General features: G+C 41.2%; 2 long non-coding RNA genes across 3 annotated transcripts; one reads left to right on the top strand and one right to left on the bottom strand.

The window, feature by feature from the left end:
* Positions 1-2,070: 2,070 nt before the first annotated feature.
* LOC114649614 (uncharacterized) lies at positions 2,071-30,097 on the top strand. Its single transcript, XR_003715830.2, has 4 exons — positions 2,071-2,158; positions 17,760-17,787; positions 25,691-25,715; positions 30,012-30,097. It is a non-coding gene; the product is annotated as an uncharacterized LOC114649614 (long non-coding RNA).
* Positions 30,098-53,074: 22,977 nt separating this feature from the next.
* On the bottom strand, positions 53,075-61,447 carry LOC114647728 (uncharacterized). Of its 2 annotated transcripts, XR_003715601.1 has the most exons (4): positions 61,348-61,447; positions 59,398-59,428; positions 57,325-57,361; positions 53,075-53,160 (listed from the first exon to the last, which is right to left on the bottom strand). It is a non-coding gene; the product is annotated as an uncharacterized LOC114647728 (long non-coding RNA). The 2 variants fall into 2 exon arrangements; XR_007934384.1 differs by lacking the exons at positions 59,398-59,428; positions 61,348-61,447 and adding an exon at positions 58,116-58,177.
* Positions 61,448-62,586: the final 1,139 nt, after the last annotated feature.

Here is a 62,586-nt window from a genome sequence, read left to right as displayed (position 1 = left end):
ATATATATATATATATGTGTGTGTGTGTGTGTGTTTATGTATGTGTGTATATATATATGTTGATATGTGTATATGTAGATATGTATATATATGTATATGTATATATATGTTTATGTGTGTGTGTATATTATATATATATATATATATATATATATATATATATATATATATATATATATATATATATAAAAGACAGCAACACTTATAACAATGACAACACAATTACATTGACAATCGTGTTACGTTATTTTTAAAATGTTTCCTTTTTTTTTTCATAACCTCTTTAACACACTACTTCTCCGCTGCGAAGCGCGGGTATTTTGCTAGTATATTAATAAAAGGCAAAGCCCTCACTGACTCACTCATCACTAATTCTCCAACTTCCCGTGTAGGTAGAAGGCTGAAATTTGGCAGGCTCATTCCTTACAGCTTACTTACAAAAGTTAAGCAGGTTTCATTTCGAAATTCTACGCGTGACAGTCATAACAGTCAACAACGTCTGCCATGTTAAACTTTCTTATATATGGCCCCAACTTCATGAAATTTGGTAAGCGGCTTCCCTGCGCTAACCAAAACCGATGTACTTACTTATTTCGGTGGTATGATGCCATATTGAACTTTTCAACGGCCTTTGTTACTTATGGGCCCATCTTCAAGAAATCTAGTACGCAGGTTTCTAACTGAATCCTACTTACGTACATATATACGTCCATAGCCTGCAGCTCGGTCGCCGTGTTAGGCGCCGTTGGGTCCCCCATCCCCACGCTTCCCACATAGTTGGCTACCTGCCCATATAAGGCAGTCCGTCGCTCGGTTGTCTTCATTCCCTTCCTTGCTTCGCCACGGTATTCACGTCTCCCTGCTGATAACTGCAGCCTTTTTATTTAATCCACGGCTTCTCCGCTGTTTTATTGTTCATTTATTACGATTATAGTTATTGTGTAGGTATTTTAGACTTAGTTTAGGGCCGAACTGACAACGTGGTATACAAACAGATCCTTAACAAATAATTATTGGTATATTTTCCCTCAGTTTAAAAAGGTTTACTTTTCTTATATATACTTGTAATAGATCGTAAATGATTATTATACATTGAATAAAAATTCCATACCCTCTGGTGTGCTTCCCATTTGGACACCTGTAGGGCTGCATGGGAGTTGCAGTTTTAGGGGGTAGCCCTGTTCAGGTCCTCAGGTGCCTTTGGGGTGCTGCTGGAAATATGCTCTTTTGTTACAGGGAGGTTCCATCTGACTTGGAAATGCTTCCTGGATGTAATGTTAAAGGTCTAACATAAAAAAAGCCACTGGACCTCATCCTAGGGAGTTGGAGTTGGGTGGAAGAGGGCAAAGCTCCCCTGGGAGGAGTGGAGGGAAAGGAAAGAAGATGGTGTGGTTATTATTACAAAGAAGCCTTTGGTCAAGGTAATTTATTATAGTAATCCTTTTACTTGAGTCCAGGTCTTGTGTCACTGCGGTTGTGTCTGGGGGTTTGGGGTGCTGCAATCCCCCTACTGGTTAGATCGTGTATACATGGGCACTTTTGAATCCCCAGGGTAGTACAACCCCACCACGCTATTCATGATGAACCACAAAGAGTACCACCAGATATTTATTTCACTTGAGCCACTGCTCAGGTCAGGTCATTCGGCACCCACTCCAGTCAGTCCCACTGCTTTCCCTAACTTCCTTGTTTTTTCAGTATGTTTGAGACCTGCTCTTTCACAAAATTTGACAGTCTGAGCTCATACTAACTGCTTTATTTAGACTATCTGATGTCTTTTACTGTACCTTAGGTTTCTGCCTTGATAACTTCAGAAGTAAAGGATATCTCTTCAGTTTAAATTGCATAATTTATTCTCTTTGGTGTGTCTCCTTTAATAAACACGTGGCTTAATAAAATTACCTTCAGGTCCTAAATAGTTAAACATTGTGAAATACTGATAAAGAACTAAATGTTTTATTATGTGCCCATCTTACACAGAAATGCAAATTAGTGAGATCACACATGTATTTGCATAGTCTAAATTTATAAAAATGCATAATACGCCTAAGCGTTTAGAGATCCTGAGACCTCATCCTGTGAGACGATCGCCATGTTTGCTGTGAGAGCAGTTTGCCTCCTCGCCACCATCGCTATGCTTGCTGCAGTGGTTGATCTGGTGAGTATTAATGCTCAGCTAGGTGACTCCTTCCAAATTTCTGGTCAGTTTAGCTGATTTACTCTTAACCTGAAATTAATACTGCAACATCTTCTAATACATAGCAAGTAAATGAATGAAATACTTTTAGATTCGTGCTGATTTTCAACTTTTAGTTTAAATAGCAAGTATGGAGGTAGCAATAGAGCAGTACATGTCAACATTTGACATCTGCAGATTTTCTTTATGTTGTTGTTACAGTGGGTTCAGTGTGTGTTCGAACTCCTCCTGCTGTCTGCACACGATATTGTGTCGTAAATTTCATATTGAAGAGATTTGTCATTCTTGCCCGTCAATCTACTCTCAACCACCCATAATGATAAAGTGGAGACGTGTTTTCAGAAAGGTTTGGAAATTGATTCAACATCAAAAACTGAAATCTCTTATTCATGAAAGTATTCAGACCCTTCATTCAGTACTTTTTAGAAGCCCCTTTAGCAGTAATTTATCCATCCATCCTCCAACCCGCTGAATCCGAACACAGGGTCACGGGGGTCTGCTGGAGCCAATCCCAGCCAACACAGGGCACAAGGCAGGAAACAATCCTGGGCAGGGTGCCAACCCACCGCAGGACACACACAAACACACACTAGGGCCAATTTAGAATCACCAATTCACCTAACCGGCATGTCTTTGGACTGTGGGAGGAAACCCACGCAGACACGGGGAGAACATGCAAACTCCACGCAGGGAGGACCCGGGAAGCGAACCCGGGTCCCCAGGTCTCCCAACTGCGAGGCAGCAGCACTACTCACTGCGCCACCGTGCCGCCCGCAGTAATTTATGTCAAATCTAAATACAATCAAATGACCAATCAGCATCAAAAGACGGAGCCACTGGCATCAATAGTTGGTGTAAGAGCAAATCTTAGAAAATAATGCTTTAAGCTTTGAGTTAAACTCATATTAATATTTGCTTAATTTCTTTCATAGTCATAGACAATGGTATAGTCTTTTCACCGCTGTAAGTTAGTACGAGGTAGAACTTTCTCGCTATAATTAAGATCTTCTTCTTCTTCTTCTTTCAGCTGCTCCCGTTAGGGGTTGCCACAGCGGATCATCTTCTTTCCTATCTTACTGTCCCCTGCATCTTGTTCTTTTACACCCATCACCTGCATGTTCTCTCTCACCACATCCATAAACCTTCGCTTAGGCCTTCCTCTTCCCTAGCAGCTCTATCCTTAGCATCCTTCTCCCAATATACTCAGCATCTCTCCTCTGCACATGTCCAAACCAACGCAATCTCGCCTCTCTGACTTTGTTTCCCAACCGTCCAACTTGAGCTGACCCTCTAATGTCCTCATTTCTAATCCTGTCCATCCTCGTCACACCCAATGCAAATCTTAACATCTTTAACTCTGCCACCTCCAGCTCTGTCTCTTGCTTTCTGGTCAGTGCCGTCGTCTCCAACCCATATAACATAGCTGGTCTCACTACCATCCTGTAGACCTTCCCTTTCACTCTTGCTGATACCTGTCTGTCACATGTTACTCCTGACACTCTTCTCCACCCATTCCACCTTGTTTGCACTCTCTTCTTCACTTCTCTTTAGCACTCTCCATTACTCTGTACTGTTGATCCCAAGTATTTAAACTCATCCACCTTCGCCAACTCTACTCCCTCCATCCTCACCATTCCACTGACCTCCCTCTCTTTCACACACATGTATTCTATCTTGGTGGTCCTACTGACCTTCATTCGTCTCCTCTCTAGAACATATCTCCACCTCTCCAGGGTCTCCTCAACCTGCTCCCTACTATCGCTACAGGTCCCAGTGCACAGGCACTTAAAAGACCCATTTTCGGCATTGAAGTGAAATAAACATACAGTTTTCTGATCATTTTTAAATAGTTCAGAAACATTTAGAAATGATTTTATAACATTTAGAAATTGTTCAACTGTAAACAAACGAAACAAGACTTTAAAAAGAACTTAACAGTAACTCTTCTTTTCTTTTTTTTTTTGCTATTTAAATTTTCTCAATTTGTGTGAACTGTTTTACTTTGAATTTTTACTAAAGCTTTTTGTGGAATCATTTTAACGTGTCAGGCTTTTGCTGAATCCCATTCATAAGCTGGAGCTGCTGAACTTTGGTAATTTTGGGTAAACGCAGTTACAGCTGGGGAAAGAGGAGGTCCATTTATAAGTGTGTTTGGAAAGGAGAAGGTGAACAGGAGGGAATTAATGAGGCATGGGACTCATCATCTCACTGGCAATCAAAATGATGACTTCATTCTCTTGCGTGTCAAAAGAATGCAGAAACAGTCTAATACCTGATTATCTCAGTGGGTATGAATTGAGAGCTACGAAGAAACCAAGTTTGGTGACATTAAGAAATGTTTCACTATATTCAGTGTTTAGTTAAAATTGCTAACAACCCACCTCGAAAATTTAACTACACTGCCTAATTTAACATGTGTAAGAAGAAAACAACTTCAGATGACTTAATGTGAGTGTAAACATTTTTCAGTGAGACCTAAAATGGTCTTTTCGCCATTTCTGTTAATCACTTTACAGTCCACAATGACTAAACTTTTGCTCATGTTTAGAAGTGGACTTCTTTTTTCCTTGGGTGGAGTGGTGGCTCTGAGGCTAAGGATTTGCACCGGCAATAAGAAGGTTGATAGTTCAAATCCCATAAATGCCAAAAGTGACTCTACTTCATTGGGCCCATGAGCAAGGCCCTTATCCTGCAATTTCTCTGTCCTGGGTGTGACGTTAATCTGCATCCAGCCCTGCATGTAATCCCTCCAAACTGCAGGGAAAAACCTGGAGATAGGTGGCTGAATTGGCACTCCAGCCACCATAAACAAATCTCACACTGTTCCACTCCTTCTGAACAAGTGTGGTGCTGAGGTGTCACCCATATCACGGCTGCACTCAGGTCCTAATCTGGGATTCTGAGTTGGTTTGTCATGTGGTGGGTAGGGCGATGCACATTAGCGCGTGCTCCTAACCTCTCTGTCTTCTTTCCCCGCCTGTTGACACTGATCGGTCATTTATTAGTTTTAAATTTGGCGAGATTAAAGCATGGTCTCGAATCGAAACTCAATTCACATGGAGTTGCTGTTAAGCGAAATGAAGTACGTCCACTTTGTTTTTAGTTATGACATGCGACCTATGAACATGAATTAAAATGCAATACGCTTTTGTATTGCATCTTAAACTGACAATAAAATTGTGTGCCGTTGAGAAAAACAATCGTTCGGTTCATCCGTTTTTAATTATGGCATAATAAAACTGTTCCAAAATCAAATGTTCCACTTGCAAATGTATTGCATTTCAAAATATTAACACATTTTATCGCATTTAAGATTGGCACAAATCACTTTCCATAGTGATTCCAGCTTTGAGTTTTCTTGGTTTCAAATACCTGCAGTTTGGAATACCTGCATTTGGATAGTTTAATCTATTCTTCTTGGCAGGTCCTCTCAGGCTCCATTAGATTGGATGGGAAGTGTCTGTAAACTGCCATCTTACAGGTCCCTCCACTGATGTTCTATGGGGTTTATGCCTGGGCTTCAGCTGGGCAACACAAGAGGTAGATTCCTTACCACTATTTACAGGAACCAGGGACTTCTTAAAAACTAAGGAACTGTTGAAACATTCCCACCACAGGAACTTGGGCCATTTGTAATATCTGGTAGATAGTTCCTGGTACTAATTTTAGCTCCAACTTCAGGGTATGTGCTTCAGGCTCAGGTGTGGAATTGTTCTGATTGGTTGACCACAAGCACTGGTGCCATGCTGCAAATCAGTTGGACTCTGAAGAGTTATCAGTGAAAATGGAGCAGCATATCAGTTTTCATAGCCACCTCCTTCGCACTGCATTACCTTTCTTTACATGTCACATGTTTTCCATAAAGGTTACAAATCCCGATGAACGGTTGCAAACACAACACATGAAAGTGGCCAGGCACCACAAGTGGCCCAGGGTCTGCATCAAGCAGGAACTCACTGGTTCCTGAAAACCAAGTTCTTGCAGTGGGAAAGTACCTAAGGAGAGTTAGAGTCTTGTCCTCAAGCCATTCCAGCATTATTATGGCTGCATTCTTTGAGTCATGTGCACTCTGTGACAGGTTTTCTTCAGTGACCTCTCTGTATTTGGCTGCAAATATCCTTCTCTCAATTCTGACCACTCTACCTGGTCCCCATAGCATGATGCTGCCACACCATGCTTCTCAGTAGGAATGGTATTAGGAAAATAAGAAATTTGACAAACGAGAGGAGACCATTCAGCCCATCAAGATAGTTTCTTTTGCTAATAGCTAATCCAGATCCTTCCAAAAGGGTGTCAAGGTTTCTCTTTCAAGCCCATATGTTGGTAGTTTGTTCCAGAGCCCCACAACACTTTGAGTAAAGATGTGCTTCCTAGCTTCAGTCTTAAATGCACTTCCTTTTTATTTCTATTGATGTCCTTAAGGATATGATTCATCATTAAGCTGAAAGTAAGTTTCTGGATCCCCTTTATTGATATCTTTGAGGATTTTGTTAGGCAAGAAATGGGCAGTGCCTGGTCTACACCAAACATAATGCTTGAAACTCTAAGCCTAAAAGCATTCAAATTTGTCTTGTTAGACCGGATAAACTTTTCGTCAAGCTTTCAAAGTTCTTTAAATTTTATTTGGCAAACTTTAAGAGGGCTGTCCTAGGACTTTTACTCAGGAATGCTGCTGAGATGGTTATCCTTCAGACAGGTTCTCCAGTCTCAGCAGAAGACTCTTGAAGCTCATTTAGACTGACTGTTGGCTTCTTGGTTACCTTCCTGTCTATGGTCCTTCTTTGCCAGACTGACAACTCTTCAAAGAGTTCTGGTGATTCCAAACTGTTTCATCCTTTCAAAATTATTAGGGCCACTGTGTTCCTGAAAGCACTCAAAACTTCAGAAGTGGTTTGACCCCCTTTGACGTGAGCTACGCCTCACCACAATATGACCACAGAGGTCTACTGAGAGCTTCTTGGGGTTCATGGCTTGGTTTTTATCCTGATATGCAGTGTGTATTGTGGGACCTTCTGTACACAGGAACACATGTGTGCCTTCCTAAATGATGTCCAGGGTCTGAATAATTCAATGAATGAGAAATATCAGCTTTGGATTGTATTATTGTGGTATTTCCCTCTTTGTACCCTATAACTGTTTTCTCAAGGTTAAGTGTTCTCGTCAAGTTCGTTATAGGGTTGGTCTACTGTTGCACTTTAAGATGAACACACACACACACACACACCCTAACCACAACAGTGCCCCATGAATGACACACACACGCCGATTAACCCTTAGCACTTTAAACCACATAAGTGCTTTAGGAATAACTCAGCCTGTCACTCTCTCAGCACTTCAAGAGACTTACTTATTATCGGCACAAACAACATACGATGTTTTAGTGATATCTCAGACCTAAATATTACTTTTGGTCTACAAGAATACATTAAAACATACAAAGACTCAGCACTCTTGACTATAGGCCATTTATCAGCCAAGAATACCTTCTTCTTCTCGTTCTGTCCCTTCTATTGAGTGGTGCCCTCACCCTCAGCCTTATAAACCTCGCAGCACAGATATAATGGCAAAAAATTTGGCTACACTAGGTACTCAAAGAAATCTAACTTATTAATTCAATCACTCTAAACATTAAGACAAAGCATAGAAAGTTAAAAGCAGCATGGTATTTATTACAAGAATAATAATAATACCACTGGAACAAAGAATAATAGAAAATAGGTACTGATAGGAAAGTCTGAATATATATAGTCTTTAGGAAAAGCTTACGAAAAATTTACAGATGACAAGGATGAATGTCCCAGGGAGGCGTTTGATTTAGCAATCGATGTTCATGATGCCTTTCTGACAACCAGTGCCGTCTTCATCCGTTTTCTCTTCTTCTCCTTTCTTATGTCCTTACTTTCTTCTTCTTTCTCTTCTTCTCCTTCTCTTCTCTGCTTTCAAACCAAGGCATATTTATTATGAAATGTCATGCCTTGGTTTCACAACACATGCACCTGATGGGCTGGCTATCAATGTGATTGATGAATTTTGCTCAAACTCTTTCTCAGATAATAAAGTTCTTTGATATTGCCTCAGTCTTCCTGTCCCAGGCTGTAAACCACATTGTTATCCCAAATGTCCATCCTTAAAGTAATCAATAGCCCGAGGTATCAGCTCAGGCTTCCTTTCCCAGGTTATAAAGTAATTGAGCCACCAGAATGTCTTCCTTTCAATGTTGGAAACAGCTGTTTTAAAAGTGAGGTGTAAGAAAACCTGCTTTGATTTGTCTTAATTGTAGTTCATCTGTTGTTTTATCTTGACCAAAATATAATGGAAAATTAAACTAAAATGTACAGATTTTATACACCATAACAGGATTTTTAATACATTTGGAAACTTTTCCCAAAAACACGTTTTCACTTTGTCAGCATAGCTTTTTTGCTGTTGTTGTTGTTTGCTATATGCCTTAGGATCACAACACGCAGGACGGAACAGGTGCCAGGCCATCATTTAAGGCAGCCGATGAGAATAAACAGAGGCATATAAAATCTGGTAGCGCTCAAAGTGTTGGTACAAATGTGTTAAAGGATAGGTTTGGTATTTTTCAAGCCAAAGTCATGTCTTCACAAACATGGCGTGTATGCATTTGGCATATGATATTGTGTTCTAATGTTAAACACTTTCTAGAACTTTCTAAAAAACTAGCACTCTACATTGTAGGCTATGGGGCACAGAGGAAAAGCTTAAAAACCTACAGAATACGTCCATTTTTCAAACAAAGACAGTTGTCAAGTATTGATCTGCACCTTGTGATTACACACACATTGTAAAATAGTTTATACATATCATTTAAAAAAACACCAATATTATGAGATTCAACTATTTTAAAAGAAGACAAGCTGTGCAGAAGAGCTCAGCGCTCAGTCTTCTTGCTTGATATCATTTCACTCTTTCCGGGGTGTGGTTTCCTCTTGAAAAGCCAAATCAAAGTTGTTTGGTTTTGTTTTGATTAAATTTTGTGTTTATGTGAGACTCGCACAAGTAAATAGAAAACGTATCCATACCACAAGAAAAGGACTATCATACCAGGAATATGGGATAAAACATTTTTTCCAGATTCCATTTATTGTCATGAACATGAATTGGCAACACGAAAGGCATGGATCAATACTCAACAACTGTTTTGGCTTACGGATCTATTTGGTAAGTTGTTAAGCTTTTCCTCTGTACTTCATAACCTATAATGTAAAGTGCCAGTGTGAGCAAGATATTATTTTATATATTTATAGAAAGAGCTTATCTACAGAACGCAGTTTTATGTGGTAAAAACAAATATACAGAAGTGGTCAAATTTGATGGTACCTGTCCATGACAAAATAAGATCCCACAATTATTCCTGAAATTATTTGAAACAGACAAATGTAATTGGCACCCATTATTGTTTTTTCCATATTCAACAAAAATCAGATTTTGCTTTGGAATCTTAATTCAATAGAATATTTCAAATAATAACATAAATGAAAATAACATGGACAAAAATAATGAGACCCTTAACCTGATATTTTGATGCACCCCTTTAGAGTTTGTAATAACTGCAAACAAGTGATTCCTGGAGTTCTCCATGAGACTTCTGCACCTGTCCATAGGCTGTTTGGCCCACTCATCCTGAGCAAACTGCTCCAACTGTATCCAGTTTGAAGGGGGCATAATTTTATGCCTAGATGTTCCATAGGATTCAAATCAGAGCTCATAGATGGCCACGTCAGAAAAGTTCAATGTTTTGTTCTTCACCTTTCTTGGGTGCTTTTAGCTGTGTGTTTTGGCTCCTTATTGTATTGGAGAGTCCATGGCTTGTGACTGAGACAGAGTTTTCTGACACTGGGTGCTACTTTTCGTACCAGAATGTCCTGATAGTCTTGATATTTCATTGATTCCTGTGTAGATTTGAGGCTCTGCATGCCAGACACAGCAAAGTAGCCTCAAAACATAAATGAGCTTCCTCTGTGTTTCACAGCAGGTATGAACTTCTTTTCTTTAAAAGCTTCATTTTTTAGTCTGTCAACACAGAGGTGATGTGACTTCTTATAAAGCTCCAGTTTTGTCCCATCTGTCCAAAGGACATTCTCCCAGAAGCATTGTGGCTTGTCAATATGCATTTTAGCAAATTCCAGTCTGGCTTTTTTATGTTTTTTGTTCAAGTGCGGGGTTCTGCCGGGTCTTCTTCCATTGAGCCCAGTGTCACTCAAAAAGCAATGGATGGTGCAATGAGATACTGATGGAACTTTGGAGCTGGAGCTGGTATGTCTTCTGAAGTTGTCCTTGGTTCTTACTATTCTTCTGTCTGTCCTTTCTGGTGTCATTTTTCCTCCTCCAACTGTGTCTAGAGTGGTTGACTACAGTCCCAAGGAATTTAAGCTTCTTCATAATACTTAATAATACCATGAGATTCACTCAAAAGAGGCCCCGAATATTCTGTTGTAACACCCGTTAGTATGAAGCAATCTGAACCAAATAATACGCTATATACCTTGATGTATGTATAATGGATTGCATTCCATGCAATGCTAGAAGTGGTTTCTATTTTCTACCAGACACATTTTGACACGCCGCTCCATGTTCCAGAATGTATCGACAAGCGTTTTGGGGGAGAATAGCAGCAATTTCACATTGGATGTTTTTCCTCAAATCTTTCACAGTGCGAGGCTTGTTCCCATAGACTTTTCCTTTGAGCATACCCCAAGAAGAAGAGGTCTGGTGGTGTCAGATCCGACAACCATGGTGGCCAAAGCCCCTTTGAAATTACCCTATTGCCGAAGAAGGACTCAATTTCTGCCATACTCCTTGCTGATGTGTGACGCATTGCTCCATCTTGCTGGAAGTAACCTTCCGTTAACTCACGATCATCCAGTTGATTATAACATTGCTTAAATGAATCGGTGACCCAATAGGTCTGACTTGTGGGTAAATGCAGACAGAGGCCATTTATCTGTTCTCATCCATTTAGATCTGAGTGCAGCATTTGACACCATTGATCATAATATTCTTAGAAATCGCCTTAGTCAATGGGTGGGCCTCTCTGGCAGTATCTTAAATTGGTTTGTATCCTACCTGGTAGGGAGAAAATTCTTTGTTAGTTGTGGTAATTACAACTCAAAGACACATGATATCCGATATGGTGTTCCACAAGGCTCTATCCTGGGTCCGCTGCTCTTCTCAATCTACATGCTTCCATTAGGTCAGATTATCTCAGGGCACAACGTGAGCTACCACAACTATGCTGATGACACACAGCTGTATTTATCAGTAGCACCTGATGACCCCGATTCTCTTGATTCATTAACACAATGTCTGACTTGTATCTCAGAATGGATGAATAGTAACTTTCTCAAGTTAAATAAAGAGAAAAATGAAATCTTAGTGATTGGCAATAATGGATACAATGAGGCTATTAGAAATAAACTGTATACATTAGGATTAAAAGTCAAGACGGAGGTAAAAAGCTTAGGGGTAACTGTTGACTGAAATCTAAATTTTAAATCTCATATTAATCAGATCACTAGGACAGCATTTTTTCACTTAAGAAACATAGCAAAAGTTAGACCTCTTATATCATTGAAAGAGGCTGAGAAATTAGTTCACGTGTTTGTTTTCAGTCGACTAGATTACTGTAACGCACTCCTGTCAGGACTACCCAAAAAAGACATAAATCGTTTGCAACGAGTGCAGAATGCAGCTGCTAGAATCCTAACTAGGAAAAGAAAATCTGAGCACATCTCTCCAGTTTTGATGTCACTACACTGGTTACCTATGTCATTCAGGATTGACTTTAAAATTTTGCTTATGGTTTATAAAGCCTTAAATAATCTCGCCCCATCTTATATATCGGAATGTCTGACGTCTTATATTCCAAATCGTAACCTCAGATCCTCAACTGAGTGTCTCCTTAGAATTCCAAGAACAAAACTTAAAAGAAGTGGTGAGGCGGCCTTCTGCTGTTATGCACCTAAAATCTGGAATAGCCTGCCAATAGGAATTCTCCAGGCTAATATAGTGGAGCACTTTAAAAAACTACTGAAAACACATTATTTTAACATGGCCTTCTCAAAATTTCACTGTAATTTAATCCTGATACTCTGTATATCCAATTCATTATAATAACTATCCATGGTAGCTCTAAAATCCGTACTAACCCCTACTCTCTCATCTGTTTCCTTTTCCGGTGTCCTTTCGGTTGTGGCTTGCTCCACCATCATATACTCAAAGCACCGTGATGTTTCAACAATGATGGATGGATTTAAAGCCAGAAGTCTGTATGACCATCACCATCAAGTGACTCCGTGAGAACCCTAACTACAAAGAGGACTATTTCATTTATGTTAGGTAGAATGCCCAGAGGGGATTGGGCGGTCTCGTGGCCTGGAACCCCTACAGATTTTATTTTTTTCTCCAGCCGTCTGGAGTTTTTTTTTTGTTTTTTCTGTCCACCCTGGGCATCGAACCTTACTCCTTTTCTATGTTAACTAATGTTGTCTTATTTTAATTTCTTATGTTGTCTTTTATTTTTATTTTCTTCATTATGTAAAGCACTTTGAGCTACTTTTTGTATGAAAATATGCTATATAAATAAATGTGTTGTTGTTGTAGTTTTGCACAATGAAAACACACTGGTCAATACTGTACACCACCATCCTGATGAGAAGTCCACTGACTAAGTGTAGGGGTACGGGTGGTATGCACCCAGACATTGCAAACAGAGGTTAAATGTCCCGACGGCTGTCCAGCACCTACCTCATCGCTCCGACGAGTGGCCATCCCGGCTTGTTCGAAGCTCCATATACTGAGGAGCACATTGCATGTTGTTTAATTCAGATTTCTTTGTCCTAGCAAGAGCTATTGCAAAATATTTGGGGCCTCTTTCGAGTGAATCTCCCTTTGCTTAATACATAATACTGTTGTCATCAAGCTACTTGGAGATGCTCTTCTAGCCTTTGTCTTTAACATGCTTGTCCATCATTTTCTTGCTGGTCTCCTCAGATGTCTCGCCCTCTTTCTCTGGCCCATGTTCAGTGTGGGAGAAACTATGACACCAAATAGTAGAGTGATGACTTTTCTCCATTTAAACGGGCTGAATGACTGATTGCACATTGGAGGCATGTGTGACACAAATTCAAGAAAACAGCTTAGGGTCTTATTTAGGGGTCCCAAACAAATGTGTCCATGCCATTTTAGAAGATCTTTGCATTCTTTGATTCTTTGATTTTTGATACGCAACACTTGACCTCTTGTCACACTTGCTTTGCTTTACTCAGAAACATACAATGGACAATTGCTTTTCATGGCATCACTTTTCAGGAGGGCATACAGCACTTTTTCAATGAACCAGAAGAGTACCATCAAATGTGTCCACACCTGGACCATAATGATGAAGAAATAACTTTGACTTGGATAATACCAAACTTGTCCTTTAAATTATATTGTAGTCTGGCACAGCAGTTTTATTATCCTGGTGTGACACAATAGTGTGAAGTACAGAGGATTCAAAAAGTATTCAGACCTTTTTTACGTTTTGCACATTTTGTTATGTTGCTGTCTTAAGCTAAAATCAGTTTTTTCTCACATCACACAAAACAGTATCTCGGAATGAAAGCAAAAACAATACTTTGGACACTTTTGCAAATCTAATACAAATAATAAAGTGAAATCTGACATCCACAAAAGTAGTCAGACGATTTCAATGACACTAGAAATCTGGCTTAGATGCCCCCTGTTTTATTTATCATCACTGAGATGTTTCTATGCCTTGTTTGGAGTCCACATCTGGGGCCTCATGTATAAACGGTGCGTACGCACAGAAATGTTGCGTACTCCCGTTTCCACGCTCAAATCGCGATATATAAAACCTAAACTTGGCGTAAAGCCACGCACATTTCCACGGTAACTCATACCTTGGCGTACGCAATTTCTCCGCTCGGTTTTGCAGACTGGCGGCACCCAGCGTCAAAGCAGTGCTACTGTTCCTGTGTGGTCACCCTTTCCTTCTTAGCTCCACATTCATGACGCGGCTTTATAAATACACTGAAACTAACTGCATATTGTTTATTAGTGTAATGCATCTGGTTGTAATTAACCTGCAGCAATATAATGGTCCAGAGAATAGCCATAGTGTTCCAAATACCATAACTGCTTTAGCGTTGTAACTCTCACTGCATCTTCTTCTTTCAGCTGCTCCCGTTAAGGGTTGCCACAGCAGATCATCTTTTTCCATATTACTCTCACTGCACCACTCGGAGTATTTATATCACTGTATCTGAGTGGGGAATCACAGCAGCAGCTGATCGGAAAGAGAATTATCGGTATACAGCATGAAGCAGACGCTGCCTGAGCCATGGCAAAATGCTTTAGAGATTTCCCAGTACGGACTTCGCGGTTTAGAAACAGTTTCATCCCAAGAACTATAAACGTACTCAATCAGTCCATCAAGTGTTCCTTGTAGAACTGTTTGGACTTATAAGTACAATTACCTCACTGTAAACTTGCACTACAGTTATAATATTGCACAACCTGCGCCACTTTATAAAGCGCGTATTTACATATGATGATGATATTCATTTTTAAGATGAAATGCAGCAAAATATGTTGATTATATTATACAGATAAAACTTTAACTTCATTTAAATAATCTGTATTGTTAATAATTAAACATGTGAGGACACGGTGCCGCAGCGCTAGCTAGTTCAGGGATTGTTCCTGCATTGCGTTGTATTCTTGCGCTGACGCGACACTGGAAATATAGAAGGATAGAATAATTAAACATGTACTACGAAGATATTTCAATGTTCCTTAAAAGTTTTGAAGAATCTGCGTTCTAAGCTTACAGATGGCTTCACGTCTATTACAGAGCTGATTGTGTGGCGATTTTTCATTTGGAGAAAGAAAAGTAAGGACAGGAATTGGAGGTTAGTACGTTTGAAAGAGACAGTACTTCTGTAATAAATTATTTCATCAAAGGTCGCACATGGCGCAGCAAGCCTCTTGCGTGAGATATGAACAATCACTGCGCCACCGTGTTCCCATGTTTAATAACATGCTTTCATTCCTATCATCATGAAAATGATATCACGTATACATCGCAGTATTTTAATTATTCAGAGAGCTGTAATATCACGAATGTAATGGATTCTGTGTTCTGTCGGAGAAAGAGAAAGAACGGAAGCACGTAGTGATTCACACACATAGAGCACACAGAAAATTAAATACAGAACAAAGCATTTAACGTGCTACTTGAGAAACTAGTAAAATAAACAATTTTAAGATGAAGTTTATGATGTTCTACTTTAATGGCAAAATAAACTATGTGATTAAAGTGGAAATTTCGAGATTAAAGTTGACATTTTGTGCTTTTTTCCCACTGTGTGCTTATTTTTTTGTCTGTACCCTAATAAGCTTTCATATGACACTCAGACGGTGGGCTACGACTTGCCTTTTCACGGCGACTTTGATATGTGATTTCTTTTTTATTTCGGGCACTGTGCAACTTTGTGAACTTGATCTTTCGAGTTTCTCACTCAATCAACTTTCTTTTGTTGATTATACCACTGTTTAAACCAACAAATAGTACGTTTTTCCTTTGCCTCCACTTGGTATTCGCTGAAATTCTTATATTTTCCCCTGTGCTTTTCCCATTGTCTTTTCACAGAAGGCTATTTATATTGATTTGCATATTCAAAGAGGTGTAATTCTGGGAGGAGTTGGGGCGGGACAGAAGGCGTGTGCACGTACGTTACTTTTCATGCTGATCGGGATTTTTGTAGTGGAAGAACGTGAAAGTTTGCGTGCGCACAGATTCCTGCATCTGGATTTTTCTGTGCGTACGCACAATCCTGCTTTTGTGCTTACGCCATGTTATAGTGTGAGTTCTACGCACGGTGTTGTACATGAGGCCCCTGGTGAAGTCATTTGACTTGACTGATTAGGAAAGACACACACCAGTCTATAAAATGTCTCACAGATGAACAGAAGTGGTGGTCCTGTGGCTAAGGACCTACGCTGGTATCTGGAGGGATGTCAGTTCAAATGCTGTTATTGCCACAAGGGATCCTACTCCATTAGGCACGTGAGCAAGGACTTTGTTTGCTTCAGGGGTGCTGTACAATAGGTGACCCTGCACTCTGACCCCCAAAAGATTGTGTGAAAAAGACAATTTTTCCCCTCTGGGATTAATAAAGTATATCAAAATCAAAAAGTCAAAAAATAAGCCATGAGGTTCAAAGAACTACGTGTTGTGTTTAGAGACAGAATTATGTCAGCACTGATATGAGGAAAGCTAGAAAACAATTCCTACAGCAATGAATGTTCCCATGAACCCAGCTGACATCATAATTCTTAAATGAAAGAAGTTTGGAACAACCACAACTCTTCCTAGGCATTGCCACCTTGAGAAACTGAGAAATTTTGTAAGACCAAGAACCCAAGGTGAACCTGTGTTGAGACTGGAGAAACTTCTAGAATGAAACAGTCCACCGATATGAGCTTTATGACAGAGTAGATAGACAGAAGTCTCTCCTCAGTAAAAGACACATAGAAGCTTGTTTGGGATTGACAAAATGACACCTAAAGTAGTCTCAGACTGGCAGAAACAAGATTCCCTGGTCTGTGCTCTGGACCTCAGACTGGGTTGAAGGTTTACCTTCCAACAGGACAATGACAATAAGCCTAATAGAAAGACATCATGGGAGTGGCTTGGGGACATCTCTGAGAATGTCCTTGAGTTTCTCAGTTAGAGCTCGATCCCAATCAAACATCTCTGGGGAGACCTGAAAATAGCTGCCCACCAACAATCTCCATCCAACCACACAGAGATTGAGAGGATCAGCACAGAAGAATATCATAAATTCCTCAAATCCAGGAGTGAGGAGCTTATCATAGCAGGCCCCAGAAGATTCCAGGCTGGAATTGATGTCAAGGGCTCTTCAAGAATGAATATAAATTATTACAAGGATGTGCTACTTTAGATTTGTATTTTTAATTACTTTGCAAATACGTATTTTCACTATTAGTCATTCTCAGGTATTGGGTGTTGACTGATGAATAAAAAAATAATTTAGATGATTTTAGCACAAGGCTGCAACATAGCAAAATGATATAAAAGTGGAGGGGTCTGAATACTTTCTGAATCCACTGTACAAGGGAAAGTATTGACATGTTGATGATGACATTTCAGAGTTCCATATTTCATTTTATTATAAATATATCAGCTTCTCAAGGAATTTCATTGTTTTCTTTTGGAAAGGAGCAACTGTTGTCTTTACGGAGCAGATGGGGACATCGATTCTGTCAGTGAGTGCTACAAAATGCAAGCAAAAATTAATTTTAAAATGCACCGACACCTACTATGGAGTAGCTGCTCTCTTACAGATGTGAACGTCTCTCAGTCATCTGACTGCCCATCAGGGATTTTGTATTTTAAATTTATTTCATATTCAATGTCATGTGATTTGCATATTAAGTTACCATTGATATATAAAGCCTATGTCCAATGCTTTACAATTCTGGTCAGTCACATATTTTTTTTCTCTTTCAGGACGCTGAGAACCGTGTCTGTTATACTGGTAAGATTTGCATATGAACTTTATAGAAATGTGAACTTTACTTCATCAGTCAATATGGTTTATTTTGTAATGAGTTCCCTTGAGATTTTGTGACTATAGAAAAGCACATACAGGTGCTTGTCATAACATTAGAACATAATGACAAAGTTGATTTATTTCAGTAATTCCATTCAAAAAGTGAAACTTGTATACTAGATTCATTCATTACAAACAGACTGATTTTTAATCAAATGTTTATTTCTTTTAATGTTGATGATTATAACTGATAACTAATGAAAGTCCCAAATTCAGTATCTCGGAAAATTAGAATATTGTGAAAAGGTTCAATATTGATCCTGCGGTGGGTTGGCACCCTGCCCGGGATTGGTTCCTGCCTTGTGCCCTGTGTTGGCTGGGATTGGCTCCAACAGACCCCCGTGACCCTGTGTTCGGATTCTATGGGTTGGAAAATGGATGGATGGATGGGTTCAATATTGAAGACACCTGGTGCCACACTCTAATCAGCTAATTAACTCAAAACACCTGCAAAAGCCTTTAAATGGTCTCTCAGTCTAGTTCTGTAGGCTACACAATCATGGAGAAGACTGCTGACTTGACAGTTGTCCAGAAGACGACCATTGACACCTTGCACAAGGAGGGCAAGACACAAAAGGTCATTGCTAAAGAGGCTGGCTGTTCACAGAGCTCTGTGTCCAAGCACATTAATAGAGAGGCGAAGGGAAGGACAAGATGTGGTAGAAAAAAGTGTACAAGCAATAGGGATAACCGCACCCTGGAGAGGATTGTGAAACAAAACCCATTGAAAAATGTGGGGGAGATTCACAAAGAGTGGACTGCAGCTGGAGTCAGTGCTTCAAGAACCACCACGCACAGACGTATGCAAGACATGGGTTTCAGCTGTCGCATTCCTTGTGTCAAGCCACTCTTGAACAAGAAACAGCGTCAGAAGCGTCTCGCCTTTGGACTGCTACTGAGTGGTCCAAAGTTATGTTCTCTGATAAAAGTAAATTTTGTATTTCCTTTGGAAATCAAGGTCCCAGAGTCTGGAGGAAGAGAGGAGAGGCACAGAATCCACGTTGCTTGAGGTCCAGTGTAAAGTTTCCACAGTCAGTGATGGTTTGGGGTGCCATGTCAACTGCTGGTGTTGGTCCATTGTGTTTTCTGCAGTCCAAGGTCAACGCAGCCGTCTACCAGGAAGTTTTAGAGCACTTCATGCTTCCTGCTGCTGACGAACTTTATGGAGATGCAGATTTCATTTTCCAACAGGACCTGGCACCTGCACACAGTGTCAAAGCTACCAGTACCTGGTTTAAGGACCATGGTATCCCTGTTCTTGATTGGCCAGCAAACTCGCCTGACCTTAACCCCATAGAAAATCTATGGGGTATTGTGAAGAGGAAGATGCAATACGCCAGACCCAACAATTCAGAAGAGCTGAAGGCCACTATCAGAGCAATATGGGCTCTCATAACACCTGAGCAGTGCCACAGACTGATCGACTCCATGCCACGCCGCATTGCTGCAGTAATCCAGGCCAAAGGAGCCCCAACTAAATATTGAGTGCTGTACATGCTCATACTTTTCATGTTCATACCTTTCAGTTGGCCAACATTTCTAAAAATCCTTTTTTTGCATTGGTCTTAATTGATATTCTAATTTTCCGAGATACTGAATTTGGGACTTTCATTAGTTGTCAGTTATAATCATCAACATTAAAAGAAATAAACATTTGAAATACATCAGTCTGTGTGTAATGAATGAATCTAATATACAAGTTTCACTTTTTGAATGGAATTACTGAAATAAATCAACTTTGTCATGATATTCTATTTTTATGACCAGCACCTGTATAGTGCTCTGCATAATGTTTGGGACAAAGACCCTTTTTTCTTTGATTTCCCCCTCTGAGCCACAGTTTAAAATTACAAATCAAACAATTCAGATGTGATTAAAGTATAAATTTATACTTTCATGTCTGGGAATTTGCATACATTTCAGTCCTACAATGTAGAAATGACAACACTTTCTCTACGTGATCACTACCTTTCAGTGCTTCATAATGTTTGGGACACAGCAATGGCAGATCTACAGTATTAAAGCCATCATATTTTGGACTTTGTTGCATATCCTTGAAATGCAATGACTGCTTAAAGTCTGCGATTCATAGACATCACCAAGTGATGAGGATCTTCTCTGGTGATGCTCTGCCAAGCCTCTCATGCAGCCATCTCATTAGCTCCTGCCTGTTTCATCAGCTTACAGTAACAAAAGTTTAAACGAGACACTCCTTACACAGATAATGCAAAAAAAAAAAAAACAGGAACAGAGTGATGTCCTGGGTCTTCCTGGACATCAATAGTCATGTAGCGATGATGGATTAATGCACTGAGGACATGCATAAGAGCAGTCAGCCAACATCAGTTTTCATCCCAGACACCTCAGCAGTTACCCACTGGGGTGCCCAAAGTCCGGCTCCATCATCCCACCACCATCACTCAGCATTTGTGAGCCAATCCGAGTGCCAAGGGATGTTCCTGCACCTGCAATGCTCAACAGGAGTGACCAGCCCCTTGAGCACAATTCATATCAATCACCTTGGGCCGTGCTGTCTGCCTCGCCTCGTGTCGTGTCTGTTGCACCAGCTCACAGTCCTTGATCCTCTATTGCAGTGGTTCCCAAACTCGGTCCTGGGGACCCACTGTGGCTGCAGGTTTTTGTTCCAACCAGATTCACAATTGGTGATAATAATCGATAACAACTGATCTCATTTAATTAGCTGGTCTTTTTTACTCTTCTCTTATTCTGCATTCAGAAAAATAAAACAGTATGGTTTTTACATTTATAAGACATTTAAAAATATTTCAATTTTTTCCCAAAGCTATAAATGCTTAACTCTTTTGTTATTTCATATTATTTTCCCCTTTTCCTGTGTAGTTTTCTCCCTTCATTTAATCCTAATAGTGACAATTACCAACCAGCATAGCAGACACTTTGGATGATGAAAACAGCAACTATTTCAATAGCAGACTTACTAATTAGTAAATAATCAATTAAATAACCAGAACACCTGGAAAGCAGAATGACAATGAGGTTGAAAATGCAGTTAGCGACTTAAAAAACCCACATATTTCCTATATAACTGCTTATTACATTTTAATACAAAATCTACCAAACTTAGTTTGTAATTTGTATATTGACTCCAAAACACAGAAACTGGGCAATAATGACTCACTTAATTAGGCTAAGAGTCCAATTGATTGTAAGTTGGTTGGTACAAAAACCTGCAGCCACAGTGGCCCCCAGGATCGAGTTTGGGAACCACTGCTCTATTGTGTTCTTTTTCCCAATCTCCCTATTTGTCCAACTGAGATACTTATATGCCCTGTAGATGTAGATATTTCAGTTAAGAACTTATGGAGCGTCAGTGAGGAATGGCTAGGCTGATCATGCTTGCACATGAATTAGTAATCAGGTAATTTTCCCAATGAATAGTTCACACCTGTACATCTTTCCACCAGAACACCACAACCACCACATGCGAGTCAAACAGTTTTGATCAAAAATAAAAATCATACACAGCCACAAATCCAGGATTCGCCGTACCACAAAGAGCCCCTGAGACTTTTCATTTAATCTATGTATGGCTAACAGATGACACTTTAGATTTAACAAATTTTAACATTTTAGTTAATTGTAATCTTTTTAGTTAGCCAATAAAAGGTGTCATTTTGCTTGGCTTTTCTCAACATTTTAGAGGGAAAAAATAGTGGCCTTCAGGGTGACAACAAATGCAACGTTCTAATAACAGGCAGCCTCTCTCTCTTCCCACTTCTCACCCAGAGTGACCGTCTGGCCTTCTTCTGCTAGAACATTCTCAAAACACAGGAATGTTGACTGAGAATCAAAAACTGCAATAAGCTGCAAACAGACTGGCTGTACAGAACATTCTAGGTTCCTGCTTTGCCTTTCAGATTTCCCATAATACTCTTCACTCCTTTCCATCTATAGAAAACTTTCAGGCTTTGGCTGTTTAGTTGAAATCTGTCAGCTGCAAAAGTGTCACCACATATAGGCCATTTTTAATGTCTGTTCTCCAATTCTGCAACATTTGTCAGGATTTCCCCTTACTTTTTCTGTCTTCTTCATCCTCTTCATCTTTTCCCACTTTTATGTGGGGTCGGTGTGCTTGATCAGCCTTCTCCATACAGGTCAGCTCTGCATCTCCTCCTTAGAGAGACTCTTTGTCCTTCAGATCTTCTTTTACTTTATCCATCCTCCTTCATTTCAGCATCCCTCATTTTCTCTTTCATCCTCATCCCTGTTTTATTTACGTATTCGTTCTCTCTCCTCATCACATGTCCATACCACTTCAGCCTACTTTCCTGTACTTTCTTAGACATCTCTCCCACATTTGTTATAACCTCTCATTGTCACATTTCTTATTCTGTCCTTCAATTCAACTCCAAACAACCATCTCAACATTCTCATTTCTGCCATATCTAACATCTCCTGCTGTGCTCCCTTTACTGAGCAATCCTCACATATTTCTCTGGTCCTCCTTTGCCTCTCATGCACCTCCAGACCTCTTGATGTGGCGCCTTCTCCAAATCAATAAACACTCCTGTTTTTCCAGATGTTTCTCTATGAGCTTCTCGATGCAAAAACTGCATCAGTTGTTGCTCTCCTTGCAAAACCAAACTGCTCCTCTCCTATGCTGGTCTCTTCCCTAAAACTTCTCTTTAACCCTTACCCAAATTTTCATTGTGTGTGACATCAGCTTTATCTCTCTATAGTTTCCATAATCCTGAATATTGCCATTCTCCATATAAATGAGTAGCGTTACACTGTTCCTACACTCTTCTGGTAATCTTTCCTTTTCCGATCTTCTACATTATTTTCCACAGCACATCTACTCCCTCTTCTCCTAAACTCTTCCATATGTCTACTGGTATTTCATCTTGTCTTGTTGCCTTTCCATTTTTGCATTCTTTTTAGCACCTCTTTTACTTCCTCCTTCCTTATTCTTGGCACTAGTCCTTCATTTGGGACTCCAACCTCAAATTCCACCCTTGGATTGTCTTCATTCAACATCTTTTCACACCATTCCTCCATACTCTCAAAAGTCTGCACTTTCTCCCTAAACCTGTTCCTAAACCCTTCATCTTTAAATCTCCACCACTTTATCTTTGGTGCTTTTATTCTCCTGCTGATTCTGATCTCCCCATCCATCACCACCTTTTTTCTGCACACCACCACTTTTTTTCCTTTCTCTTTCAAAGGAGATCTTCTACATTAGAATGTCTATTTGGCTTTCTAAAATTGGCTTTCAGAAGCTGATTTACGTTCTTTTCAAAAATGTGTTAACTATTACCAGCTCAAATGTCATGGTAAAATCTCCTATTTTCCTCTCCCCTTCCATATTTATCTCCCCTACTGCTCATCCTCCATGTCTCCTCTCCATCATCTCTCTATTCCTTCCCACAAGCTCATTTAGATCACTACCTACAATTACCTTTTCTCCCTCTTGTACTATGCTAAGCTCTTCATCCATTTGTGCCCATAAAACGTTCTTCTCTTCTTCCTCACAGCCCACTTGAGGAGCATGTGCACAAATGACATGAGCTACAGTCTCCCCAAGGCCCAACTTGACACTCCCCACCCTGCCACTCCTCCTATTCATACTGACAAGACTATCTTTATTCCTTTGGACACTACTAGACCTGCACCATTGCTCCCTTCTCCATTCGCTCCACTGTACAGAAATTTAAAACTTCCTTCCAATTCCATCTTGCTTCCTGCACACACAGCACTCCCACTTTCCTCCTTTCCATGGTGACCGCTAGGAGGTGTTGCAGCCCCCCAAACCTCAGACAAAACCTCACAGACACAAGTCCAGGTTATAATGAAAAGGGTTTGTTTGTTCAAAATTCCTCATAAAAGGTATCCGTTTATAGATGAAATACAACACAAACCTTCTTCTTCTCTCTCTTCTCCTCCACACCTCCCTGGCGAGCTTTGTCTGTCCTCCACACCTGACTCTGACTGACTGGATGAGGTCGAGCAGCTCCTTTTATCTAAGACCTGGGCAGAACACTTTAGTTCACTTCCTGGTCAAATAGAATCATATATCACAGAAGGAACTCCTGGTGGCCCCCACGGAACCAAACAAGGCTGCCTTATTGTGCTACAGTTCCCAGCATGCCCTGCAGGTGTCTGTACAAGTAAAATTGCCCAGGGATGCTGCCACCTAGCATTTCAGGGAAGCATGTATTCCTGATAGGTTGTCTCCCCCTGTTCTTGCATCATACTGGCCTATGTGTGCCATTCATCACACCATGAAATCTGCCAAATGTTTTCCTCACCCCAATCATTGTCCCAAAATTAAGTGTCCCCAATCTTAAATTTTAATTCCATTTTTTCCCCTCCCCAGACTTCTACTTCTGCTTCTTCTGGACTAACTTCTTTAGCCAGTCTCACCCTTGGACTCGTAGTCCTTTTTCAATTTAGTTCAATGTTGTTACAGCATAACTGAGTAATTTTGTTATTCTGAACAAGATTTGTAAAACTGCAAATTACAGTGCAAAGAAAAGATCATACGAGACAGTGCAAAATGTTGATGGAGTGCAATGCAGAAATAGTGCAATATCTCTGTGTGTAATTATCAGAACACATGGAGGACATGAGTTTCTCTTTGAAGAAGGTCCTGTAAGCCAATGGGAAATATGGAACTGTGAGCTTCTGCAATCAGTGACAGCAGTGATGATTTGTGTAGTGCTGTAAAAATGGCACCACCCTTCAGATGAGACGTAAAATCGAGGGCCTGACTCTGTGTGCTCACAAAAGATCCTTTGTAAAGAATAGGGTGTATCCCAATGTCAAGGATAAATTGCCCACCCTGGCCTAGTAATTTTGGCCCCCTAATCATCCCCCATCTCTAACTGGCTGACTATCTCTCACCTCTTCACCATCTAACAGCTATTGTGTGGAGAACGTAATGGCACAACAATGGCTGCCGTCACATCATGCAAGTGAATGCTGCACATATGGAAAATAAAATTTATGTATTAGCATAAATTGGCATAAAAGTAATTAACAGCTTCTATAACCATTAAATTTAGCATAAATTAGACATGTCAAGCAAATAAGATATGTCAAGCAAATAGTTAAATAAAGACATTAGTCATATTGCATTTTTTAGTTAAGCTTGAAGCAAAATTACCAATATTGGGAAACTTAGAAAGACAGAGCAGGAAGAGAATGACGTACAGAAACCACCCGAGGACAAAAGAAGAGGGAATAAGAAGAACACTTGTTGTTTGAAGGCCAGGATGCAAGGAATGATACCAATGATGAAATACAGAAAATGTTGATGGTCATGGTAGGCACGTGAGAAGCCAGCTGGAGTAGTGAGACAGAATTGACAGCAAAGGCATTGTTTCAAACGAGGTAAAGATCATAAGAAATGGTTATATAAACTATGATTTTTTGCTTGTTCGGGGCTCAGCCCAATTTGGCCGTATTGGGTTGTTATTGTTTTATTCAATAAAGCCATATACTCTGACTCCTAATAGCCTTCTTTTCAGGTAAGGCCTCGACAATTTTCGCTTTGACACACATTGCTGATGGATGAAGTGCCCCCACCCCCCCACCCCACACTCACTAAATAATGCACTTTTTTGTAGTGAGGAAAGTGCTATGTAAATGTAAAGAATTGTTATTACTATTAATAGGAGCTGATGAATTTCCTGGGTCCCATAATTATCGTGCTTTTTTGGGTCCACTTGAAATGTAGACTTTTTCAGTCGTATATTTTTGATTTATTTGAACTTATTTTATTCCTCAGCAGAACGTTAGCCATTTCTTTTTCAGAGTACATCATTTTAATGCTCTACTTCTCTTACAGGCTTCTGGTGTACAGACAACTAAAGGTAAGGCACTGAGTGTGAGGTACAGTATGAGTCTGTCATTGTCTTTCCTCTGTCTGTGTCCCAATCAATTTCTGTTAACCTTCCTGTGAGACAAAATGGGCAAAAAAGATTGTTTTATTGTGTTTATTTTGAACAACAAAAAAAAATGTTATTACAGGTGAAATTCCGTTACAACGAAGTGCCAGGGACCTAAAAAAATTTCACTGTAATGAAAATTTTGTTGTTGCTATAGTGCTTGATTGAACTTGCGTCCAGCCATTTGCAATCATTTCAATAGCTTCTTTCACGTTAGTTTTCAACTCCTCCTGTCTACAAGTTATGCTGATGAGAATTTTTCTCAACATACACTCTCAGGGTGTGAATGATGCCCAAATCCAATGGCTGAAGTACTGCCGTGCAATTGGGTGGGAGGAATGCAACTCAAACATTATCTAAATGCGGAAGCATGCTGTAGGCAGCACGGTTATCAATCAGAAGCAGAAACTTCCTTTTCTTCTTCTTCATATTGTGAGGTTTCAGAAGCACGACTGCCATGTCTGTGAAAGATTGTTTGTTCACTGCCAGGACAGGGCAACCGCAGGCTCACAGCGCTGATGTGAAGCGCCACGGAAGAAAATCCAAAAACATTGCGATTGTGCTATAACAGGGGTGTCGAACTCCAGTCCTGGAGGGCCGCAGTGGCTGCAGGTTTTCATTCTAACTATCTTCTTAATTAGTGACCAGTTTTTGCTGCTAATTATTTATTTTAATTAACTTGACTCAGGCCCCTTAGTTGTTTCTTTTTCCTCAATTACCGGCCAAACAGTGAGACACAAAACAAGCGTCCACATGACCAGCTCACCTGTGCCCATCACACAGAATCTGAAAATAGAGAAAGGTGGAGGTTTCAGTAAGGATGATCTCTCAGGTCATCAAAACATCTTGATGGTGTTCTTAGAAAAAAACATTAAATCATCAGTTTTGGAAATTTCTGCTGTGTCAGAATGAATAATTACATAACGGGTTTAATTAACAGCAAGCATTGGCTTCTCATTAAGAAACTGGTTGGAGTTTGAAGCCCCAGGTTAAGCTGGTCATCTGTTGGCTCGTTTCATGTCTTGTTTCTGTTTGGCTGCCATTTATTGAAGAAACAAATCAATTCAGAGGACTGAATCCTTCTAACAGGGCTATTAAAATGATGGGAAAAAAGTGAATTAGCAGTGAAAACTGGCCACTGATTAGGAAAAGTGTTAGAATGAAAACCTGTACCACTGCGGCCCTCCAGGGATGGAGTTCAACACCTGTGTGCTATAAGCCAGGTTAGCGGTCAAGTAATACTGTTCCCTGCATTTATAATGTTCCTTGCATCACCCATCGAGATCTTTTCGGAGTTGCATTGGTGGTGCAGCACTGTGAGTCTGCTGCACTTTGGGACGCTCTTCAGCGTGTCGTCCCATTAGGGGAGGTCCCTAAACAGTTTAGAAACCTCACAGCAGTGACTTTGCTTTTTCTGGAATGAGTGGCGCACTAATAGGAACGCTTCTTGAACGAGCATCTGCCATTTCTATAGGAGGGTGACAATGAGTTAAATTCCAATGGATGTTTTTCAAATGTTGATGAGCGATAAGCAAAAGGTGTCACTGAAAACCACAGAAAACAAACACAGCAAAGAAACAGTTTGAGGAAAAAGACAAATGTACAATATTTGTGTTTGGAGATCGTTGTGCATGACTGAGCTGCAACACAGAACTAACTGCTCTGCGGATGATCCATTCAGGTATTTCAAGGTCTTTTGGGCATTTCGTTGTAATGAAAGTATTTGCTGAATGTATTTCATAATAGCAAGACTGTCATATGGGGAAACTGTCGGGACCGTAAAAATACTTTGTTGTAATGAAAATTTTATTGTAACGATAGTCGTTGTAACGGAATTTCACCTGTATGTGTAACAGAAACATGTAAATACCAAAACGTTAATGTAGTTCTGTAGCTTTTAGCTTGCTTCATAGGAAAGTTCCGGCAATAGTGTGATGCATTTTCAAATATTGCCATAGACCAAATATCTTCGTTTTAGTAAAATTTAATGAAAAACAATTCACCCAAAAAACAGAGAAAAAAAATTATATTACAAAGAAAAGCACATGTTTATACAAAGTTCTGTTTAAGGCTTATATCTTGTTTCATTTCACTCTAAGTTTAGTCATACAGTCCTACTTTCAGATGTTCATATCTAAACAATAAAATTGTCTGAAAATTGTAGGCTAAGGTCCTTTGTACAAACTTATCTAACAGTCCATGCTAGCAATGAGGCTGTTTCCTAACTGGCTTAATTATCACTCGGTTATATAGATACAGTGCCTAAAAAATAACAGAATCTGTCCTTGCCTTTGAGCAGCATCCCCATAGCATGATGATACCACCACCAAGTTTCACCACAAGGATGATATTAGGGAGGTTCAAAGAGATCAGTTTTTATCTCATCGGTTTAGAGAATCTTTTCATTCAGGCTCTCAGAGTCCTTTAAGTTGTCATATGTATTTTACTCAACAGTGACTTCTGCCAAGCCACTCTACCACAAAGGCCTAACTGATGAAGTGATGCCATGGTGGTCGTCCTTCTCACAGGTTCCCACATCTCAGCAGATGACCATTGGGTTTTTGCTTGCCACTCTGTCTGAGACCCTTCTTGCCCCATCACTCAGTTTAGCCAGATTGCCAGCTTTAGGAAGAGTCCTGCTGGTAACCAAACTTCTTCCATTTCACATTTCATGAGGTTACTTTGACCACCCATAGCTTTAGAAATGGTTTGATAACTTTTCCCTGATTTATGCTTCACTACAGTTTGTTTCTGAAGGTCTACAAAGAGAGCCTTGAACTTCATGGCTTGGTCATTGTCCTGACATGCAGTGTGAATTGTGGGACCTTCTAGATAGATAGATAGATAGATAGATAGATAGATAGATAGATAGATAGATAGATAGATAGATAGATAGATAGATAGATAGATAGATAGATAGATAGATAGATAGATACTTTATTAATCCCAATGGGAAATTCACATTCTCCAGCAGCAGCATACTGATACAATAAATAATATTAAATTAAAGAATGATAATAATGCAGGTGAAAAACAGACAATAACTTTGTATAATGTTAAATGTTAACGTTTACCCCCCCCCCCCCCCGGATGGAATTAAAGAGTCGCATAGTTTGGGGGAGGAACGATCTCCTCAATCTGTCAGTGGAGCAGGACGGTGACAGCAGTCTGTCGCTGAAGCTGCTCTTCTGTCTGGAGATGATACTATTAAGTGGATGCAGTGGATTCTCCATAACTGATAGAAGCCTGCTGAGCGCCCTTCGCTCTGCCACAGATGTTAAACTGTCCAGCTCCATGCCAACAATAGAGCCTGCCTTCCTCACCAGTTTGTCCAGACGTGAGGCGTCTTTCCTCTTAATGCTGCCTCCCCAGTACACCACTGCGTAGAAGAGGGCGCTCGCCATAACTGTCTGATAGAACATCTGCAGCATCTTATTGCAGATGTTGAAGGACGCCAGCCTTCTAAGGTAGTATAACCGGCTCTGTCCTTTCTTGCACAGCGCATCAGTATTGGCAGTCCAGTCTAATCTATATTTATATATAATTCTATACACAGGGACACATGTATGTCTTTCTAAATGATGTCCAATCCTGTCAGTTTGCCTCATGTGGACTCCAATCAGGTTCTTGACACATCTCAAGGATCACTAAAGCAAACAGGATGAACTTGACCATGATGGGAAATGACACAGCAAACAGAGTAATTCTAGGAATCTATGAAAGATTTTAGTTTTAGATTTGTAAAAATGTACAAACCGTTCTGAAAATATTTTCTCACTTTGTCATTTTGGGTTATTGAGTGTTAACTGATCAGCAAAAATGGTCAATTTATCCATAGAAAATGAATCCTACAACACTATAAAGTGAGCAGACGGTGAAGGGGGCTGAATACATTCTCAATCCAGTGCATGTCACACAGAGTTGGAGCAGCTTAGCGATTAGCTAAATAAATGAGCTTGATGGACTGAGTGGTCTCCTCAGTTATGCTTCTTGTGGTCTCTGCAAATTCTATTTGGTGTGATTTGTTCCAATTATTTCTATATAAGTTTGTTAAAAATCTTCTCTTGTATGTCTTATCCCGTCTTGGCTCCTTACTCTCATCCCCTCTGCTGAAAGCTCATCTTCTTCTCCATTGGATGTCCTGCAGTACTTTGATTGAATGTTTAATTTTTACGTTTGCTGTAATCTGCTCAATCATCTTTGTTTCTTTTTTTTTCTCAGATGAAGAGATGTCAAGCATCCATAGGAGACTTTAATCACTAAAAACCCTGTGTAGTCAATTTTAATAAAATAGTCATGCATACCTACTCATTATGTCTTCAATTGTCAATCCAGATTGATAACATTGATTTGTCACTCCGCCATGATGGCTGTTGTGGATTCTTTTGATTTCAGACAATTTCCTGTGAAGAGTCAAGTTTGATGGCTATTATAGAACAACTGTAAGCCACCTGTGTCTATGTGCTGTAATAAGGCGCTATATGAGCTCCTGACCTGGCACAGAAGGACACAGAGGCACGTATAAAATCAATGTAAGGTGGACTCGAGACCTTCCCTACTTCAGATGTACTTTCACATCTCCCATTGTGTATTTCAATCTAACATTTTTACACACTATGTGTAATACAATTCATTAAATTTCATCATCCATAACTCCTCTCAAGCTGTATGCTGTCCAAGTCCTTCTGTGATCGTTCAACAGATTCTTAATTATCTGCCAATATGGCTATCTTGGTATCATCTGCAAACTCAAGCAGCTTGTTATTTATATTCCTATCTAAATCATTTATATAAATTAAAAATAGTAGCAGCCCCTTCACTGAACCCTTAGTGGACACCACTCAAACATTACCCAATTCTGAGAAGGTTCCTCACACCATCACCCTCTGCTTCCTGTGTCTGAGCCAATTCTTCTCCCCTCCACTCACCACACCCTGAACTCCCACTTCTTTTACTTTGATGCCCATGTGCCAGCTTCTCAAATGCTTTCTGAAAGGCAAGATAAATAATATCATGCAATCCACTTTAATTGTATACTTTGTTGCTTCCTCATAGAATTCCAGCATGTTAGTAAAACACAACCTACCCTTATTGAACCCATGCTGACCGTTCAGTAAAACTCCTGCCCTTGCCATGTGTCGCTCAATGTTTTCCCTAATTATTCCTTCTGTCTCAAAGGGAAGTTTTAAGTTTACACACTGTGTGTGCAAAGCAAGCTCTGGATATATCTGAGACTTGATACTTTATACTAACAGAGAGACCAACTGAGATGGCATGTACAGTCAATACAGCATCGCTACATCATCTGTGCTGTCACTGGTGGACTCTGCTTGACCAAGGTTACTGTATTACGACGGTTTTTATAACACTCCTGAACTGCGCAAGATTTTACTTCAAAGGAGAAACTGATGCATATGGCACTGTACGACTGGACCACCATGATATGCCTGGTGATTCTGGTCGTGTGAACACGTCAAGCTGCAGTGTGGTGCAGTAGCTGTGTGACAAAAAGGCAAAAAAATTGCAGTCAAATGGAAGGACAAAAAAAAGACGTTTGCCTCCCAAGCACTGTTCACAATGCAGCAACTGTCAATGTTCACGTTAGGGAAAATGTGGGATTCACTAAGCTTGGCGCTATGATAGATTACAATAACACAACAGGGAGCGTCGATTAAGCGTGTCAGGCACTAACATTCTACCCTGTGTAGTTGGGTGATATGATCGTGCAGGACAAACAATGGCTGCTTGGAGTGTCAATTGGGCCAAAAACTGTTTAATTTCAAGTAAAAGTAAGGAAAGCAACAAAACTGTCAATAAATAGTCGTTTCAATCGGACATTTTAGATGGATTTAGTTCTGGCTCAGGGAAGCGTAGCAGTTGGTCAACATCTAAAATGAGACGCCATCCTCCAGGGGTGGTCTCCTTTTATATTGGGTGCACTAGAAGGTGAGGCGCTTCATTCGTTTCGGTCCTCTCAAGGGTTGGTTTCTCGAAGGCTTTGAGGGAAGAAGCAGACAATACTGTTAGTGGCAGCACCCCATCTCTGATATTACATACTTTTTCCAAACCTGGAAGATGACCTACTGGCGCTCATACGTGACACCTGTCGTGCAGAGGCAACATCAAAAATCATATAAAAAAGTATTTCGATATCTGCTTGAAAGTGTCAATGTGCATTAGCGAATGTTTCAAAACAAATCGCACGAAGAATGTGCACTAAATCTGAACCAGTACTGCAGTAGACATGAGACTTATTTCTCCTACTGTGACTCACTGATGACAGACTCATGTGGTATCTAACAAGCAGTTAGGTTCTGTAAGAGAAGAAAAGCATTGAAATGACTTACTCTGAAAAAGAAACGTCCAGCATTCAGCTCAGGAATAAAATAAACACAAATAAATGTAAAATATCTGACTGAAAACGTCTACACTTCAAGTGAACACCAAAAAAACCATGATAATTATGAGATCCAGAAAATTAATCAACCACTAAGAATAATAATAACAATTTTTTACATTTACGTGGCACTTTACTCACTACTCTTTATTTATTGAGGGGGGAGCCATTTCAGCCACCAAAAATGAGTTGCATCCTGGATCATGTTCTGGCAGCCATTTTTGCAATAGTACCTTCACCACACATTAGCCCTTAAGTGGTGAAGGGGTGAAAGATACTTAGCCAATTAGAGATGAGGAATGGTTAGGGGCCAGAATAACTAAGCCGTGGTGGGCAATTTAGCCAGGACATAAGATACACCCTACTCTATGAAGGATCTTTTATGATCACAGACAGCCAGGACCTCAATTTTACATCTCATCTGAAAGACGGTGCCATTTTTACAGCAGTAGGCAAATCATTGTTGCTGTCACTGATTGCAGAAGTTCACGTTTTTGTTTTTTCCATAGACTTTCAGAATGTTCTTCAAAGAGAAGCTCATGTCTTCCATGTGTTCAGATAATTATACGCACATATATTGCACTATTTCTGCATTGCACTCATCTCATATTATTGTCTCATATTAACACTTAACAAAATTTCTCAGTTATGCTGTAATGATGTTGAATTGAATTGAAAAAAGGGCTACCAGGTTAAGAGTGGGCCTGGCTAAAGAAGTTAGTCCAGAAGAAGCAGAATAAAGAGACTCGAGAGGGGAAAGAAAAAGTGTTAACTTAAAGGTAAGAGAGGGGACACTGAATGTTGTGGCACTGACTGGGATGAGGAAGACATTTGGCAGATTTGATGGTGTGATGGACGGTGCACATGGACCAGTATGATGCAAGAACAGGGGGAGACAACCTATTAGGAATATAAGCTACTCCGATATGCTAAGTGGGAGCATCCCTGGGCGATGCTATCTGTACAGTCGTCCGCAAGGCCTGCTGGGAACTGGACTCCAATTGGACAGCCTTGGTTAGTTCCGTGGGGGCTGCTGCTGGGGTGTGTGCTGAAGGGACACATGATCTCCATTTGTGGTTTTGACATGTCATCGGAAGTACTCCCAAGTTAAACATATGAGGTACAACTGAGGCAGTCTTTTCACCGAGACAGCTGACAGAGAAGCATCAAGAAAATCAGAAAGGTTTTCATATGATGTTTATTGATTTGCATGAGAGAGAAAGGAGGACCAGAGCAGTCTGTGAGGATTGTTCAGGATATGCTTGACAGAATGTGAATTCAGGTGAAAAGTAGTGTTCCCAGATAGAGTAAGTCTGCACCAGGGATAGTCTTCATTGATCCAGTTGTGGGTGCGTTGAGTAGTTGGATAAAAGACCAGTCCCCCTATTCCAGGCTTTGTGCTGATGACATTGTATTGTGTAGCACCAGAAAAGAGGAAGTGGAGATGAAGTTGGAAGAATGGAGAAGAGCTTTGGAAGACAGAGGGTTGAAGATAAACAGGAAGAAGAAGAGAGAATATCTGAGGTTTAGTGATGATCAGAATTCAGAAGTTAGTCTTCAGAGAAAGTCATTGAGAAGAATGGATAAGTTTAAATATCTAGGATCAGTGGTAGCTCAAGATGGAAACCTAGATGCAAAAATAACACACAGACTGCAACGTGAATGGAACAATTGGAAGAAAGTATAAGGAGTATTGCGTGATCGAAAAATTAAAGCAAAGGTTAAAGGTAAAGGTTAAAGACCGGGTAAGATCAACAAAGATGTTCGGAGCTCAGACATGATCAGTAAATGGAGTGCAGGAGAAGAATTTTGTTGTGAAAGAAATCAGAATGTTCAGATAGATGAATGGAGTTACAAAGAAGGACAGAATAAGAAGTGAGACAATCAGCGTTACAACAAAAGTGTGAGAGATATCTAAGAAAGTAGAGAAAAGTAGGCTGAAGTGGTATGGACATGATGAGTAGAGACAATGAATACGTGGGCAAAAGATAGATGGGGATGGAAGAGAAAATGAGGGATGCCGAAGTGGAGGAAGATGGATAAAGTAAAAGAAGATCTGAAGGAAAAGGTTTGTCTCACGAATACCTAGGGATGGTGGTGGGATGATGGTGCTGGATGTTGGGCACCCCAGTGGATAACTGCTGAGATGGCTGGGATGAAAGGAGATGTAGGTTGACCGCACATGCTGGTGTCTTCATTTCATTAATCCTTCCTCGGTACATGACTATAGATGACCAATTAAAAGACGAGTGAACAAGAAAACAAGAGTTTACAGAGACTCGCAGTTTGGGAATTGGTTCAACACCGTAGCTGGAATTGATCGCCAATTCAATAATGAGCAAGCCAAGAATTTCTGTCTTGGTTATTGTTTAAAACATTCTAGAAGAACAGTCATCACATCTACAGCTATTATATTCTTGAATAAAAGCGCACGTTATTTGATGTTTGGACTAAATTCTTCACATATTATACACTTCACGTCATTATTTATATAACATGGAAAAAGTTTCTGCTTCAGGTATGTGTTCAGCATTTCATGCCTTGCATTTCCTTTCATCCTACACTTACCACAAATCTTTGTAAACATGGAACACACATGAAATGCATGTATTCCAAATAACGATATATTATTTACCCTGTACAACTCCAGGCACCCCACACCCAGATAAACAGACTTGATTTGGGAGATGTTAGCAACTGACCTCAGCCACGTTTTGGGGGGGATGGGACAGCAGGCTACTAGCTGCTTGTCCTGATCGACGCATTGTGGAGGATTGCCGGCTTTTTACTCTGGTCCTCACCCCCAGGCCGCCAGGAGGAGCTCTCCCAACAGCATGATCGTGCCCCAATTTCCAGCAGGGCCTCATGGACTATGTAGTGTTTATACACAACCCTGCTGGATACCTTGGGGGCCACGAGGAGTCGCTGTAGGGGGGGCTCGCAGACTCTTATGTGCCCTATAACCCAGGAATACGTCACGGTCACGTGACAGGAAGGAACGACGTGCTCCCGGGTTGAAGAAAAGGACTGTTTACCCTGACCCGGAAGGGATAAGGAACTGTGGACTGATTGGACAGGAACACCTCCGGGTCAGGGTGTATAAAAGGACTCTGGGAAAGCCCAGACACTGAGCTGAGCTGGGAGGTAGGAGGGCGAAGTGTCTGGACGAGGAGGAGTATTGTAGTATTGAGAGAGTTATTGTGATTTATATGAGTGTGGAGTGGAGGGTGCTTTGTGCACGTCAAGACAACATAAAGAAGTCTTGTACTTTAATCCAGTGTCTGGAGTGGTACCTGAGGGTTCAAGAGGTGGCTCTACACTTCTACTGCTACAGCATTTACAAAACAAAAGACACTGATGGAGAGGTGCGAAGGAATTTATGGTGGCCTGGGATTACAAGTTTTTTCATAGGCTTCAAGGATTCTAATGTTATTAAATTTTGAGCAGTGACAGTCACCAATATTTGAAATTAACAATTTTGCATGCATTTTTCTATAATTTTGATTGTTAGTGTACATCTTCAACAATACCAGCAAGGTGGGCCCGCCTCTTGAGGCTCCAACTTCAAAGTACAAGTAACTTAATAGAACACAACAAAATACTTAGAAATTTAATAATTAAAGAAAACAATCAAAGAAAAACCAAGATCTTACATAAATACAATTATACAATACAATACAATTTATTTTTTTTATAGCCCAAAATCACACAAGAAGTGTTGCAATTGGCTTTAACAGGCCCGGCCTCTTGACAGCCCCCCCAGCCTTGACTCTCTAAGAAGACAAGGAAAAACTCCCAAAAATTAAAACCCTTGTAGGGAAAAAATGGAAGAAACCTTTGAAATGGCAGTCAAAAGAGAGACCCCTTTCCAGGTAGGGTGGGCGTGCAGTGGGTGTCAAAAAGAAGGAGGTCAATACAATACAGTACAATATAAATCATCACAAGACAAGGCAAATAATATTTGAAAAATAACAAAACCATTAAATAAACAAAGAATAAAACTGATCCAGGGTTACAAGTCTGGCTAAACTATAACATAGGATAGCAGTTATTCCTAAAAGATAACTTTTCATCATGACTGAATCTCCCACCTGAACTTGAAATCTTTCACTAGGTGTTGTTTTTGAGTATTTCCCCTCTTTCTTGACATTATACATGTGAGTATACTGACTTGTAAGACAGTAAAAATTGAAAAAGAAAAATTGACTGGGAAAATTGAAACTGAAAAAAGGGCCACAAGTCAGAAGCAGCAGATGATGAAATTGTTTGTCAAAGCCAGAAAGTCCAAAGCAACAGTGGAGATTCGAAAACCCAGTACAGACAGAAAAAAGATCTACTGATGCAGCAAAACAAGGTTTATCCATTAAGCTTGGATACACTGGAAATGCCAAGGGTGATCTTTGTATCGTGGCAAAATTGACGTTACTAACAAGTGCACCCCGGGGATTCTGAGGAAGATCTCCTTGGAAAAAAGACACTGGTCACAATGGTGCCCAAACGCGATAGAATGTGATTAAATAATAAACTTTTTCAGAATAGATTCTAGATGAAATTAAACCCCAAATTCAAATTTCTTAAGTTGCGAAACTTTATAATCCATAGATAGATTGATAGAATTACACAGGAAGTTACACAAAAAAATATGTAAAAGTTGGGGATCATAACAACGATTCAAAGTTTCTCCAATGGATACTTTATACTGTCAATTCCATTTATCCTTTGTATGATCCCTCACCGTTGTACTGACTGTGAAAGTGTTGCCACCAAATGTATGCAAATCCCCTTAAAAGAAAGTCTGCAATGTGCACTTTAATCACATCTGAATTTTAAACTGTGGAGCAGAGGGGGAAATTAAGGAAAAATGTGTCTTTGTCCCAAACATTATGGAGAGCACAATGTGTGCCTTTCTGTAGTCACAAAATCTCAAGGGAACTCGTTACAAAGCAAATCATATTGAATATTGAGGTAAAGTTCCAATTTGTTTAAGGTTCATATTACGTAATGAATGAAATAGAGTACTTACAAAGAAAGCAGACTTGCTTATTTGGAGCTCCCTGAAAGAGAATAATATGTGACTGATCAAAAGACCTGGATAATGGACTATCTGTCAGGTGGACCACAAACTGGGAGAGTGAAGGACTGTGTGAGGAATACTGAAGCAACAGAAGAATCAGTTTTGTCACTTTTTCAGGCTATAGAGATGACAACATGTCATATTGATGTGTTTCTGTACACGTTTACTGTTGAAAAAACCACAACATGTTGATTTGTTTTTCTGGGAGCTTTTAGTTTTTTTTCTTTCCGTGTTTGCCTGCTGTACAATTAACGATCTTCTTGTAAAGCTAAGGCCTCTGAGCTCCAGGCACCCATTGAAGCAGACAGATTGTGGCGGGTCAACACTTTACTGGCCAGGGGTTGCCCAGCTTCAGGCAGGTGACAGTTGACCAATGGGATACAAGCATTCCTTCCATCATTGGAGACAGCCCGTTGCATCCAGCTCAATGTCAGTTGAGCAGGGATTTACAGTGCATCCGGAAAGAATTATGTTTCTAGACTTCTCTAGCGCCTTCAACACAATCCAACCTCTGCTCCTTAGGGACAAGCTGACAGAGATGGATTAGATTCATACCTGGTGGCATGGATCGCGGACTATCTTAAAGACAGACCTCAGTATGTACGTCTCGGGAACTGCACGTCTGACATTGTGGTCAGCAACACAGGAGCGCCACAGGGGACTGTACTTTCTCCGGTCCTGTTCAGCCAACATACATCGGACTTCCAATACAACTCGGAGTCCTGCCATGTGCAAAAGTTCACTGATGACACTGCTATCGTGGGCTGCATCAGGAATGGGCTGGAGGAGGAGTATAGGGACCTAATCAATGACTTTGTTAAATGGTGCGACTCAAACCACCTACACCTGAACACCAGCAAAACCAAAGAGCTGGTGGTGGATTTTAGGAGGCCCAGACCCCTCATGGACCCCATGATCATAAGAGATGACTGTGTGCAGAGGGTGCAGACCTATAAATATCTGGGAGTGCAGCTGGATGATAAATTAGACTGGACTGCCAATACTGATGCGCTGTGCAAGAAAGGACAGAGCCGGTTATACTACCTTAGAAGGCTGGCGTCCTTCAAACATCTGCAATAAGATGCTGCAGATGTTCTATCAGACAGTTGTGGCGAGCGCCCTCTTCTACGCAGTGGTGTGCTGGGGAGGCAGGCATTAAGAGGAAAGACGCCTCACGTCTGGACAAACTGGTGAGGAAGGGCAGGCTCTATTGTTGGCATGGAACTGGACAGTTTAACATCTGTGGCAGAGCGAAGGGCGCTCAGCAGGCTCCTATCAATTATGGAGAATCCACTGCATCCACTGAACAGGATCATCTCCAGACAGAAGAGCAGCTTCAGCGACAGACTGCTGTCACTGTCCTGCTCCACTGACAGATTGAGGAGATCGTTTCTCCCCCAAACTATGCGACTCTTTAATTCCACCCGGGGGGGTAAACGTTAACATTCAACATTATACATAGTTATTGTCTGTTTTTCACCTGCATTATTATCTTTCTTTAATTTATTATTTATTGTATCAGTATGCTGCTGCTGAAGAATGTGAATTTCCCATTGGGATTAATAAAGTATCTATCTATCTATCTATCTATTGTAGCAGATAAGCGTGTTGTCCACCTCTCGAACCCTCAGGTACCACTCTTCGGACCAGGTGAAAGTATAATAATTCTTTATTATAATACTACACTGTGCACAAAGCACCCTCCACTCCACACTCATTAAACACAATACTCTTCTATAAACAATACTCCTCCTCTCCCAGACACGTCGCCACCCTACCTCCCAGCTCAGCTCAAATGTCTGGGCTCACCCAGAGTCCTTTTAAAGCCCCTGACCCGGAAGTGGCTCCAAGCCAAACCCACAAGTCTGTTTTCCTTCCGGGTCAGGGCGAAGTCCTTTTCTTCATCCCGGGAGCACATCGCTTCTTCCAGTCACGTGACTGGGATGCACTCCCGGGTTATAGGGCACACAAGAGCTTACTAGCCCCCCTACAGCGACTCCTGGCGGCCCCCAAGGTATCCAGCAGGGCTGTGTCAAAACACTACAAAGTCCATGAGGCCCTGCTGGAACTCGGGGCGCAAATATGCTGTCCTTAGGGCTCCTCCTAGCGGCCTGGAGGTGACGACCGGAGTCCATAGCCGGTCGTCTGTCACACTATCTATCTATCTATCTATCTATCTATCTATCTATCTATCTATCTATCTATCTATCTATCTATCTATCTATCTATCTATCTATCTATCTATCTATCTATCTATCTATCTATCTATTCACAGCGCATCACTTTTTTCCACATTTTGTTATGTTACAGCCTTATTCCAAAATGGATTAAATTAATTATTTTCCTCAGAATTCTACACACAACACCCCATAATGACAACGTGAAAAAAGTTTACTTGAGATTTTTGCAAATTTATTAAAAATAAAAAAATTGAAAGCTCTGCGGTGATTGGGTATCTTCACATTTTAGAGGGATTCTGACTTAGAGGCAGTCAGTCATAATCCCACAGGTGGAAGCTTTGCACCATTGGCTCCTCAGCAAAGCACACACACCAAATGTCTGAACCTGCAGTTCCTGTCGTACTGAGCAGGATTGCTATTGCGACAACATCCTCATCAGTAGGGCTAAACTAACCTGTCTCACAACAGTCTAAACTAAGCTCATGTTCTCTATTAGTGGGGAACAATCCAACGCTTGGTGAGTTCTGCTTCACAATGATAGGAAGAGCCAACATTGAAGGATCAAAAAGTGATGTCGCTATGAACGCTTGTGTCGCACTACCACTAATTCCTGAGGAGTGTGCTAGCTGTATCGATAGCATGTAATAAGGTAACAGATGTGGGTTGTCCTTAAATACTTCCTGGGGAAATCACCCATCTACATCTTGGTAGGTTCACGCTCTCTTGAACTCTCTTTTCAAAGTTCTTTTCAACTTTCCCTTACAGTACTTATTGGATATTGGTCTCGTGCTCGTATTTAGTCTTGGATGGAGTTTACCACCCACTTTGGGCTGCATTCTCAAATGAACTGACTCTGAGATGACCTGATTCCAGCGTGAAAATGGCCACCAATGGCATCACACCATCTATGGGTTTAGATCAGAAGGGACTTTGGCCCACGTTTGATGCTGGGAAAGCAGTCTCCTGTATGCCACATTTCTCCAATCTGGACACGGTCAGGAAACCGTACCAGGTCTTGTCTCCGTGGGCATGTGCCGAAGTGCCCCACTGACAGACGCTCCTGCTCCATCCAGGAGCGCACAGAGGTCAGATGTGAGGATGACCAGTTAAATGCCCTTCTCACTGATTGGCCCCCTTCTCTGCCCAGGGAAGCAAGGATAACATCACTGCACCACAGGTCTGCTCTCTGAAAACTCCCCAGCCACGCCAACCACAGGGAGCTGTGTGGCAATTGATCAGAAAGGCGACCCTCAGAAAGGTGAATTTGAAGTTTCGATGATCAACGTGCCCTGCAATTCACATTAGTTCTCTCAGCTAGCTATATCCTTCACATCAACACAACAGCCTCAGGATCTTCTCTGTGTTTGTCAAAGGCTCAACAAGGAGGAACAAGATGCACAGGGCTGGGTGGGGAGGTGAGGCAGACTGGATCATTGAACCGTGCCACCAAAGTGGACAGGTAGGTGCCTGCTTTAACCCCACTGGCCAACAAGGGTGGTTAAGGCAACTTTGTGACCGTCCTGGGCTCACATGGAACAAGAGGTCCAGGCAGCCACCCAGGGGGATAGCGCCTCTCACCCGGCCCTCTCCAAAGCCACCCTTTGGCTCTGGAGAGTCGATGAGGAAGGGGAAGAGTGCTTTTGGCGGATGCCCCGTTTTCCACAGCCCTCCACCTCTCTGAAGTGAGAAAAGTCGGCCCAAAAGGTCATGGCCCCGTCATGAGAAGCATCGGTAATGATCCTTCTGCAGGTTCACCTATGGAAACCTTGTTAACAACACCAAACCATCTATCGGTGGGTAGCAACGGCCTGTGTGTACAAAAGGCAGGGACTTAATCAGTTTGAGCTTATGACCCACACTAACTGGGAATTCCATGTTCTTGGGGAACAATTGCAAGCCCCAATCCCCATTGAGAATGGCGTTTAACGGCTTACCCACGCCTCTCGGCGCCGGATAGACACACGTTGATCCATTCAGTGTTTCATACGTGCAGCCCCAGAAATCTAAGAGCATCACAGACCTGTTGGTGCTCAATCTCACGTGGCTGAAAGTCACTTGTGCCTCTAAAAAGTTGGATGCTGACTGCATTGCACAACTATTAAGCAGGAAGGGGTCTCGTACGTTATCGGAATTAACCAGACAAATTACTCCACCAACTAAGAATGGCCATGCACCACAACCCACAGAATCAAGAAAGAGCTGTCAATCTGTCAATCCTCTCCGTGTCTAGGCCAGGTGAGGTTTCCCGTGTTGAGTTAAATTGAGCCCTTCTGTCAATCCCTTTAAGGTTCAGCTTTGCATCCATACACTCCCTGGAACCCAAAGATTTGGGTTTCCTGGTTGGCTCCCTGGCGGGTCTCTGGGAAGAATGCTGCCGGGTCACCAGTTGGCATCATTTATGGTTGGAACTATGGTATTGTTAGATCGTCTTCAAACCTCTGACTTTTGTTCTTGATTAATGAAAACATTCTTGGCAAATACTTTCGCTCTCGCTCATCTTGCACCGGTCCAAGAATTTCACCTCTAGCACCACAATACGAATGCCCCCGGGAGCACGTCTTAATCATGACCCCAGTTCAGGAAACTCACAAAATAGAACGGAGCTCTATTCCATTATTCCTAGCTGCGATATTCGGGCAGGAGAGCCTGCTTGGAACACTCTCATTTTTTCATAGTAAACTCTTTAGACCCCACAGGACACTCAGTCAAGAACATCAAGGGGGTGCTAGGAGAAAGGGGCTGGGACAGGCGCTAGCTCGCCTCATGGTGGACCCCCCAGCTCGATCCCAAGATCCAACTACGAGCTTTTTAACTGCAACAACTTTAAAATATGCTATTGGAACTGGAATTACCACAGCTGCTGGCACCAGACTTGCCCTCCAATGGATCCTCTTGCAAGGATTTAAAATACGCTCATTTCAATTACAAGGCCTGAACAGACTTGCATTGCTATTTTTTGTCACCACCTCCCCGAGCCAGGAGTGGGTAATTTGTGCGCCTGCTGCCTTCCTTGGATGTAGTAGCCATTTCTCAGGCTCCCTCTCTGGAACTGAACCCTGATTTCCCATTACACATGGTCACCATGGTAGACACAGAAAGTACCATCAACAGTTGATGGGGCAGACATTCAAATGAGTAGTCGCAGCAGCAGGGGGACGTGCGATCGGCCCATGGTTATCTAGAATCACCAAAGCTGGCCGGGCGTGAGCACCCGGGTGGGTTTTTGGTCTGATAAATGTACGCATCCTCCCTGGGACAGGAGTCAGCACTATTTTGCATGTATTAGCTCTAGAATTACTGCAGTTATCCAAGCGACGGACAGCGGCTGGGCATTGCTGGTCCGGCCGAGTTCCCTTGAGACTGTCACCATTGTTATCGAGACCAGGCCTGTTGCTAGGAAAGGCAGTGCCCAGGCGCCCCGCAGGGAGGGGGCAGGATCTGCACTCTCATCTCTGGGTGCAGAGAAATTGCATCTCTGGGGGCCCCGGGCTTGTGCAGGTGGAAAGGGTTCACCTGACCCCCTTACCATGTCCCCAGGCCCCCAGGTTTAGGTCCGCTCTGCATTGGAGAAACATCCACCAATTTGGGGGACGATCAGTCTTGCCCTCACAGAGAGGTAAAAACGCACCCCCTGCACTGGCCCCCCTCTCAGGCTGTGCCAGAGCATGGAGACCCGGAGGCCCATGTAACTTTGTCCGTTGGGTGGAAGCAACCTTTGGGCTTGAAGCACTGGCCTGAGCTGGTCCACCCAGGGCCCTCCCTCGTCGTACTCTTTGTGGCCATCTATCTCATCGGTGTGTTGGTCGTAGTCTCGCCGACTGTGGAGGTGACGGTGGTGGTAACCATCCCCTGTGAAAATGCCCTTCTGGCCTGTGCCCAAAAGATCCCTGCCTGCTCAACAACTTCACCCCCATGAGGAAAGATGGAAGGTTCAGGTAATAGGAGGAGAGGTCCAGGAAATGAGAGAAATGAAAAAAAAGCGCCAGTGTTGAAACTTGCGAAGCTAAGACCTTCCTTTGCCTATGCCTCCATCTTAGTACGCCGGCTTACACTAGGAGACGTGCCCTGGAGTGACCTGGGATCTTCATTCTAAGGGATATCCCATTCATTTGGGACAGTCATTTTTTGAGGTCTTAAAAAGCTTGTTGCTCAAAATCACAGGATATCAGGTCAGACTTGAACCCGAGGGAGGGTACCGGGCCAAGCCCTAGACCGTGCCCGGGAAGACGGAGCTGCTGGCGTCCCTATCTGAAAGGTAGGCTTTTGCAAAGGGCCAGGGAACATCCAGCTGGCAACTCTCAACAGCCACCAGCCGATGGTGGGATCTCCCCGCCAATGACAGAGCGCCACCCTGCCATCAGGGGTCAGTCTAGCTCTCTCTGCACCTCTGTGAAGCTGCCCTTTGCCCAAGTCCTGACCCCAAATACGCCTTTGGGAGGGCCGCCAGGCCAAGGTAGATTTTGCTCCCCTGGCAGCTTGGTTGTCCCCCAGGCACAGCTGGCGTGGCCTCGCTCAGCCCCTTTAGGACTTTTGTCAGAAAAACACTGAAAAATACAAACCCCAAATAGGTCTTTGGGAGGGGTGCCAGGCCGAAGTAGATTTTACCTGCCATCCCCGGTTCTCTCCCAGGCATGGCCAGGTTGTCTGTTGCCCCCTACGAATTCCGCTTTGTGTCCGGGAATGCCTGATGACAGCCAAACTAGTAATATGCAGAAACATATCAACTGAATTTGTACTTCCGACAAAGGTACCGGGGTGCCCTTCTGACTTAGCAGACCAAGGTAAGCTGAAGGCCAGAGCTGCCGAATCTCCCATAGAAGAACAATTTAGACATGGGGTCATGTAGATATTGTATATGACTTCATCCGCCTGTTTTAGATGACCTCATGTCTGCTTTGGTTTTATATGACCCCATACTCATTTTTTACATGAGCCCATGTCCGCTTTGGGTTTACAAGAACCCATGCTCGTTTTTTGGATGACCCCATGTCTGCTTTGATTCAACATCACCCCTTGCCTGTTTTTTAGATGTCCCCATGTCCGCTTTGATGTTACATGACCCCATGCTCATTTTTTACATGACCCTATGTCTGCTTTGGTTTTACATGACCCCATGCCCGTTTTTGAGATATCCCCATGTCCTCTTTGATTTTACATGACCCAATGCTCATTTTTTAGATGATCCCATGTCCGCTTTGGTTTTACAGGACCCCATGCCCATTTTTTAGATGGCCTCATGTCCGCTTTGGTTTTACATGACCCCATGCCCATTTTTTAGATGACCTCATGTCCGCTTTGATTCTACATGAGCCCAAACTCTTTTTTTACATGACCCCATGTCCACTTTGGTTTTACACGAGCCCATGGTCATTTTTTACATGACCCCAATGTCTGCTTTGGTTTTACATGACCCCATGTTCATTTTGGTTTTACATGACCTCATGCCCGTTTTTGAGATATCCCCATGTCCTCTTTGATTTTACATGACCCCATGCTCATTTTTTAGATGATCCCATGTCCGCTTTGGTTTTACAGGACTCCATGCCCATTTTTTAGATGGCCTCATGTCCGCTTTGGTTTTACATGACCCCATGCCCATTTTTTAGATGACCTCATGTCCGCTTTGATTCTACATGAGCCCAAACTCTTTTTTTACATGACCCCATGTCCACTTTGGTTTTACACGACCCCATGGTCATTTTTTACATGACCCCAATGTCTGCTTTGGTTTTACATGACCCCATGTTCATTTTGGTTTTACATGACCCCATGCCCGTTTTTTAGATGACCCCATGTCCATTTTGGTTTTACATGACCCCATGCCCATTTTTTACACAACCCCATCTATCCCTCTTCTCCTAAACTTTTAAATGCTTCTACTGGCATTTCGTCCTGTCCTGTTGACTTTCCGTTTTTCATTTTTTTAGTGCCTCTTTTACTTTCTCCCTCTTTATTTTTGCTACTAGTCCTTCATTTGGGAATCCCAACCCAGATACCACCCTTGGATTGACATCATCTAACAGCTTTTAGCAGTACCTCTTCCATCTATTCTTGATTCTATAATGCTCATGTAAGACCCCACCATGCTAATCTTTCATCTGCTTTATCTGACTAAATCCTTCCAAGCCTTGTTCCTAGTCTTCACTATTCTACACATCCCCCCCTCCCCTCTTGTCTCCACTTTTTCATTCACCTCCTCCAAAGCCTGTCCCTGAGCTTTTGCCACTGCCTTCTGTGTCTCCTTGTTTGTCTGCCAATACATTTCTTTATCTTCCCTCTTCCTTATTGGTACCATATCTTGTTTAACTCCTTCTTAGCCTTTATCACATCCTGCACCTCTCTGCCCATTCACCATGTCTCTTTGTCCCCAGGTGGGCTCCATCATGTCATCTTACCCAACATTTCTTCACTTGTTTTTAATACAACTTTGCCATTCTTCTACCACCATTCCTCCACACTCTCAAATGACTGTACTTCATTTCAAACTTTCTCCCTAAGCCTGTTCCTAAGCCCTTCATCTTTAAATCTTCACCACTTTATGTTTGGGGCTGCTTCCTCTGGTTTTATTCTCCTGCTGATTCTGACCTCCCAGTCCATCACAACCATTTTATACAGCACTGTTAAACTTTCCTCTTTTTTGACTTTACAATTCTTTATCTCTTTCAATGGAGATCTTCTACACATATAAAGTCTATTTGGCTTTCTAAGATCAGCTTTCACATGTTGGTTTATTTTCTTTTCATAGAATGTGTTAACTATTACCAAATCAGATGTCATGACAAAATCTACTATCCTCTCCCCTTCCTCATTTCTTTTTCCTGCTTCCCACCCTTTATGTCTCCTCTCCATCATCTCTTTAATCTTCCCCAAAAGCCCATTTAGATCACCAACAACAATCACCTTTTCTCCCTCTTGTGCTGCACTGATCTCTTCATCTATTTGTGCCCAGAAAACATCCTTCTCCTCTTCCTCACAGCTCACTTGAGGAGCACATGTACTAATGACATGAACTACAGTCTCACCGAGGCCCAACTTGACACTCCTCTTCCTATCACTCCTCCTATTCACACTGACAAGACTGTCTTGTAGTTCTTTGGACATTACTAGACCTGCACCATTTCTCCCTTGTTCAACTGCTCCAATGTACAACAATTTAAAGTTTCCTCCCAATTGTCTTGCCTTATTCCCCTTCTATCTTGTTACCTGCACACACAGCACTCACATGTTCCTCATTTTCATTGTGACAAATAGGAGGTGTTGCAGACCCCCAAACCTCCGACACAACCTCACAGACACAACTCCAGGTTATAATGAAAAGGGTTGTTTGTTCAAAATACCCCATTAAAAGGTGTCATTATATAATAGAAACAAAACACAAATCTTCTTCTTTTTCTCTCTCTTCTCCTCCACATCTCCCAGGTGAGCTTTGTCTGTCCTCCACACCTGACTCTGACTTGACTGGATGAGGTCAAGTAGCTCCTTTAATCTTAGACCTGGGAGTACTAGGACAAAACAAATTGGAAGCACTTCCAGGTCAAATGGAATCATGTGTCACCACAGGAAATCCTGGTGGTCCTCATGGAACCCGACAAGGCTCCCCTATTGGATTCCAGTTCCCAGCATGCCTTTCAGATGTTTGTACAAGAAAAATCGCAGAGTGCCACCTAGTGCATTAATGGTGTGTGTGTGTGCATGTATTCCTTATAGATTGTCTCTCCCTGTTCTTGCATCATACTGACCCATGTGCGCCACTTGTCACACAATCAGATCTTCCAAATGTTTTCCTCACCCCAGTCATTGTCCCAACATTCAGTGTCCCCATTCTTACCTTTAACTTACCCTTTTCTTTCCTCTCCACTGTCTTCTCCTTCTGGACTAACTTCTTTAGCCAGGTCCACCCTTGGAATGGTAGCTTCTTTTTTTAATTCAGTGCAACATTATTACACTATTATTACAGCAACTGAGCAGTTTTATTATTCTGCACAAGATGCATAAAACTACAAATTTCAGTGCAAAGAAAAGATAATGCAAGACAGTGCAAATTAAAAACATTGCAATATCTGTGTGCATAAAAGTATCAGGACACACATACTGTAGATATGAGTTTATCTTTGAGGAAGGTTCTGTAAGCCTTTGGAAAATACAAAACTGTGATCTTCTGCCTTCAGTGACAGCAGCGATGATTTGCCTATTGCTGTAAAACTGTCTGAGATGTAAGACTGAGGTACTGACTCTCGGTGCTCATGAAAAACCCATCATAAAAAGTAGAGTGTATCCCAATGTCCTGGCTAAATTGCCCACCTTGGCCTAGTCGTTTTGGGCCCTTAATCATCCCCCATCTGTAATTGGCTAACTTCTCACTCCTTCATCACCTAACAACTAATGTGTGGTGACGTAAAAATGGCTGCCATGGATGCTCCATGAAATAGCTCCCCACTCAATAAATAAATTGCTTTGAGTAGTGAGCAAAGCTCTATGTAAATATAAAGAATTATTATTATTATTCTTATTAGAGGTTGATGAATTTCCCAGGTCTTATAATTATGCTTTTTTTGTGTCCACTTGAAGTGTAGACATTTTCAGTCAGATATCTTTCATTTAGTTGTGTTTATTTATTTATTATGTTTACTTCTCTTACAGAGAGCGGAGAGCCATACATTCACTAAGGGAAAATACAGAAATCATTATCAAACCAGCAGACAAAGGGGGTGCTTTAGTCATCATGAACACATCAGATTACATACAGGAGGCACAAAGACAATTGTCCAATACTATGCATTATTACAAACTGCAAGAAGACCCAACAGATCTCTACAAAAAGGAACTAAAAAAAATAGTAAGTAGCTTTCCTCTTGACATCAGGGATCATGTAAACAGTTTAATTCCTGAGAACCCTAAAATGGGTTACTTCTACATGCTTCCTAAAATCCACAAAGAAGGGAACCCAGGAAGGCCTATAATCTCAGGAATTGGCTCCCTTACAGAAAATGTTTCAGGTTGGGTGGAGCACATCCTTAAACCCCTCACCCGTAATACAACCAGCTACATCCAGGACACCACTGACTTCTGCTTTAGGCCCCTTACCTGAGGGAACCTTACTGGCCACAATGGATGTCGAGGCACTTTACACTAACGTCCCCCATGATGATGGCATATTGGCATGTGAAATGTACCTCAGGCAACATGATTTATACAATACAATACAATACAGTTTATTTTTGTTTAGCCCAAAATCACACAGGAAGTGCCGCAATGGGCTTTAACAGGCCTTGCCTCTTGACAGCCCCCCAGCCTTGACTCTCTCAGAAGACAAGGAAAAACTCCCAAAAAAAACCTTGTAGGGAAAAAATGGAAGAAACCTTGGGAAAGGCAGTTCAAAGAGAGACCCCTTTCCAGGTAGGTTGGGCGTACAGTGGGTGTCAAAAGAAGGGGGTCAATACAATACAATGCAGTTCACAGAACAGAACAATTCCTCAATATAGTAAGAAATAAAAAATATAAATTTTAGAAGTACAGAGCAGAATTTAACAGTAGATGATATATCCCATGATAAGATTTGGATTTGTGTAGAGTCCTGGAGACCTCATCCTTCAAGCTGCCTCCCCCATTTGGCCATTCCACGGCTGAAACAGTGCTGGGCCAGCCAATCCGATGAAAGGACCCCTCTTTCCCACGATTCCTGCGATCCTCCATCAGGGATGACTTTTCCTTAGGCAGGCAAAACAACTTGGCAGGTGGGCCATTGCACCAAGTGCCACATTTGAGTACCGAGAAGAAAAACAGAATAAGTGAGGGTTAGTATACAATTATAACTGTCATGTTACTTATGTTTAAGTGCTAATGACTAACAACAGAGATGCAGTCTGTACAGTTAATCAGCAGCTCTAGTCAGGGTGTGCTAAACTGAAGTAGTGAGTCTTCAGCCGGGATTTAAAAGCCACAAAGTCAGTAATAGAAATGATAAAATTCACTCTGACACATAATCTATTCTCTTTTGGACAGGATTGCTACTTGCAACAAATGGGGACTGCAATGGGATGTCGGTTTGCACCTCACTATGCAAATCTTTTTATGGCAAAATTGGAGGAAGATTTCATGTCAATGTGCATCATAAAACCAATGTTGTATCTCCGTTACATAGATGACATCTTCATAATCTGGACTGCCAGTGAAAAGGACCTCCTCCATTTTCATAATGAATATAATTGTTTTCACCCCAACATAAAGCTGAAGCTGAATTACTCAAAAACAGAAGTCAGCTTCCTTGACACCACCGTTCAACTGAAAGACAACACCCTTGTAACTTCTATTTTTCACAAACCGACAGACAGACGGACCTACCTGAAAAGTGATAGCTTCCACCCCAAGCATATAAGGCGCTCCATTATTTTCAGCCAAGCAATACGGTACAATCGTATTTGCTCAGACCCGACAGACCGGGATCAACAACTACAGGAGCTCAGGCAAGATTTCATCAAACAAGGTTATACCCCCAAAACAACAGACAGGCTCCCTAAGTGAACCAACAGAAAATGGCACATCTCCATGCCTACAGAAAAGATGCAAAACATGTGCCCACATCTATGATACAGACCGTATAGTTATACCACACTGCCGACTTGAACATCACATAAAGGGATCATTTTCCTGCAGATCATCTAATGTAGTCTACCTAATTTTCTGCATGAAATGTCCTGACACTGCACTCTATGTGGGAGAAACTGGACAAACACTGAATTTACATAGGTGCCACATTAAACATGGCAACACAGATGTTCCTGTGGCGGCCCACTTCAACAGCCATGGACACTGTGAGAAGGACTTTAAAGTCACAGGGCTTATGGGCAACTTCAAAACACAGCAAGAGAGAAAAGAATGGAAAGTTAAACTCATGCTAAAATTTAATACTTTACAACATGGATTGAATAAAGACAAGAGTTTTATGGTCAGATATGAGGATTGTTTACATCTCTAAGACTGACAGACAACCTGACTACAGATCTACATTGTTTGGAAAAAACTCATTACAAACTTCAAAAGAATTTGTTGGACAGTCATCTTTTCTTGACAATACATTGTTCTTTTCTCTCTTGTTAAATTAACCCCAGCCTGAATGAATCTATTAATTTTTTACATTTAAAATTTCTCATTTAAAGATTTACCAATGTTGTTTCTTGTCCTAGAGTGTGTATATAAACATAGGGAACTCCAGTTTCTGTATTACATCTCGCCTGAAGAAGGGGCCTGAGTTGCCTCGAAAGCTTGCATATTGTAATCTTTTTAGTTAGCCAATAAAAGGTGTCATTTTGCTTGGCTTTTCTCTACATTCTCTTACAGACATATTGTGTTTTAACTTCAAAAGGTAAGGCACTGAGTGTGAGACACCATATGAGTCTGTCATTGTCTGTCTTCTCTCTGTGTTCCAATCGATTTCAGTTAACGTTTATTTTGAACAATAAAACAAATGTCATTTTATGTAACAGAAACACGTCAATACCAAAAAGGTGATTGGATCTGCATTTGGTCAAAATGACCAATGTTCTGTGGCTTTTAGCTTGCTTCATAGGACAGTTCCAGCAATAGTGTGACACGCTTTCAAATAATTCCACAGACCAAATATTTTCACTTTTAAAAGTTTTAGTAAATTTAAAGAAAACTAGCTTACACAAAAAGAGAACAAAAATGATATTACAAAGAAAATCATTTGATAAGCTGCCACATGAGAGGGTGGGCATCAAACTAAAAGAAGTGGGAGTTCAGGGTGTGGTGTGTCGATGGGTGCAGAATTGGCTCAGACACAGGAAGCAGAGGGTGATGAGGGTGAGAGGACCTTTTATCAGAATTGGGCGACATTAGAGTGGTGACCAGCAGGGGTCAGTGCCAGGGCTGCTGCTTAATTTAATATATAGAAATGATTTGGACAGGAATAGAAAGCTGGTTAAGTTTGCAGATGATACCAAGAAAGGTGGATTGGCAGATAATTGAGAACCCATTGAACCATCATAGAGGGACTTGGACAGTAGGTGCCACCACAGGATGTAATGCTGCCAGGGATTGTGATGTTCCTCTGACAATATAAACATGATGTGTGCATGTGCGTGAGTGTGTCCTGTGATGGACGAGACCCCTTTCAGGGTTGGTTACTCTCTTGTGCCTTGTGCTGACAATGTTGTCCTGGTCACTTCTGAATATGAAATGGATACATCAGGCTTTGGAATTGTTACCTTATGTTACTTATGTAGCTGACATCCATTTTTTGTTTTTTTTTGTTTAAAAGACTTGTGATGAGCAAAACATTTCGTGTGAAATTCAATTTGCAATTAAGCTTGCAGTAAACAATAAGCTTTGCAAGAAAATTGACTTTGCACCATTAGCACATAATAATTCTTTGCATTTATATAGCGCTTTTCTCATTACTCAAAGCGCTCAGCAATTGCAGGTTAAGGGCCTTGCTCAAGGACCCAGCAGAGCAGAGTCCCTTTTGGCATTTACGGGATTCAAACCAGCATCCTTCCGATTGCCAGTGCAGATCCCTAGCCTCACAGCCACCACTCTGACAACATATGTTTTCAATTTTATCTTCAACCTTATTCTCCGTGTGCAAATTCTGGAGTACAACTTGTAAAAATGAACCGGCAGCATGACTATCTAAGTAGCCAAGTGCACAAAGCAGAATAAACCGAGCTGAGCTTTATGGAAGGAAACGTGGAACATCCGGGCTGTGCTGGAGAGGGCATCCTTGGAAAGACAAAATGACTGTGGCTGTGGAATAAGCCTTACGGAGAAATATTCCTTGATTTGTATCCGAAAAAACTATAAAACCACCAAAAAATCATTTTAATGAGTCTTGCATTTTGTAACTTGAGAGAATGCATGACAAATGAGCTTTGGGTAATAACTGAAAGAATAACATCACTGGTGCAAGCAACCAAAATGAGCTTCCTCCGCAGAGTGGCTGGGCTCTGCCTCAGAGAGGATGAGAAGTGCAGACATCTTGGAGAAGCTCGGAGTACAGCTGCGGACCCTCCACATCAAGAGGAGCCAATTGTGGTGGTTCGTGCATCTGATACTGGTGCCTCCTGGATGCCTCCCTGTGGACGTTTTATGGGCATGGACCCCGGGGAAGATCAAGGGCTCACTGGCAAGATTACATATCTTAGATGGCCTAGGAACACCTGGGGATCCCACAATATGAGTTCTCAAGTGTGTCTGGTGAAATAGACGCATGGGCCTCACTGCTACGACTGTTGCCCCTGTCACCCAGCTTCATAAAAGTGGTGGAAAATTAATGAATAAGAGCCAAATTAATTTTAGGGGCAATTTGGCCAAACTGTATGTTAAATTGTATGCTGTTATTCTTATCACTATAGCAGACATACTGAATTTTACAAGAAGAAAGCCAAGATCTTTGTCAGAAAGTGTTAGTTTCTCCTGCCATCATCATCATCATCAAAGGTATTGGATATCTGACTAAGGCACATGAACACAGGGTGCTTACAGTTGATCTATAACAGCCATCAAACTTGACTCTTCAAAGGAAATTGTCTAAAATTAAAAGAATCCATGAGAGCCATCATGGTGGAGTGACAAATCTGTATGATCAATCTGGATTGACAATTGAAGACACAAGGAGTAGGTATGCATGACTACTTTATTTAAATTGACTACACACTGCTTTCAGTGATCGAAGTATTCATTGGATGCTTGACAGCTCTTCATCTGAGAAGAAAAAAGAAACAAAGATGAATGAGCAGATTACAGCAAACGTAAAAATTAAACATTCAGTTAAAGGACTGCAGGACATCAAATGGACAAGAAGGCCAGTTGTCAGCTGAGGGGATGAGACTAAGGAGTCAGGATGGGGTATGACACACAAGAGAAGATTTAAGAAGAAGAAATAAGTGAAACAATTCACACCAAATAGAATTTGCAGAGACCACAAGAAGCAGAAGAAATCTAACAAACGAGAGGAGACCACTCAGTCCATCAAGCCATTTTGTTTAGCTCAAATCTAAGCTGCTCCAACTCCATGACAAATGTGCTGGATTGAGAAAGTATTCAGTCTCCTTCACTGTCTGCACATTGGATGATGTTGTAGATTTTATTTTCACTGGAAAAATTGACCATTTTTGCCCATCAGTCAACACTCAACAACCCAAAATGACAAAGTGAGAACATATTTTCAGAACAGTTTGTAAATATCTAAAACTAAAATCTCTCATATATTCCTAGAATTACTCTATTTGCTGTGTCACGACACATTGTGGTCAAGTTTATCCTGTTTGCTTAAGTGATCCTTGAGATGTATCGAGAACTTGATTGGAGTACACCTGTGGCAAACTGACAGGATTGGACAACATTTAGAAAGGCACACATGTGTCCCTGCGTACAGAAGGTCCACCATCCATCCATCCATCCATTTTCCAACCCGCTGAATCTGAACACAGGGTCACGGGGGTCTGCTGGAGCCAATCCCAGCCAACACAGGGCACAAGGCAGGAACCAATCCCAGGCAGGGTGCCAACCCACCGCAGGAAGGTCCACCATTTCAGAAAAATGACCAAACTATGAGGTCCAAGGATCTCTCTGTAGACCTCCACAAACAAACTGTGGTGAAGCATAAATCAGGGCAAAGTTATCAAACCATTTTGTAAAGCTATGAGTGGTCAAAGTGACCTCATGAAACATGAAATGGAAGAAGTATGGGACCACCAGGACTCTTCCTAAAGCTGGCAATCTGGGCAAACTGAGTGATGGGGCAAGAAGGGCCTGAAGCAGGGAGGCAAGCAAAAAACCCAATTGTCATCTGTTGGGATGTGAGAATCTGTGAGAAGGTACACTACCTTAGCAACACTTCATCAATCAGGTATTTGTGTTAGAGAGGCTTGGCAGAGGTCACTGTTGAGTAAAAGACATAATGACAGTTTAAAGGACTCTGAGTCACTGAAGAAAAAGATTCTCTGAACTGATGAGACAAAAACTGATCTCTTTGAACCTCCCTAATACCATCCTTGTGATGAAACTTGGTGGTGGTATCATCATGCTATGGGGATGCTGCTCAAAGTCAGGGACTGGAAGACATTTTATAACTGAGGTCCTTGAATGCAGAGAGGTCCTTGAAGAAAACCTACTCTAGAATCCATGCCATCTCAGACTGGGGTGACGGCTCACTTTTCAGCATTACAATGACTTGAAGCTTACAGCCAAAACAATACTGGAGTTTATTCAGGACAAGTCTCTGAGTGTCCTTGAGTGACTTGACCAACGCCCAGACTTAAAACCAGCAGAATGTGTATGGAGAAATCTGAAGATGGCAGTTTACAGATGCTTTCCATCCAGTCTAACCGAGCTTGAGGGGATCTACCAGGACGAATGAGATAAACTTCCCAAATCTGTGTTTGCTAAGCTTGTAGAGACCTCCCCTGAAGACTTAAACTTGAATGTGGTCTTCTACAAAGTACAGATTTAACATGTGAATAATTCTATGAATGAGAATACATTTTCACACCTTTCTGAAAACATGCTTTCATTTTGTCATTATTGGTTGTTGACTATAGACTGTCAAATTTATTCATTTAAAATGAAATCTACAAAACAATAAAATGTGAAGAAAGTGAAGGGGTCTGAATAACATCTGAATGTACTGTAAGACACTAAATTCTCACATCACATTAAAACAATCTGGGTGAGAACAGGCCATTCAGCACAACAAAGCTCACCAGTCCTGTTCATTTAATTCTTCCAAAATAACATCAAGTCGAGTTTTGAAGGTCCCTAAAGTCCTTCTGTCTACCACACTAATGGTCACTTATTCCATGTGTCTGTGGTTCTCTTTGTGAAGAAAAACTTCATAATGTTTGTGCAAAACTTACCATTAGCATGTTTTCAACTGTGTCCCTTGCCAACTTGATGGACACATTTTAAAGTCACACTCTAGTGGAATCAGACCAGTCGCTCTTCTCTGGACTTGTGCTAGTTCTGCTCTATCTATTTTGCAGCCTGGAGATCAAAACTGCACACAGGACTCCAGATGAGGCCTTACCAGTGTGTTATAAACCTTGAGCTGGACCTCCATGGACTCTACACATCAGGGTGCTATATAACCTCACATTCTGTTAGCCTTCTTAACACCTTCATAACTCTGTGTGGCAGTTCATAGGGTCTAGTCCACTATGACTCCTAAATCCTTCTCATAAGGTGGACTAGAGACCTCCCCTACTTCAGATGTACTTTCACACCTCCCATTGTATATTCAAATCTACCATGTTTACACCCTATGTGTATTACATTTACTGACATTAAAAATCATCATCTCAACTCCTCAAAGCCTGTATGCTGTCCAAGTCCTTCTGTGATGGTTTAACGAATTCTTGATTATCTGCCTATCCACCTATCTTGGTATCATCTGCAAACTTAAGCAGCTTGTTATTTATATTCCTATCCAAATCATTTATATAAATTAAAAATAGTAGCAGTCCCAGCACTGAACCCTTAGCGGACACCACTCAAACATCACCCAGTTCTGAGAAGGTTCCTCACACCATCACCCTCTGCTTCCTGTGTCCTCTGCACCCATCTACACACCACACCCTGAACTCCCATTTCTTTTAGTTTGATGCCCATGTGGCACCTTCTCAAATGCTTTCTGAAAGTGAAGATAAATAATATCATGTGATCCACTTTAATTGTATACTTTGTTGTTTCCTCATAGAATTCCAGCATGTTAGTAAAACACAACCTCGCTCTTCTGACCCCATGCTGACTGTTCAGTAAAACTCCTGCCCTTGCCATGTGTTGCTCAATGTTACTTCAAAGGAGAAATTGATGCATGTGGCACTGTACGACCGGACCGTCGTGATATGCCTGGTGATTCTGGTCATGTGAACACGTCAAGCTGCAGTGTGGTGCAGTAACTGTGTGGCAAAAAGGCAAAATGATTGCAGTCAAATGGAAGGACAAAAAAAGACGTTTGCCTCCCAAGCACTGTTCACAATGCAGCAACTGTCAATGTTCACTTTAGGGAAAATGTGGGATTCACTAAGCTTGGCGCTATGGTAGATTACAATAACACAACAGGGAGTGTTGATCAAGCGTGTCAGGCACTAACTTTCTACTTTGTGTAACAGGGCGATATGATGGTGCAAGACAAAGAATGGCTGCTTGGAGTGCCAAATGGGCCTAAAACTGTTTAATTTCAACCAAAAGCAAGGAAAGCAACAAAACTGAAGCACTTCAATATGAGTTTTCATGTCAATAAATAGTCATTTCAATCGGCCATTTTAGATGGATTTAGTTCTGTCTAAGGGGAGCGCAGCAGCCTGGTCAACATCTAAAATGAGACGCCATCCTCCAGGGGTGGTCTCCTTTTATATCGGGTACACTAGAAGGGGAGGAGCTTCATTCTCTCAAGTGTCAGTTTCTCAAAGGCTTTGAGGGAAGAAGCAGACAGGACTGTTAGTGGCAGCACCCCGTCTCTGGTATTACATACTTTTAGCGAACTTGGAAGATGACCTACTCGTGCTCATATGTGACACCTGTCGCGCAGAGGCAACATAAAAAATAAAACAAAAAATCTTTTGATATCTGCTTGAGCACTGTCAATGTGCATTAATGACTGTTTCAAAACAAATCGCACGAAGGACATGCACTAAATCTGCCTCAGTACTTCAGTGCAAATGAGACGTATCTCTCTTACTGTGACTCTGTTAACATTTTTTATTTACATGTTTCTGTCACACATAATAAGCATTTTTTTTTTGTTGTTGAAAATAATTCTTTTTTTCTCATTTTTGTCACACTAAGGAGGTTAACCAAAGTAGATTGGCAAATGGAGAGAGCAAAGATGACAACAGACTCATATGGTATCTCACAAAAGTGCCTTACCTTTATTAACTTACACAATGGGCCGAGCCGTCAGCGGCTGTAAGAGAAGAAAAGCATTAAAATGACATACTCTGAAAAAGAAATGTCCAGCATTCTGTTCAGGAATAAAACAAACACAAATAAATTGAAAATATCTGACTGAAAATGTCTACACTTTAAGTGGACACCAAAAAAAGCATGACAATTATGAGATCCAGAAAATTCATCAACCACTAATAATAATATGATGATGCGCCAGCAGCCATTTTTGCTATAGTACGTTCACCACACAGTAGCTGTTAAGTGGTGAAGGGGTGAGAGATGAAACGAGGTGTTTATTTGATACTTGGACTAAAGTCTTCACACTTTATACAATTCACGTCATTATTAGTATAACATGGAAAACGTTTCTGCTTTAGGTATGTGTTCAGCATTTCTTGCCTCGTATTGCCCTTCCATCCTATAGTTACACAGATCCTTGTAGACACGAAACACACGTGAAAGGCATGTATTCCAAATAACGATATATTATTTACCCTATATAACTCCAGGCACCTCACACCCAGATAAACAGACTTGAGCTGGGAGACGTTTGCAGCTGACCTCAGCCCCGTTTTGGGGGGATGGGACAGCAGGCTGCTTTCTGCTTGTGCTGATTGACGCATTTGCAAAACTAAAGACTCTGATGGAGTGGTGTGAAGGAATTTAAGGTGGCCTGGGATTATACATTTTTTCATAGGCTTCAGGGATTCTAGTGTTAAAATTTTGAGCAGTGACAATCATCAATATTTGAAATAAACAATTTTGCATACATTTTTGTCTAATTTTGACCGTTAGTGTACATCTTCAACAATACTAGTAAGGTGGCCCACCTCTTGAGGTTCCAACTGCAAAGTACAAGTAACTTACTAGAACAAGACAAAATACTTGGAGAAACAATACTTAGAAATTACATAATTAAAGAAAACAATCAAAGAAAAACAATGATCTTATATAAATCAACACAGGACAAGTCATACCAAAAAGGCAAATAATATTTGAAAAATAACAAAACCATTAAATTAAAAAAGAATATCATTGATCCAGGGTTACAAGTCTGGCTAAACTATAACATGGAATAGCAGTTATTCCTAAAAGATAACTTTTCATCATGACTGAATCTCCCACCTAAACCTGAAATCTTTCACTGGGTGTTGTTTTTGGGTATTTCCCCTTTTCCTTGATGTTACACATGTGAGTATACTGACTCGTGAGACAGCAAAAATGAAAAAAAAATTGACCGGGAGAATTGAAAATGAAAAAAGGGCCACAAATCAAAAAAATGATGAAATTATTTGTCAAAGCCAGAATGTGATTGCGTTCAAAACAATAGTAGAGATTCAAAAAAGCAGCACAGACTAAATAAAGATCTACAAATGCAGCAAAACAAGGTTTATTCATCAAGCTTGGACGCATTAGAAATGCAAAAGGTGGTCTTCGTATCGCGGCAAAATTGACATCACTAACAAGTGCACCCCAGGAATTCTGAGGAAGATCTCCATGGAAAAAGACACTGATCATAATGATGCCCAAACGCAATAAAATGTGATTAAATAATCAACTTTTTCAGAATAGCTTCTAGACGAAATTAAACCCCAAATTCAAATTTCTTGAGTCGTGAAACTTTATAATCCGTAGATAGATTGATAGAACTACACAGGAATTTACACAAAAAATTGTATAAAAGTTGGGGATCATAACAGCGATTCAAAGTTTCTCCAATGGATACTTTATACTGTCAATTCCATTTATCCTTTGTATGATCTCTCACTGTTGTACTGATTGTAAAAGTGTTGCCACCAAATGTATGCAAATCCCCTTAAAAGAAAGTTGGCAATGTGCACTTTAATCACGTCTGAATTTTAAACTGTAGAGCAGAGGGAAAAATTAAGGAAAAATGTGTCTTTGCCCCAAACATTATGGAGAGCACAGTGTGTGCCGTTCTGTAGTCACAAAATCTCAAGGGAACTCGTTACAAAACAAACCATGTTGAATATTTGAGGTAAAGTTCAAATTTGTATAAGGTTCATATTACATAATGAATGAAATACTTACCACGAAAACACGTTCTCTGACCCGGAAGGTTCTGAAAGAGAATAATATGTGACTGATCAGAAGACTAAAGCATTGGACTTCAGTTGTCTATATCAATGATAACTTCACATGACATTCACAGAACATTGAAAGTCAAAAAAATTAAAAACAAAGAATCCCTGATGGGCCCTCAGATGACTGAGAGACGTTCACATCTGTAAGAAAGCAGCTACTCCATGGTAGGTGTCAGTGCATTTTAAAAGCCTGTGGTGATCAATTAGCTGCCATTTTTGGTAACATTTTGTAGACCTCACTGACAGAATCGATGTCCCCACCAGCTCTGTAAAGACAACAATGGCCCCTTTCCAAATTAAAAAAATATATTCTTGCAAAAGATTACATCTTGCCTGAAGAAGGGGTCTGAGTTGCCTCAAAAGCTTGCATATTGTAATCTTTTTAGTTAGCCAATAAAAGGGGTCATTTTGCTTGACTTTTCACTGCAAAGCAATTAAAAATAAAGCTCATTACCCTTTCAGACCAGCTCCTCCCCTTTTCTCCACGCACCGTTAATTAATTATACCTTGATCCCAGTCACTCAGCTCTCTCTCTCGGGAGGTGCCCCAAGCCCTAAAAAAGAGTGTTCCCCCAAGACTCCACCCCAGCACTGCTTCCACTCCCTACAGCCCATGCAGTAGAAAGACACGTCACATTATATACCATAATGTCATTATACTGGAAAACGAGCTGGCGTTATTGCTCTGTAGTCGGCACAAACCCTTTTGGTTTAATGTTGGAGGGTCTCTTTTCTGGTTTCTGGTTGGATGGTTTCTTGTTTTTGTTCAAGTCAAGTTTTGACTTCGCATGCATCTTGCGTTCTGACAGTTAAATAGGAGCGCTAGGATGAGAGGTGCGTACATCTGGTGCTTTTGTAATTAAAGTTATATATGAAGATTGTTTAAAAGTTTATAATTTACTTCGGGGAAATGCACCACATGGCCGTAGTGCCATAACTGACATTCCCTCACAATGCAGGTAATGTGCCTCATGAGCAACACAAAGTCAAACCAACGGTACCCAAGGATTTTCCGGAGAGACACAGTACCAAGGGAGTCCAGCTTTCATCTCAGGTCACTGGATGTCTCGCAACCAGTTAGCAAGTTAGGAAGCACCAGGACTTTAAAGACTTGGACCTTCATCCAAGAACACGATAACCTAGAAAGCACAATCCACCCTCCAACAATGCAGAAGCTATTGTGATGACAGGAACTTCACCTTAAATACTTGCTGATGTGGATCCCCAGCTACCTGATGTTGTGGACTCACTGATTGGGGTTCCATTCACAACACACAAGGTACAAAGGAGAACAATATGACATGCAGTATATAGCCAAAAATATGTGTCCACCCCTCCAAAGTACTGATCTCTTCGTTTATAACAGGAGCATCAAATCAAGCACACAACCATCAAGTCTCAATTGACATTAAGTAGGTCGTAGTGAAGAGCTCAGTGTCTTTAAGCGTAGCACTGTCATTGGGTGCCAAGTCACTGCATGAAATTTATACTCTGCTAGATCTGTCAAAGCAAGGGGATCAAACAATTGCTAAATTGATTTTGAATTCATTTCCAAACTTTTCTGAACACGTCTTCATTATGGGTTATTGAGAGTAGATTGATTTGTAAGAATGGCTAATCTCTCCATTTCAGATGTTGCATTTACAACACAATAATGTGTGTGGCAAAGAAAATCTGCAGATATCAAATGTTCACAAGTACTGCTCTCCTGCCAGCTCCAAAGTTGTATGTACAGTATGAAAACTAAGAGTTGAAAATCAGTAAGAATTTAAAAGCATTTCATTCTGTTAACTGCTATGTCTGAGAAGACCCTGCAGTATTCATTTCAGATTTAGAGTGAATTAGCTAAACAGACCAGAAATAAGGAAGGAGTCACTTAGCAGAGCATTAATACTCACATCAGGCAGCATTGCCACAAGCAGAGCGATGGTGACGAGGAAGCAGACTGCTTTCACAGCGAACATGGTGATGATCGTCTCACAGGATGAGGTCTCAGGATCTCTAAACGCTTGGGCGTATTGTGCACTTTTATATTTAGATTATGCAAATACATTAATGATAAAATAAAAAAAAAAAAGTGATCTCACTAATTTGCATTGCTGTGTAAGATGGGAACATAATTCATAATGTTTTTCTATTTAGGACATAAAGGTAGTTTTATTTACTTATCATAGGAGGCTCACAAAAGAGAATAAATGATGCATTTTAAACTACAGTGGCAGCCTTTATTTCTGAAATGATCAAGGTAGAGTGACCTAAGAAACTGTAAATTAAGTCAGAAAGTCTAAATAAATCAGTTAGTGTGAGCTCAGGCTTTCACATTTTTGAAAGAGCAGGTCTCAGACGTACTGAGAAAACTGAAGATGGGAAAGCAAAAAGCCTGCCCTCCAAAACTGTGACCCCCATGCAGCACACCAGAGGGTATGGAATTTTTAGTCAATGTATAACAATCTTTTACAATCAGTTACATATGTGTATATATTGATATATATATATATATAGTATATATATATATATATATATATATTGTAGCAAATATGCCCTTTGTCCACCTCTTGAACCCTCAGGTACCACTCTGATGACCAGGTGAAAGTATAAATAATCTTTCTTTTATTATTAAACGGTGCACAAAGCACTCTCCACACCACACTCATAAACCACTATTCTCCAACAATACTACAATTCCTCCTCGCCCAGACACTTTGCCACCCTACCTCCCAGCTCAGCTCAAATGTCTGGGCTCACCCAGAGTCCTTTTATAGCCCCTGACCCGGAAGTGGTTCCTGGCCAAACCCCCAAGTCCTTATCCCTTCCGGGTCAGGGTAAACAGTCTTTTCAGACCGGGAGCACGTCGTTTCTTCCTGTCACGTGGTGATGATGCACTCCCGGGTTATAGGGCACGTAAGGGCCCACTAGCCCCCCTACAGTGACTCCTGGCGGCCCCCAAGGTATCCAGCAAGGCTGTGTAACAACAATGCAAAGTCCATGATGCCCTGCTGGAACTCGGGGCATGAATATGCTGTCCGGAGGGCTCCTCCTAGCGGCCTGGGGGTGAGGGCCGGACTGGGAAGCCAGCAATCCTCCACAATATATAGTAAAAGAATGACTCAACGAGCATAAAGGTTTGGGGTTTCCAG

This window comes from Erpetoichthys calabaricus, chromosome 3 (genome assembly GCF_900747795.2).
Source record: "Erpetoichthys calabaricus chromosome 3, fErpCal1.3, whole genome shotgun sequence".
NCBI lineage: Eukaryota > Metazoa > Chordata > Cladistia > Polypteriformes > Polypteridae > Erpetoichthys > Erpetoichthys calabaricus.
Note: the sequence above shows the minus strand (reverse complement) of the source record. Positions and strands in the feature narration are given on the sequence as shown.